Source organism: Fringilla coelebs, assembly GCF_963513975.1.
Source record: "Fringilla coelebs genome assembly, chromosome: 32".
Classification (NCBI taxonomy): Eukaryota; Metazoa; Chordata; class Aves; order Passeriformes; family Fringillidae; genus Fringilla; species Fringilla coelebs.
This window is the reverse complement of record NC_140058.1, coordinates 1352120-1421768: the sequence shown is the minus strand read 5'-3', so window position 1 is coordinate 1421768 and position 69649 is coordinate 1352120. Positions and strand designations below refer to the sequence as shown.

The 69649-nt window shown below is 59.6% G+C and overlaps 2 protein-coding genes across 2 annotated transcripts in view; both read left to right on the top strand.

The window, feature by feature from the left end:
- The first annotated feature begins 34583 nt into the window (after positions 1 to 34583).
- Positions 34584 to 63552, top strand: CC2D1A (coiled-coil and C2 domain containing 1A). The gene is made up of 29 exons (XM_084223902.1): positions 34584 to 34628; positions 34894 to 34968; positions 35165 to 35297; positions 35367 to 35479; positions 35979 to 36041; positions 37032 to 37148; positions 38931 to 39230; positions 39329 to 39374; positions 40445 to 40594; positions 42827 to 42948; positions 45591 to 45663; positions 45761 to 45894; positions 45980 to 46067; positions 47565 to 47737; positions 49134 to 49256; positions 50381 to 50439; positions 51328 to 51444; positions 53180 to 53253; positions 53705 to 53763; positions 54526 to 54577; positions 54727 to 54823; positions 56058 to 56148; positions 58079 to 58213; positions 59723 to 59772; positions 59897 to 59951; positions 61603 to 61729; positions 61853 to 61929; positions 63224 to 63271; positions 63383 to 63552. Exons 2-29 carry the CDS (start codon positions 34918 to 34920, stop codon positions 63401 to 63403), a joined length of 2748 nt encoding a protein of 915 aa, XP_084080028.1. The 5' UTR covers positions 34584 to 34628; positions 34894 to 34917; the 3' UTR covers positions 63404 to 63552.
- Positions 63553 to 65601: 2049 nt separating this feature from the next.
- DCAF15 (DDB1 and CUL4 associated factor 15) overlaps positions 65602 to 69649 on the top strand; it is a gene marked incomplete at both ends in the record, with an annotated part of 11833 nt that continues 7785 nt past the window's right edge. Inside the window, 3 exons of the mRNA XM_084223840.1 lie at positions 65602 to 65730; positions 67832 to 67929; positions 68842 to 68977. Of these exons, the coding sequence (XP_084079966.1) occupies positions 65602 to 65730; positions 67832 to 67929; positions 68842 to 68977 (363 nt within the window). The remainder of the gene's footprint in view (positions 65731 to 67831; positions 67930 to 68841; positions 68978 to 69649) is intronic.

Sequence of the window (69649 nt, the reverse complement as noted above, 5' to 3'; positions counted from 1 at the left end):
GCGCCTGTCGCCACACCAGCCAATAGGAACGCGTGGTGGGCGTGGCCACCCCTTAAAGGCGCCGCGCCCTTTTTCCGGGCGGGGCCAATCCACGTGTGGCGCCTCCCCTCCCCCCACCATGGGTGTGGCCGCCAGGAGGGCGTGGCCGCCGCCTGGGGAAGCCCCCGCCCTCGATGACGTCAGGGAAATTCCCTGGAATCGGCGCCGCCGGGTTTATTTTGGGAAACAAACAGGGAAGCCCGCCCTCGATGACGTCAGGGAAATTCCCTGGAATCGGCGCCGCCGGGTTTATTTTGGGAAACCAAACAGGGAACGGTTGGGGGAGGGGCTGCGCGCCGATCCTCCCCTCCCCCTCCCCCTCCCCCTCCCCCTCCCGGGGCCTCTCGTGGGGCGGGGCCCCCCCCGGACCCCCCCAAAAATCCTCCCGTGACTCACCCGGAGCCGCCGGGGCTCGCCCGGCACCGGAAAAGGGAGGGGAGGGAGAAAAACGGTGAAACCCCCCCAAAAAAAACCAAAAAATCCAAATTCCACCACAAAAAACTCAAATTCTCCTTAAAAAACCCAAAACCCAAATTCCTCCCAAAAAAAAAACAAATTACCCCCAAAAAAACCCCCAAAAATCCCAATTCCCCACAAAAAACCCAAATTCCCTTTAAAACCCCAAAAATCCCAATTCCCCACAAAAAACTCAAATTCCCCTTAAAAAACCCAAAAACCCCAAATTCCCCCCAAAAAAACTGAAATTCCCTTAAAAACCCCAAAAATCCCAAATTCCCCCACAAAAAACTCAAATTCCCCTTAAAAACCCAAAAATCCCAAATTCCCCCACAAAAAACTCAAATCCCCCCCAAAACCCCCAAATCACCCCAAAAAACCCCAAATCCCCCCAAACAATCCCAAATTCCCCCCAAAAAACCCCAATTTCCCCTTAAAAATCCCCAAAAAAACAAATTCCCCCAAAACCCCCAAATTCCCCTTAAAAACCCCAAATTCCCCCTAAAATACCAAAAAACCCAAATCCCCCTAAAAACCAAATTCCCCCCAAAAAACCCCGAATTACCCCCAAAAAACCCAAATTCCCCCTAAAAAAACTCAAATCCCGCCAAAACCCCCAAATTTCCCCCAAAAAACCAAAAATCCACCCCAAAATAAACCCACAAAACCCAAATTCCCCTTAAAAACCCCAAATTCCCCCAAAAAAAACCCCAAATTCCCCCCTAAAAAACCAAAATTCCCCCCAAAAAATCCAAATTCCCCCTCAAAATTCCCCAAAACCCCAAATTCCCCTTAAAAACCCCAAATTCCCCCCAAAAACCCCAAATTCACCCCCAAAAAAACCCAAATCCCCTCTAAAAAACCAAAATTCCCCCCAAAAACCCCAAATTCCCCCCCCAAAAACCCCAAATTCCCCCAAAAGTCCCAAATTACCCCCAAAACCCCCCTAATTTTCCCCAAAAAACCCAAATCCCCCCCAAAAAAACCCAAATTCCCTGCAAAAAACCCTGAATCCCCCCTAAAAAAACCCAAATTCCCCCAAAAAATCCAAATTCCCCCCAAAAAAAACCCAAATCCCCCCTAAAAAACCCAAATTCCCCCCAAAAAATCCAAATCCCCCCCCAAAATCCCCCCAAAACCCCCAAATTCCCCCAAAAGACCCAAATCCCCCTAAAAAAAAACCAAATTCCCCAAAAAACCCCAAAAAAACCCAAATCCCCCCAAAAATCCCAAATTCCCCCCCAAGAAAACCAAAAAATCCCAAATTCCCCCCCAAAAACCCCAATTCCCACCTAAAAAACCGAAATTCCCCCCCAAAAAAAACCCCAAAATTGAAATTCCCCCCAAAAAAACCCAAATTCCCCCAAATCCCCCCAAAATAACCCCAAATTTCCCCCCATAAACCCCAAATCGCCCCCCAAAAAACCCAAATTCTACCCAAAAAAACCCAAATCCCCCAAAAAAACCCCAAATCCCCCCCAAAATCCCTTTCAGGGAGGATTCGGCCTCGCTCTGACCTCAACAACCAACACACAAATTTTAATTTCATTTATTTTATTTTGGGAGGGGTCTCGGCGGGAATCGGGGACCCCCCCGGGGGATTTTTTTTTTTTTTTTGGGGTTTTTTTGGGTTTTTTTTTTGGGGCGCGGGGGCCCGACCCCTGTTCCTGCTGAACTGAGCCAGTTTATGCAAATCACTGCAAATCAGCTCAGCGGGCACCGGGGGCGGGGTCCCAAAAAATGAGGAGGGATCCCCCAAAAATTTTGGGGTGATTCGGGGGGGGGGGTCCCGCTTTTCCATCGACGTTGTGGATTTTTAGGGCGAAAATTCGGATTTTTTTGGGGGGTTTTTTTGGGGGGAAAAGGGGGTAAAAATTTGAATTTTAATTTGAATTTTTTAATGAATTTTTTGGAATTTTGGGGAGGGGTCGTCTCGGGGGTCGGGGGGCGGAACTTAGCCACTGTGAACACGGCGCTGCTGGACTCTGTTCACAGGTGGGCTAAGCCTGCCCCCCAGAACCCCCCAAAAAAATTAAAAAAAATTTAAAAAATCAAAATAAACCCCTCCCCCACCCCAAAAACCCCCTCCCCCACCCCAAAAAAAAACCGAAGCCCCCTCCCCAAATAGGCGGTGGGGGCTGGGGCCCGTTGGAAATCCCTGGCAATGTGATTTTGGGTTGAAAAAAGTAAAAAATCCCAAAGCCAGGAACCCCGGCGGGCGGCAGCGGGGTGGGGGAGGGGCGGTTCGGACACCCCCCACCCCCTCCTGGGATCCTCCCCTCCCCCCCCGCGCGGGTTGGGAGGGGGGAGGGTCGATGGGGGGATCCCCTCCACCCTCCCCCCCCTTTTTTCACAGGTGAGGATCCCGCGGTGGTCGCGCGACGCTGGCGGGGTCACCTGTGGGAAAGGTGGGGGAGGGGAGGGGTCACAGGTGGGGGGGGGGATCCAGGGGGGTTTGGGGGAGGGGGCTGGGGGGGGCTCCAGGTGGGTTTGGGGGGGTCCAGGTGGTTTGGGGGAGGTCCAGGTGGTTTTGGGGGGCTCCAGGGGGGTCTCCAGGTGGTTTTGGGGGGGCTCCAGGTGGTTTTGGGGGCTCCAGGGGGGTCTCCAGGCGGTTTTGGGGGGCTCCAGGGGGGTCTCCAGGTGGTTTTGGGGGGCTCCATGGGGGTCTCCAGGTGGTTTTGGGGGGGCTCCAGGTGGTTTTGGGGGGGTCTGGGGGGGCTCCAAGTGGGTTTGGGGGATCCAAGGGGGCTGGGGGGGTCTCCAGGTGGTTTTGGGGGTCTCCAGGTGGTTTTGGGGGGCTCCATGGGGGTCTCGAGGTGGTTTTGGGGGGGTTCCAGGTAGTTTGGGGGGGGTCCAGAGGGGTCCTCCAGGTGGTTTTGGGGGGGCTCCAGGTGTTTGGGGGGTCTCCAGGTGGTTTTGGGGGGCTCCAGGGGGGTCTCGAGGTGGTTTGGGGGGGTCCAGGGGGGTCTCCAGGTGTTTGGGTGGGGTCTCCAGGTGGTTTTGGGGGGCTCCATGAGGGGCTCCAGGTGGTTTGGGGAGTCCAGGTGGGTTTTGGGGGGCTCCATGGGGTCTCCAGGTGGTTTTGGGGGGGCTCCAGGTGGTTTTGGGGGGCTCCAGGGGGGTCTCAAGGTGGTTTTGGGGGGGCTCCAGGTGTTTGGGGGGGGCTCCAGGTGGTTTTGGGGGGAGTCCAAGGGGGTCTCGAGGGGTTTGGGGAGTCCAGGGGGGTCTCCAGGTGGGTTTTGGGGGTCTCCAGGTGGTTTTGGGGGAGCTCCGGGTGTTTGGGGGGGGGTCTCCAGGTGTTTTAGGGGGCTCCAGGGGGTCTCGAGGTATTTTGGGGGCACTCCAGGGGAGTCTCCAGGTGGGTTTTGGGGGTCTCCAGGCGGTTTTGGGGGCTCCAGGTGGTTTGGGGGGGCTCCAAGGGGGTCTCGAGGGATTTGGGGGGCTCCAGGGGGGCTCCAGATGTTTTGGGGGTCCAGGGGGGGTCTCAAAGTGTTTGGGAGGGTCTCCAGGTGGTTTTGGGGGGGCTCCAGGTGTTTTAGGGGGGTCCAAGGGGGGTCTCCAGGTAGTTTTGGGGGTCTCCAGGTGGGTTTGGGGGGGGTCCAGGTGATTTTGGGGGTCTCCAGGGGGGTCTCCAGGTGGTTTTGGGGTGGTTCCAGATGTTTGGGGGGGGTTCAGGGGGGTCTCCAGGTGTTCCTGGGGGAGGGTCCAAGGGGGTCTCGTGGTGTTTTGGGGGGGTCCAGGTGGGCTCCAGGTGTTTGGGGGGGGGTCTCCAGATGTTTCTGGGAGTCTCCAGGTGTTTTTGGGGGAGGTCCAGGGGGGTTCCAGATGTTTGGGGGGGTTCTCCAGGTGTTTCAGGTGGTTTTTTTGGGTCTCCAGGTGTTTTTGGGGGTCTCCAGGTGTTTTGGGGAGGTCCAGGGGGGTTCCAGATGTTTGGGGGGGGTCTCCAGATGTTTTTGGGGGTCTCCAGATGTTTTGGGGAGGGTCCAGGGGGGTTCCAGGTGTTTGTGGAGGTCTCCAGATGTTTTGGGGGGGGTCCAGGGGGGTCCCGTGCCAGTGGAGATGTGATGGGGACACTGAGGGGACACTGAGGGGGGGGGGGGGACGGTGGCACCGGGACGGGCTTGGGGACACGGGACACAAACCGGGGACACCCCCGGTGCCACCACCACACCGGGACACGGCCCTGCCGCCTGTCCCCAACGCCAGCCCCGTGCCACGTCCCCAGCGTCCCCTCGCTGTCCCCTCCAGGACCCCCCTCCTGTCGCCGAGCTGTCGCGACCCTCGTGTCCCCCTGCCCCCCGGTGTCCCCCCCCCCGGTGTCACCGTCGCCGGCCGTGCCCGGTGGCGGCCGCTCCGGTGTCCCCGATGTCCCCGGGGCTCCGCCGGCGCCATGTGGGACCCACGAGGCCCCGCCCGGTCGTGACATCAGCGTCGTCACGACAACGGGGCGACTTCAAAGGGAATCGGGTGGAACCGGCCCAAAAATTGGGGGTAAACACCGGGGGGCACCGGGGGGGCACCGGGGGGGCACCGGGGGGGCACCGGGGAGGGTTTGAGGGGCTCCCCGCTCCCGTCTCCCCACCGGGGGGGTCGCGACAATCGCGACAATCGCGGCCCCCCCCGCGGCGCCAGCGGTGTCGCCGCTACCGGAGGTGGCGGCACCGCCACGAGGGGTCCCGGGGGGTACCGGGGGGGGGATCCCCAAACCCTACGGAGAGTGCGGGGGGATCCCCCATGTCCGCGGTGCCCCCCAAGTGTGGGGCGGGGGTGACCTCGCTTTTTTTTGGGGGGGGTGGGCTCAGTTTTGGGGTGTTTCCTCCCGGTTTTGGGGTTTTTTTTTGGGGCCCCCTCGCCGGTTTTGGGGCCCCCTCGCCGGTTTTGGGGGCCCCTCCCGGCGCCAGGGCGGTGCCGGCCCGGCCGCCCCGACCGGCTCCGGCTCCCGCGGCCCCGGGCGGGGGCGGCACCGGGAGCGGGGGGGGTGGGGGGGGTGGGCGGGGGGTGCCCGGTGCCAAAATTCCCAAATTCCCACCTTCGGCCCCAAAACGGGAGTGGGAAAAAAGCGGCGGCGCCGCCCGGAATGTGGGGGGGATCCGGGGGGGTTTTTTTTGGGGGGGCTCAAATTTGGGGGAGGGGGGGTTTGGGGTGTTGGGGGTCGCGAGGATCCCCCCTCGGGGGGTGATGCTGTGGTTTTGAGGGGGGGTCCAAATTTGGGGTGCGGGGGGGCTCCGCGGGACTCGGGGGGGGGGGGGATTTGGGGGTGCGAGGGGGTTTGGGGGTGTCCAGGCCCGGGATGGGAGTGGGTGGGGGGGGGGTCTGTAGGGTTTTGGGGGTCCCACAGCGAGAGGGGTCTGAGATTTGGGGGGGTCACACCAGGTGAGAGCGGGACCCCCCACATCGGGGGGGCTCCGAGGGTTTGGGGGTCCGGGCGAGGGGGGGCGGTTGGGATTTGGGGTTCCAGCGTGGGGTGGGGTGGGGGGGGGGATTTATGGGGTCTGGGGGCAGTGCGGGTGAGGGGGGGGTCTCACACCGGGTGGGGTCTCCGCGATTTTGGGGTTCCCAAACCGGAGGAGCTCCCAGAGTTTGGGGGGACCCGAACCGAACCGGGGCGGGGGGGGTGAGGTTGAAATTTGGGGATCCAGCGCGGGGGCGATCTCTGAGATTTGGGGCGGGGGTCTCACGCCGGGTTAGGGTCGCGGGGTGGGGGGGGGGTCTCCGGGATATTTTTTTGGGGTTCCCAAACCGGAGGAGCTCCCTGAGTTTGGGGGGCCCCGAACCGAACCGGGGCGGGGGGGGTGAGGTTGAAATTTGGGGATCCAGCGTGGGGCGATCCCTGAGATTTGGGGCGGGGGTCTCACGCCGGGTTAGGGTCGCGGGGTGGGGGGGGGGTGTCCGGGATATTTTTTTGGGGTTCCCAAACCGGAGGAGCTCCCAGAGTTTGGGGGGGGGCCCAAACCGGGGGGTGAGGTTGAAATTTGGGGATCCAGCGTGGGGCGATCTCAGAGATTTGGGTCGGGGGTCTCACGCCGGGTTAGGCTCGGGGGGTCCCCGGAATTTTTGGGGTTCCCAAACCGGAGGAGCTCCGAGAATTTGGGGGGACCCAAACCGGGGGGGTGAGGTTGAAATTTGGGGATCCAGCGTGCGGGATCTCAGAGATTTGGGTCGGGGGTGGTCTCACGCCGGGTTAAGATCGGGGGGTCCCCGGAATTTTTGGGGTTCCCAAACCCCCGGGGCGGCTCCGGCGTCGCTCGGGCCAAGCGGGGGCGGGGGCGGGAAGGGGCCGCCCCGTCCGCGCCCGTCGGCGCCGGGGGGGAAAGGATGAATCACCCGCCCGGCGCCGCCGCCGCCCCCCCGGTTCTTCCCCCCCCCCTCCCCACCACCACCACAACCGGACCGAGCCCACCGGAACCCCCTCCCCAAAACCCCTCGGAACCCCCCCGGTAGCCTCGGGCCGTCGATGAGCGGCGGAAGGCGCCGCGCTCCCGGTGGGATCTGGCGGGACCCCGCGGGCCCTTCCCGCCATCCCGGGCACGAGGCCACGGCCGCGGCCGCTCCGTCCCCGCCGCCACCGAACCTTCCAGGGCTCCCGCGGGGCCGTTACTCACCGGCACCGGGTGGTCCTGGGGGATTGGGGGGGGGTCTCCCGGTGAGGGGGGATGGGGAGGGGTCCCTCCCGGGTAGGGGGGCTCCCCCAAGTCTCTGAGTTTTACTCCAAGAAGGGAAACGCTTTTAAACGTTTCGCTCCGCCCCGGGAGCGACGAGGCCGCGGCGGCGGAGAAGGGGGGGGGGAACCGGGGGGGGAACGGGGGGGGGGTGGGGGAGGGGCCGGGTTGGGCTCCGCCCACCCCCGGGAACGCCCCGGGAACGCCCCGGGAGGGAGCGAAGCCCCCCCCGGTTCGCGGTAACCCCGCACGCAACGGGCGGCGGCGGAGGGAGCCCCGGTGGGGCGGGGATGGAGAGGGGGGAACGGGACCCATGGGGAGGGGGATCCGGGAGCCATGGGGAGGGGGATCCGTGCCCCACATGCCCCATAGAGAGGGGGATCCGTGCCCCACATGCCCCATAGAGAGGGGGATCCGTGCCCCATGGGACCCATAGAGAGGGGGATCCGGGCCCCATAGAGAGGGGGATCCGGGCCCCATAGAGAGGGGGATCCGGGCCCCATAGAGAGGGGGATCCGGGACCCATAGAGAGGGGGATCCGGGACCCATAGAGAGGGGTCAGTGCCCCATAGAGAGGGGTCAGTGCCCTATAGAGAGGGGGATCCGTGCCCCATAGGCCCCATAGAGAGGGGGATCCGTGCCCTATAGAGAAGGGGACCCATAGAGAGGGGGATCCGTGCCCCATAGAGAGGGTGATCCGGGACCCACATGCCCCATAGAGAGGGGGATCCGTGCCCCATGGGACCCATAGAGAGGGGGATCCGTGCCCCATAGAGAGGGGGATCCGGGACCCATAGAGAGGGGGGTCAGTGCCCCATAGAGAGGGGTCAGTGCCCTCTAGAGAGGGGGATCCGTGCCCCATAGGCCCCATAGAGAGGGTGATCCGTGCCCTATAGAGAAGGGGACCCATAGAGAGGGGGATCCGTGCCCCATAGAGAGGGGGAGGCACGGGACCCATAGAGAGGGGGATCCGTGCCCCATAGAGAGGGGGGTCAGTGCCCCATAGAGAGGGGGATCCGGGCCCCATAGAGAGGGGGGGCAGTGCCCCATAGAGAGGGGGATCCGTGCCCCATAGAGAGGAGGGTCAGTGCCCCATAGGGAGGAGGAGGCACGGGCCCCATAGAGAGGGGGATCCGTGCCCCATAGAGAGGAGGGTCAGTGCCCCATAGAGGGGGATCCGTGCCCCACATGCCCCATGGAGAGGGGGATCCGGGCCCCATGGGGAGGGGGAGGCACGGGACCCATGGGGAGAGGGATCCGTGCCCCACATGTCCCATAGAGAGGGGGATCCGTGCCCCATAGAGAGTGGGATCCGTGCCCCATAGAGAGGGGGATCCGTGCCCCATAGAGAGGGGGATCCGGGCCCCATAGAGAGGGGGGTCAGTGCCCCATAGAGTGGGGGGTCAGAGCGCCATAGAGAGGGGGTCAGTGCCCTATAGAGAGGGGGATCCGTGCCCCATGGAGAGAGGGGGTCCGTGCCCCACATGCCCCATAGAGAGGGGGATCCGTGCCCCACATGCCCCATGGAGAGGGGGATCCGGCCCCATAGAGAGGGGGATCTGTGCCCCATGGAGAGGGGGATCCGTGCCCCACATGCCCCATGGAGAGGGGGATCCGTGCCCCATAGAGAGGGGGATCCGTGCCCCATAGAGAGGGGGATCCATGCCCCATAGAGAGGGGGATCCGGGCCCCATAGAGAGGGGGGTCAGTGCCCCATAGAGAGGGGGATCCGGGCCCCATAGAGAGGGGGATCCGTGCCCCACATGCCCCATGGAGAGGGGGATCCATGCCCCATAGAGAGGGGGAGGCACGGGACCCATAGGGAGGGGGGTCGGTGCCCCATAGAGAGGGGGATCCGTGCCCCATAGAGAGGGGGATCTGGGCCCCATAGAGAGGGGGATCCGTGCCCCATAGAGAGGGGGATCCGTGCCCCATAGAGAGGGGGATCCGGGCCCCATAGAGAGGGGGGTCAGTGCCCCATGGGCCCCATAGAGAGGAGGGTACGTGCCCCATAGAGAGGGGGGTCAGTGCCCCATAGAGAGGGGGATCCTGTGGGGCCCGGGGTGGGTCCGGGGTGGGTCCGGGGGGGGTCTGTGGGGCCCGGGGTGGCTCCGGTGTGGGTCCGGGGGGGTCTGTGGGGCCCGGGGTGGGTCCGGGGGGGGGTTGGGGGTCGCCATGGCGATGCCGCACACACAGACATTAAACAGAGTTTTATATCGGAAGTAGCGAAACCACAACGCGTCAGCGCTGCCGCCGCGCCGGCCCTGCCCCACTGCCCTGCCCCACTGCCGGCCCTGCCCCACTGCCCTGCCCTATAGCCCTGCCCTATAGCCCGGCCCCATAGCCGGCCCTGCCCCATAGCCCTGCCCCACTGCCCTGCCCTATAGCCCGGCCCCACAGCCGGCCCTGCCCCATAGCCCTGCCCCATAGCCGGCCCTGCCCCACTGCCCTGCCCCACAGCCGGCCCTGCCCCACTGCCCTGCCCCATAGCCGGCCCTGCCCCATAGCCCAGCCCTACAGCGCTGCCCCATAGCGCTGCCCCATAGCCCTGCCCCATAGCCAGCCCTGCCCCATAGCCGGCCCTGCCCCATAGCCCTGCCCCATAGCGCTGCCCCACACCCCGTGCCCTGCCCCACTGCCCTGCTCCACTGCTTCCCCAGTCTCTCCCAGTCCCTCCCAGTACCCCCAAGTGCCCCCCAGTTCCCTCCCAGTGCCCCCCATCCCTCCCAGTGCCCCCTAATCCCCCCCAGTACCTCCCAGTTCCCCCCAATCCCCTTTCGTCCCCCCCCAGTGCCCCCCCAGTCCCCCCCAATCCCCGCCAGTTCCCCCCCAGTTCCCTCCCAGTGCCCCCCAGTCTCCCCCAATCCCTCCCAGTACCCCCCCAGTACCCGCCAGTTCCCCCCCAATCCTCCCCAGTCCCCCCCAGTGCCCCCCAATCCCTCCCAGTTCCCCCCAATCCCTCCCAGTTCCCCCCCAGTTCCCTCCAGTTCCCTCCCAGTGCCCCCCAATCCCCCCCCAATCCCCCCCAATCCCCCCCAGTCCCCCCCAGGCCCTCCCCCGCCCCACATCTGGCAGCTGTTGCACATCTGGCACAGGGTCCCGCCCCCCTCCCCCCCCTACCTTTGCCAGCTGCTGATTTTAAACAGGGGACCCCCCCCGACCCCCCCGGGCACGGAACGGGGACGTGGCACGGGGACACGGGGGGGACAGGAGGGGGACACGGGGGGTGACACGGGGGGACACGGATGGGGACACGGGGGGGGACATGGAGGGACAGGAGGGGGGGACACGGGGAGGACACGGGGGGGACACGGGGGGGGGACAAGAGGGGACAGGGGGGGACAGGATGGGGACACTGCGGGGGGATATGGGGGGGACATGGAGGGACAGGAGGGGACACGGCGGGACACGGGGAGGGATACGGGGGGGACACGGGGGGACACGGGGGGGACAGGAGGGGGACACGGGGGGGGACATGGGGGGGACAAGAGGGGACACGGGGGGACACGGGGGGGACACGGGGGGGACAGGAGGGGACACGGGGGGGGACAGGAGGGGACACGGGGGGACACGGGGGGACATGAAGGGGACACGGGGGGGACAGGAGGGGGACACGGGGGGGGACATGGGGGGGACAAGAGGGGACACGGGGGGACACGGGGGGGACACGCGGGGGGACATGGAGGGGACAAGAGGGGGACACTGGGGGGGACACGGGGGGGACATGGGAGGGACACGGGGGGGACACGAGGGGGACAGGAAGGGGACACTGCGGGGGGACACGAGGGGACACGGGGGGGACACGGGGGGGACAGGAGGGGGACATGGGGACACGGAGGGGACATGGAGGGGACACGGGGGGGACAGGGGGGGACAGGATGGGGACACTGCGGGGGGATATGGGGGGGACATGGAGGGACAGGAGGGGGCACGGGGGAACACGGTGGGGACACGGGGGGGACACGGGGGGGACAGGAGGGGGACACGGGGGGGGACACGAGGGGGCACGGGGGCACATGGGGGGACACGGGGGGGACACGGGGGGGACAGGATGGGGACACTGCGGGGGGACACGGGGGGACAGGAAGGGGACACTGGGGGGGACACTGGGGGGGACAGGAGGGGACACGATGCTGCCCACATGGCACTGCCACCCCCGTGCCCACCCACCCACGGTGCCACCTCTGGTCCCCGCCGTGCCCACGGTGGTGGCAGTGCCAGGGCTGATGGCCACGGTGGCCTCGGGGGGTGCCCGTGGTGGCCCCGGGGGATCGGGGGGTGCCCGTGGTGTCACCGTGGTGGCCCCGGGGGGATCGGGGGGTTCCCGTGGTGACTTTGGTGGCCCCGTGGTGGCACCGGGGGGGTCTCTGAGTGCCCGTGGTGGCCTTGGTGGCACCGTGGTGACCTCGGGGGGGTCGGGGGGTGCCCGTGGTGACTTTGGTGGCCCTGTGGTGGCACCGGGGGGGTCTCTGAGTGCCCGTGGTGGCCTTGGTGGCCCCGTGGTGGCCCCGGGGGGATCGGGGAGTCGGGGGTTGCCCGTGTGGCCCCATGGGCTCGGCGGTGGCCCCGTGGTGGCCCCGAGGTGGCCTTGGTGGCCCCGAGGTGGCCTCGGTGGCCCCGGTGGTCCCGCGGGCTCGGCGGTGGCCCCGTGGTGGCCCCGAGGTGGCCTTGGTGGCCCCGAGGTGGCCTCGGTGGCCCCGGTGGCCCCGCGGGCTCGGCGATGGCCCCGTGAGCTCGGAGGTGGCCCCTCGGTGGCCCCGGTGGCCCCGCGGGCTCGCGATGGCCCCGTGGTGGCCCCGGTGGCCCCGCGGGCTCGGCGATGGCCCCTCGGTGGCCTCGGTGCCCCCGTGGTGGCCCCGGTGGCCCCGCGGGCTCGGAGGTGCCCCCGTGGTGGCCCCGGTGGCCCCGCGGGCTCGGCGATGGCCCCTCGGTGGCCCCGGTGGCCCCGTGAGCTCGGAGGTGGCCCCGTGGTGGCCCCGGTGGCCCCTCGGTGGCCCCGGTGGCCCCGCGGGCTCGGCGGTGGCCCCGTGGTGGCCCCGGTGGCCCCTCGGTGGCCCCGGTGGCCCCGCGGGCTCGCGATGCCCTTTCTAGGCAATGGCAGCGGCCCGGGCAGCGCCCACGCGCCGGCGGCGCATTCCGAGCGCCTGAGTCAGCCCGGGAGGAGCGGCGGCGGCGGCGGGGCACGGCTCGGCACGGCTCGGCACGGCTCGGAATGGAATGGCGGGCAGGGATGGCGGACAGGGATGGCGGGCAGGGATGGCAGGGCACTACTGACAGGGGTGACACTGGCACGGCTCGGCACGGCACGGAATGGAATGGCGGGCAGGGATGGCGGGGCAGGGATGGCAGGGCAGGGATGGCAGGGCAGGGATGGCACAGCACGGCACGGCTCGGAATGGCGGGGATGGCGGGGCAGGGATGGCGGGGCACTGACAGGGGTGACACTGGCACGGCACGGCACGGCTCGGCACGGCTCGGAATGGAATGGAATGGTGGCAGGGCAGGGATGGCGGGGCACTGACAGGGGTGGCACTGACAGGGGTGGCACTGGCACGGCACGGCACGGCACGGAATGGCGGCAGGGCAGGGATGGCGGGACAGGGATAGCAGGGCAGGGATGGCAGGGCAGGGATGGCAGGGCACTGACAGGGGTGACATTGGCACGGAACAGCACGGCATGGCAGGGATGGCATGGCACTGACAGGGGTGACACTGGCAGTGACACGGGTGACACTGGCACGGCATGGCATGGCACAGCAGGGCAGTGACACGGGTGACACCGGCATGGCACGGCACGGCCCAGTATGGCGGTGACACGGGTGACACTGGCACGTCATGGCACGGCCCAGCAGGGCAGTGACACGGGTGACACCAGCATGGCACGGCACAGCAGTGACAGGGGTGACACTGGCATGGCACAGCCCAGCTTGGCAGTGACACAGGTGACACTGGCATGGCATGGCATGGCATGGCATGGCAGTGGCACGGGTGACACTGGCACAGCACGGCATGGCATGGCATGGCAGTGACACGGGTGACACTGGCACAGCACGGCATGGCACGGCAGGGACGGCATGGCAGTGACACGGGTGACACCAGCATGGCACGGCAGTGACAGGGGTGACACTGGCACGGAACGGGGCACAGCCCCCCCAGACACGGCTCGGAGGGTCCCCAGTACGGGCTGGGGGTCCCGATATGAGTCAGGGGTCCCGATATGACCCGGTGCTCCCCGATATGAGTCAGGGGTCCCGATATGAGTCAGGGGTCCCCGATATGAGTCAGAGGATCCCGATATGAGTCGGGGGTCCCGATATGAGTCGGGGGTCCCCAATATGAGTCGGGGGTCCCGATATAAGTTGGGGGTCCCCGATATGAGCCGGTGCTCCCCGATATGAGTCGGGGGTCCCGATATGAGTCGGGGGTCCCCGATATGAGCCAGTGCTCCCCGAAATGAGTCGGTAGTGTCCCGATATGAGTCGGGGGTCCCCGATATGAGTCAGGGGTCCCCGATATGAGTTGGGGGTCCCCGATATGAGTCAGGGGTCCCCGATATGAGTTGGGGGTCCCCGATATGAGTCGGGGGTCCCCAACATGAGTCGGGGGTCCCCGATATGACCCGGTGCTCCCCGATATGAGTCGGTAGTGTCGCGATATGAGTTGGGGTCCCGATATGAGTTGGGGGTCCCGATATGACCCGGTACTCCCCAATATGAGTTGGGGGTCCCCAATATGAGTCAGAGGGTCTCGATATGAGTCAGGGGTCCCCGATATGAGTCGGGGGTCCCCAATATGAGTCAGGGTCCCCGATATGAGTCGGTAGTATCGCGATATGAGTTGGGGGTCCCCGATATGAGCCGGTGCTCCCCAATATGAGTCGGTGCTCCCTGATAGGACCCGGGAGTGTCGCGATATGACCCGGTGCTCCCCAATATGAGTCGGTGGTCCCCGATATGACCCGGTAATGTCGCGATATGACCCGGTGCTCCCCAATATGAGTCGGTGGTCCCCGATATGACCCGGTGCTCCCCGATATGACCCGGTGCTCCCCGATATGACCCGGTACTGTCGCGATATGAGTCGGGGGTCCCCCGGCCGGGCCGGCCGCTCCCGCCGTTGCCCGGTGCCGCTGTTTTGGCGGGGCTGAGTCACGGCCGTGACTCACCGGCGCTCCCGGCACCGGCACCACCGGGCGGGGCCTCCGGGGGCGGGGGCGGCGCGGGGGGGTCCGGGGGAGGGGCCCGGGGGTGTCCCCGGTTGGGGGGAGGGGCCCGGGGGTGTCCCCGGTTGGGGGGGTGTCCCCGGTGTGGGGGAGGGTCCCGGGGGTGTCCCCGGTGTGGGGGTGTCCCCGGTGCGGGGGGACGATCCCGGGGTGTCCCCGGTGGGGGGGAGGGTCCCGGGGGCGTCCCCGGTTGGGGAGGGTCCCGGGGGTTGCCCCCCGGTTAGGGGGGGGTCCCCGGTTAGGGGGGGAGGATCCTGGGGGTGTCCCCGGTTAGGGGGGGAGGGTCCCGGGGGTGTCCCCGGTGGGGGGGGGACGATCCCGGGGTGTCCCCGGTGGTGGAGGAGGATCCCGGGGGTGTCCCCGGTGGGGGGGGGACGATCCCGGGGTGTCCCCGGTGGTGGAGGAGGGTCCCGGGGGTGTCCCCGGTGGGGGGGGGAGGGTCCCGGGGGTTGCCCCCCGGTTGGGGAGGGTCCCCGGTTGGGGGGGGGGGAAGAGTCCCGGGGGTCTCCTCGACCCATCCGGTGGGGTCCGGGTGGGTCCGGGGGGGTCCGGAGGGGTCCGGGAGGTCCCGGGGGGGTCCGGGGGGGCCCGGAGGGGTCCGGGAGGTCCCGGGGGGGTTCCGGGGAAGTCCCGGGGGGTTCCGGGGGGGGTCCGGGGGGTCCCGGGGGGGGTTTCGGGGGGTTCCGGGGGGTCCGGGTGGGTCCGCGGGGTCCGGGGAGGTCCCGGAAGGTTCCGGTGGGGTCCGGGGAGGTCCCGGTGGGTTCCGGGGGGGCTCCGGGGAGGTCCCGGGGAGGTCCGGGGGTGTCTGGGGGGGTCCGGGGGGGTCCCGGGGGGTTCCGGGGAGGCCCCGGGGAGGTCCCGGGGGGGTTCGGGGGTCCCGGGGGTGTCCGAGAGGCCCCGGGGAGGTCCCGGGGGGGTTCGGGGGTCCCGGAGGAGTCCGGAAGGCCCCGGGGGGGTTCCGGGGGGGTCCGGGGAGGCCCCGGGGGTGTCTGGGGGGGTTCCGGGGATTCCGGGGGGGTGACTCAGCCCCGAACCACGCGGCCGTGACTCACCCGGGGCTGGGACCGGCGGGTCCGGACAAAGGCGCTTTCACACCAATTCCCCCCCACACCCCCGACACGCCCCCCCCCCAAATAAAAAAACCCTTTGGGGGCCCCTCCCGGGTGGGTGGGGGAGGGGGGATCCCCCCCCCCTTCTCCCCGTGTCCCCCCCCCCCCCCATTTCCGTTCCCGGTCCTCAAGCCCCGACTTGTGGGGCCCGTGAGTCACCGGGTGGGGTCGGGCGGCACCGGGAGGAGCCGTGGGGACCCCCGGGACCCCCCCCCAAACCTGCCGTGCCTCAGTTTCCCCGCTCACACCGTGCCGTGCCTCAGTTTCCCCGCTCACACCGTGCCGTGCCTCAGTTTCCCCGCTCACACCGTGCCGTGCCTCAGTTTCCCCGCTCCCCTGAGGTTTTGGGGGGCTCCCGCGCTGGGTGGGGTCCCCTGGGGGGGAACTCGGGGGGATCCATCCCCATCTGAAGCCCCCTCCCCTCGCTGAGCCCCCCCCACACCCCGGTTAAAGTGGGCTGCGGTTCCTTTAAATGGGCGGGGCGGGGTTGGATGGGGCGGGGCCGTGCGGTGGGGATGGGCCAATCGGCGGTGAGGAGGAGGGGCGTGAGGGGGAGTGGGCGGGGCTTGTGGGATGAGCTGGGCCTCGCTGCCAGTCAGAGCCTGGGGACACCTGGGGACATCCCAGGGACATCTGGGGAACATCTGGGGACATCCCAGGGACACCTGGGGACACCTAGGGGGCATCTGGGGACACCCCAGGGACATCTTGGGGGCACCTGGGGACACCTGGGGACATCTGGGGACATCTGGGGACATCCCAGGGACATCTGGGGACAGCTGGGGACATCCCAGGGGCACCTGGGGATACCTGGGGACACCTGGGGACACCTGAGGGGCATCTGGGGACATCCCAGGGACACCTGGGGACATCCCAGAGACATCTGGGGACATCTGGGGGACATCTGGGGAACATCTGGGGGGCATCTGGAGGCACCTGGGGACACCTGGGGACATCTGGGGACATCCCAGGGACATCAGGGGACACCTGGGGAACATCTGGGGACACCTGGGGACACCTGGGGACATCTGGGGGGCATCTGGGGACATCCCAGGGACATCAGGGGACACCTGGGGAACATCTGGGGACACCTGGGGACACTTGGGGACATCCCATCCACACCTGGGGGACATCTGGGGACACCTGGGGACACCCCAGGGACATCTGGGGGACACCTGGGGAACATCTGGGGACAGCTGGGGACACCTGGGGGGCACCTGGGGACATCCCAGGGACACCTGGGGACACCTGGGGACATCCCAGGGACATCTGGGGGGCACCTGGGGACATCCCTCTGGGATCCCCATAAGAACAGAGACAGATCCTGGATCCTGCCCAGGAACAGATCCCAAAATCCCGCTGGGATCCCCAAAATCCAGAGCAGGTTCAGATCCCGGATGGGAACAGATCCCAAAATCCCGCTGGGATCCCCAAAATCCAGAGCAGGTTCAGATCCCAGATCCCAGATGGGAACAGATCCCAAAATCCCGATGGGATCCCAAAATACAGAACAGATCCTGGATCCTGCCCAGGAACAGATCCCAAAATCCCTCTGGGATCCCAAAATCCAGAGCAGGTTCAGATCCCGAATCCTGGATGGGAACAGATCCCAAAATCCCGCTGGGATCCCAAAATCCAGAGCAGGTTCAGATCCTGGATGGGAACAGATCCCAAAATCCAGAGCAGGGACAGATCCCAGATGGGAACAGATCCCAAAATCCAGAGCAGGTTCAGATCCCGGATGGGAACAGATCCCAAAATCCAGAGCAGGGACAGATCCCAGATGGGAACAGATCCCAAAATCCAGAGCAGGTTCAGATCCTGGATGGGAACAGATCCCAAAATCCAGAGCAGGGACAGATCCCAGATGGGAACAGATCCCAAAATCCAGAGCAGGTTCAGATCCTGGATGGGAACAGATCCCAAAATCCAGAGCAGGTTCAGATCCCGGATGGGAACAGATCCCAAAATCCAGAGCAGGTTCAGATCCCGGATGGGAACAGATCCCAAAATCCCTCTGGGATCCCCAAAATCCAGAGCAGGTTCAGATCCCGGATGGGAACAGATCCCAAATCCAGAGCAGGTCCAGATCCTGGATCCCAGATGGGAACAGATCCCAAAATCCAGGGGGGATCCCAAAATCCAGAGCAGGTTCAGATCCCGGATGGGAACAGATCCCAAAATCCAGAGCAGGTTCAGATCCCGGATGGGAACAGATCCCAAAATCCCGCTGGGATCCCCAAATCCAGAGCAGGTTCAGATCCCTCATCCCACCGGGCACCGACCCCACAGCCCCGCTGAGTTTGGGGTAAAACCGCCGCTTTTCCGGTGTTTCCCCGTCCCCCCGCATCCTCCCGAGGCAGGAATTCCCCCTCCTTAGTCAGGATCATCCCGGGATTCCCGGGAACACCCAAAACCCCGCGATTTTCCCCCAAAACGCTCCCGGGGAGGGGGAAATTCCCGGCGTTAATGGCGGCAGTTACCGAAATCGCGGCGATTAACCCCAATGCCCGGAGGCCACGAGGGTCGCGCCCCGCCCGCCCCGTCTGGGCGGCGCGGACACCCCGGCGCTGACCACGCACCGCGGCTAGGCCCCAAACGGCGGCACCGGGAGCACCGGAGGTACCGGGAGCTCTGGGAGTACCGGGAATACCGGGAGAGAGCGGTGGGGGGTACAGCACCACGTCACGGCAGGAGAAGCGGGGACACTGGGAACACCGGGAGCACCGGGAACACCGGGACAGAGCGGTGGGGGGTCCAGCCCCACGTCAAGGCAGGAGAACCGGGGACACCGGGAGCACCGGAGGCACCGGTACCTGAGCACTGGGAGCACTGGGAGCACTGGGAGCACCGGGAACACCGGGAGCACCGGTACCGGAGCACTGGGAGCACTGGGAACACCGGGAACACCGGGACAGAGCGCTGGGGGGTCCAGCCCCACACCACGGCAGGAGAAGCGGGGACACCGGGAGCACCGGAGGCACCGGTACCGGAGCACTGGGAGCACTGGGAGCACTGGGAGCACCGGTACCGGAGCACTGGGAGCACCGGGAACACCGGGAACACCGGAAACACCAGTACCGGAGCACTGGGAACACTGGGATCACCGGGATCACCGGGAACACCGGGAACACCGGGAACACCGGGACAGAGCGCTGGGGTGTCCAGCCCCACACCAGCAGCAGCACTGGCCGGACCAGCCCCACGCCACACCAGAACCGGGGACACCAGAAACATCTGGAACGAGGAGCCACGTCCGGCCGCGCGCCATGCCGGTGACACCGGAGGTGACACCGGGGGTGGCAGTGCCACGCCAGAAGCGCCACGGCGTCACCGGGGAGGCACGAGGACGCTGTGGCGTCCCTCGCCGCGCCGTGCCGGGGCGGCCGTGCCGCCGGAAGGCACCGGGCGGTTCGACATGTGGAGGGACTACCTGGGGCTGGCGGCCGCGGTGGCCCTGCTGCTCCGTGAGCACGAGGGGCTCGGGGACATCTCGGGGACAGCGGGGACACTGGCTCCGAGGGATGGGCCAGCTCCTCGGGACAGGAGGGCTCCACACGTGGGGTCAGCAGCTCTGCGGGCCGGGCCGGCTCCGCGGGCCGGGCCAGATCCATGTGGTGAGCTAGCTGCACATGTGGGGCCAGCTGCACATGTGGGGCCAGCTGCACGTGCTGGGCGAGCTCCACATGTGGGGCCAGGTCTGTGTGCCAGGCTGGCTCCACCTGCTGGGCTAGCTCCATATACCGAGCCGGCTCCACGCACCGAGCCGGCTCCATGTGCTGAGCTAGCTCCATGTGCTGAGCTAGCTCCACATGTGGGGCCAGCTGCACATGTGGGGCCAGCTCTGTGTGCGGAACCAGCTCCACATGTGGGGCCAGCTCTGTGTGCAGAACCAGCTCCACATGCCAGACCAGCTCCATGCACTGAGCCAGCTCCACGTGCCAGACCAGCTCCACGTGCTGGGCTAGCTCCACATGAGGGACCAGCTCCACATGTGGGACCATCTCCAAGCATCGAGCCAACTCCATGTGCCTTTCCAGCTCCACACCTTGGGTCAGCTCCACCTACGGAACCACCTCCACGTGCCATTCCAGCCCCACACCTTGGGTCAGCTTCACACCTTGACTCAGCTCCACCTCCGGAACCACCTCCACGTGCCATTCCAGCTCCACACCTTGGGTCAGCTCCATCCACCGACCCATCTCCACGTGCCAGATCCGCTCCACACCTTGGGTCAGCTTCACACCTTGGGTCAGCTCCACCTACGGAATCACCTCTACGTGCCATTCCAGCCCCACACCTTGGGTCAGCTCCACCTACGGAACCACCTCCATGTGCCATTCCAGCTCCACACCTTGGGTCAGCTCCACCTACGGAACCACCTCCACGTGCCAGATCCGCTCCACACCTTGGGTCAGCTCCACCTGTGGAACCACCTCCACGTGCCATTCCAGCTCCACACCTTGGGTCACCTCCACGTGCTAGACCCGCTCCACACCTTGGCTCAGCTCCACACCTTGACTCAGCCCCACACCTTGACTCAGCTCCACCTCCGGAACCACCTCCCCGCGCCATCCCAACTCCACCGGCGCCACCACCACCTCCGTCCCCGGCACCGCCTCCCCGCGCCGCCGCCTCTCCGAGCTCCGCGCCGCCGCCCTGCTCCTTCTGCCTGCACAACGGCGAAGCCCCGGCCGTGTACCGGAGCCACAGCCTCCGTGACGCCCGGGGCCGCCTGCAGTGCCCGGTGCTGCGCAGCTACGTCTGCCCGCAGTGCGGGGCCACGCAGGACCGGGCCCACACGCGCCGGTTCTGCCCCCGCACGCACCGCGGTTACACCTCCGTGTACTCGCGGCCCGCCGCCGGCCCGCGGGGGCAGAGGAGCGGCAGGATGTAGGGACGGACGGACGGACGGAGGGACCGAGGGACGGAGGGACGGAGGGACGGAGGGAGGATCCCGCGGCACCGGGCAGGTACGGGAGAGGTGGGGTGTGGCACGGCAGGTGCGGGGTTTAGGCAGGGTTGGAGTTTCTGTTTTAGCCAAACCTGGGTTTAGGCAGGGTTCAAACCTGGGTTTATCCCAATTCCTGTTTTATCCAAATCTGGGTTTAGGCAGGGTTGGGGTTTCTGTTTTAGCCAAACCTGGGTTTAGGCAGGGTTCAAACCTGGGTTTATCCCAAATCCTGTTTTATCCAAACCTGAGTTTATCCCAGTTCCTGTTTTAGCCAAACCCGGGTTTATCCCAAATCCTGTTTCATCCAAACCTGGGTTTAGACAGGGTTCAAACCTCGGTTTATCCCAAATCCCGTTTTATCCAAACCTGGGTTTAGGCAGGGTTGGGGTTTCTGTTTTAGCCAAACCTGGGTTTATCCCAGTTCCTGGCATTCCTGTTTTATGCAAACCTCGGTTTAGGCAGGGTTGGGGTTCTTGGGATTCCCATTTCATCCAAACCTGGGTTTAGGCAGGGTTCAAACCCGGGTTTATCCCAAATCCTGTTTTATCCAAACCTGGGTTTAGGCAGGGTTCAAACCTGGGTTTATCCCAAATCCTGTTTTATCCAAACCTGGGTTTAGGCAGGGTTCAAACCTGGGTTTATCCCAATTCCTGTTTTATCCAAACCTGGGTTTAGGCAGGGTTGGGGTTTCTGTTTTAGCCAAACCCGGGTTTATCCCAGTTCCTGGCATTCCTGTTTTATGCAAACCTGGGTTTAGGCAGGGTTGGGGTTCTTGGGATTCCTATTTCATCCAAACCTGGGTTTAGGCAGGGTTCAAACCTGAGTTTATCCCAAATCCTGTTTTATCCAAACCTGGGTTTATCCCAAATCCTGTTTTATCCAAACCTGGGTTTATCCCAAATCCTGTTTTATCCAAACCTGGGTTTATCCCAGTTCCTGTTTTATCCAAACCCGGGTTTATCCCAATTCCTGTTTTATCCAGACCTGGGTTTAGGCAGGGTTGGGGTTCTTGGGATTCCTGTTTTAGCCAAACCTGGGTTTAGGCAGGGTTCAAACCTGGGTTTATCCCAAATCCCGTTTTATCCAAACCTGGGTTTAGGCAGGGTTGGGGTTTCTGTTTTAGCCAAACCCGGGTTTATCCCAGTTCCTGGCATTCCTGTTTTATGCAAACCTGGGTTTAGGCTGGGTTGGGGTTTCTGTTTTAGCCAAACCCGGGTTTATCCCAGTTCCTGGCATTCCTGTTTTATCCAAACCTGGGTTTAGGCTGGGTTGGGGTTTCTGTTTTAGCTAAACCCGGGTTTATCCCAATTCCTGTTTTATGCAAACCTGGGTTTAGGCAGGGTTGGGGTTCTTGGGATTCCTGTTTCATCCAAACCTGGGTTTAGGCAGGGTTCAAACCTGGGTTTATCCCAAATCCTGTTTTATCCAAACCTGGGTTTAGGCAGGGTTCAAACCTGGGTTTATCCCAAATCCCGTTTTATCCAAACCTGGGTTTATCCCAAATCCTGTTTTATCCAAACCTGGGTTTAGGCAGGGCTGGGATTCCTAGGTTTGTTCCAAATCCTGTTTTAGCCAAACCCGGGTTTATCCCAATTCCTGTTTTATGCAAACCTGGGTTTAGGCAGGGTTCAAACCTGGGTTTATCCCAATTCCTGTTTTATCCAAACCTGGGTTTAGGCAGGGTTCAAACCTGGGTTTATCCCAATTCCTGTTTTATCCAAATCTGGGTTTAGGCAGGGTTGGGGTTTCTGTTTTAGCCAAACCTGGGTTTAGGCAGGGTTCAAACCTGGGTTTATCCCAAATCCTGTTTTATCCAAACCTGAGTTTATCCCAGTTCCTGTTTTAGCCAAACCCGGGTTTATCCCAAATCCTGTTTCATCCAAACCTGGGTTTAGACAGGGTTCAAACCTCGGTTTATCCCAAATCCCGTTTTATCCAAACCTGGGTTTAGGCAGGGTTGGGGTTTCTGTTTTAGCCAAACCTGGGTTTATCCCAAATCCCGTTTTATCCAAACCTGGGTTTAGACAGGGTTCAAACCTGGGTTTATCCCAAATCCTGTTTTATCCAAACCTGGGTTTATCCCAATTCCTGTTTTATCCAAACCTGGGTTTAGGCAGGGTTGGGGTTTCTGTTTTAGCAAAACGTGGGTTTAGGCAGGGTTCAAACCCGGGTTTATCCCAAATCCTGTTTCATCCAAACCTGGGTTTATCCCAGATCCTGTTTTATCCAAACCTGGGTTTAGGCAGGGTTCAAACCTGGGTTTATCCCAAATCCTGTTTTATCCAAACCTGGGTTTATCCCAGTTCCTGTTTTATCCAAACCTGGGTTTAGGCAGGGTTGGGCTTCTTGGGATTCCCATTTCATCCAAACCTGGGTTTTGGACCTGGACTGGGACCAGTTTTGGAGCTGAACTGGGACCAGTTTTGGACCTGGACTGGGACCAGTTCTGGACCTGGACTGGGACCAGTACTGGACCTGGACTGGGACCAGTTTTGGACCTAGACTGGGACCAGTTTTGGAGCTGGACTGGGACCAGTTTGCCGGTTGATTTTTGGGTTTGGTTGGAGTTTTGAGCTCAGAGTTTTGGGTTTGAATTTTGAGTTTTGGGTTTGAATTTTGAGCTCAGAGTTTTGGTTTTGAATTTTGAGCTGATTTTTGGGTTTGAGTTTTGAGCTCAGTTTTGGGTTTGGTTGGAGTTTTGAGCTCTGAGTTTTGGGTTTGATTTTTGAGCTCAGAGTTTTGGGTTTGAGTTTTGGGTTTGGTTTGAGTTCTGAGCTCAGAGTTTTGGGTTTGATTTTTGGGTTTGGTTTGAGTTCTGAGCTCAGAATTTTGGGTTTGAATTTTGGGTTTGGTTTGAGTTTTGAGCTCAGAGTTTTGGGTTTGAGTTTTGAGCTGATTTTTGGGTTTGAGTTTTGAGCTCAGTTTTGGGTTTGGTTTGAATTTTGAGCTCAGTTTTGGGTTTGGTTTGAGTTCTGAGCTCAGAGTTTTGGGTTTGAATTTTGGGTTTGGTTGGAGTTCTGAGCTCTGATTTTTGGGTTTGAGTTTTGAGCTGATTTTTGGGTTTGAGTTTTGAGCTCAGAATTTTGGGTTTGAATTTTGAGTTTTAGGTTTGAATTTTGAGCTCAGAGTTTTGGGTTTGAATTTTGAGCTGATTTTTGGGTTTGATTTTTGAGCTCAGAGTTTTGGGTTTGATTTTTGGGTTTGCTTGGAGTTTTGAGCCCTGAATTTTGGTTAATCCCAAAAGGCCTCGGTGCTCCAGGGGTTACCAGAAGTTTTGGGTTGAATTATTGAGTTTTGGTTAATCCCAGGTTAAAAAAGGCCCAGATATTTTGGGTTGAATTATTGAGTTTTGGTTAATCCTAAATTTAGAAGGGCCCAGCTAATTTGGGTTGAATTATTGAGTTTTGGTTAATCCCAAATTGAGAAGGACCCAGATATTTTGGGTTGAATTATTCAGTTTTGGTTAATCCCAAATTGAGAAGGGGCCCAGATATTTTGGGTTGAATTGATGAGTTTTGGTTAATCCCAAGTTGAGAAGGGCCCAGATATTTTGGGTTGAATTATTGAGTTTTGCTTAATCCCAAATTGAGAAGGGCCCAGATAATTTGGGTTGAATTATTGAATTTTGGTTAATCCCAGGCCAGAAAGGGACTGATGCTCCAGGGGTTACCAGATAATTTGGGTTGAATTATTGAGTTTTGGTTAATCCCAGGTTAAAAAAGGCCCAGATATTTTAGGTTGAATTATTGAGTTTTGGTTAATCCCAGGTTGAGAAGGGGCCAGATATTTTGGGTTGGATTATTGAGTTTTGGTTAATCCCAGACTGAGAAGTGCTCCAGGGGTTTACCAGGTATTTTGGGGTCAGATTGTGAAGTTTTGGTTAATCCCAAATTGAGAAAGGCCCAGGTATTTTGGGTTGAATTATTCAGTTTTGGTTAATCCCAGGTTGAGAAGGGGCCGGTGCTTTAGAGGTTACCAAATATTTTGGGGTTAGATTGTGGAGTTTTGGTTAATCCCAAATTGAGAAGGGCCCAGATATTTTGGGTTGAATTGATGAGTTTTGGTTAATCCCAGGTTGAGAAGGGGCCGGTGCTTGAGCTCTTACCAGTTATTTTGGGTTGAATTAATAAATTTTCCTTAATCCCATCCCAAAAAGAGTCTGGGAAGAGGCTGCTCCTCCACCCCAACCCCCCCCCTCATTTTGGGGTAATTTTGTGCCTTTTTGGTGTCGTTTCCCCACCCCCAACACCGTGGACGCCCCTCCAGCGAGCGCTGCCCCCTCCTCAGGATGATTTTCTGTTTATTCCATCAATAAATTGGAATTATTTCCATCACCAATAAACTGGAATTAATTATTTGCATCACCAATAAATTGGAATTATTTCCATCACCAATAAACTGGAATTATTTCCATCACCAATAAATTGGAATTATTTCCATCACCAACAAATTAAAATTATTTCCATCCCCAATAAATTGGAATTATTTCCATCCCCAATAAATTGGAATTAATTATTCCCACCCCCAATAAATTGGAATTAATTATTTCCATCCCCAATAAATTGGAATTCTCTCCATCACCAATAAATTGGAATTATTCCCATCACCAATAAATTGGAATTATTTCCATCTCCAATAAATTGGAATTAATTATTCCCATCACCAATAAATTAGAATTATTTCCATCACCAATAAATTGGAATTAATTATTTCCATCCCCAATAAATTGGAATTAATTATTCCCACCCCCAATAAATTGGAATTATTTCCATCACCAACAAATTGGAATTAGTTATTCCAATAATTACAAATTAGAATTATAAATTCCAATAATAATAATAAAATCCCAATAACAATTATAAATCCCAATAATTACAATTATAAATAACAATAAATAAACTGGAATTGTCTCCCTACCCCTCCTTCCATCTGCTCCCCCTGCGGCCCCGCCGAGCCTTCGTCCTCCTCATCATCTCCATCCCCAATCAATTGGAATTAATTATTCCCACCCCCAATAAATTGGAATTATTTCCATCACCAACAAATTGGAATTATTTCCATCACCAACAAACTGGAATTATTTCCATCACCAATAAACTGGAATTAATTATTTCCATCACCAATAAATTGAAATTATTTCCATCACCAATAAATTGGAATTATTTCCATCACCAATAAACTGGAATTAATTATTTGCATCACCAATAAATTGGAATTATTTCCATCACCAATAAACTGGAATTAATTATTTGCATCACCAATAAATTGGAATTATTTCCATCACCAACAAATTGGAATTATTTCCATCCCCAATAAATTGGAATTATTTCCATCCCCAATAAATTGGAATTATTTCCATCACCAATAAATTGGAATTATCACCAATAAATTGGAATTATTTCCATCACCAATAAATTGGAATTAATTATTTGCATCACCAATAAACTGGAATTCTCTCCATCACCAATAAACTGGAATTATTTCCATCCCCAATAAATTGGAATTATTTCCATCACCAATAAATTAGAATTATTTCCATCACCAATAAATTGGAATTATTTCCATCACCAATAAATTGGAATTAATTATTCCCACCCCCAATAAATTGGAATTAATTATTTCCATCCCCAATAAATTGGAATTATCACGAATAAACTGGAATTATTTCCACCACCAATAAATTGGAATTATCACCAATAAACTGGAATTATTCCCATCACCAATAAATTGGAATTAATTATTCCCATCACCAATAAATTGGAATTATTTCCATCCCCAATAAATTGGAATTATTTCCATCACCAATAAACTGGAATTATTTCCATCACCAATAAATTGGAATTAATTATTTCCATCCCCAATAAACTGGAATTATTTCCATCACCAACAAATTGGAATTATTTCCATCCCCAATAAATTGGAATTATCACGAATAAACTGGAATTATTTCCATCACCAATAAATTGGAATTATTCCCATCCCCAATAAACTGGAATTAATTATTCCCACCCCCAATCAATTGGAATTAATTATTCCCACCCCCAATAAATTGGAATTAATTATTCCCACCCCCAATAAACTGGAATTATTTCCACCCCCAATAAATTGGAATTAGTTCCATCACCAATAAATTGGAATTATCACCAATAAACTGGAATTATTTCCATCACCAATAAACTGGAATTAATTATTCCCACCCCCAATAAATTGAAATTAATTATTCCCACCCCCAATAAACTGGAATTAATTATTTCCATCCCCAATAAATTGGAATTAATTATTTCTATCACCAATAAACTGGAATTAATTATTCCCACCCCCAACAAATTGGAATTAATTATTCCAATAATTACAAATTAGAATTATAAATTCCAACAATAATAAAATCCCAATAACAATTATAAATCCCAATAATTACAATTATAAATTCCAACAATAAATTACAATTCTCTCCCTACCCCTCCTTCCACCGGCTCCCCCTCCGGCCCCGCCGAGCCTTCGTCCTCCTCATCATCTCCATCCCCAATCAATTGGAATTAATTATTCCCACCCCCAATAAATTGGAATTATTTCCATCCCCAACAAATTTGAATTAATTATTTCCATCCCCAATAAATTGGAATTATTTCCATCACCAATAAACTGGAATTAATTATTTCCATCCTCAATAAATTGGAATTATTTCCATCACCAATAAACTGGAATTATTTCCATCACCAATAAATTGGAATTAATTATTCCCATCACCAATAAATTGGAATTATTTCCATCACCAATAAATTGGAATTCTCTCCATCACCAATAAATTGGAATTATTCCCATCACCAACAAATTGGAATTATTTCCATCACCAATAAATTGGAATTATTTCCATCACCAACAAATTGGAATTATCACGAATAAACTGGAATTATTTCCATCACCAATAAATTGGAATTATTTCCATCACCAATAAACTGGGATTAATTATTTCCACCCCCAATAAACTGGAATTATTTCCATCACCAATAAATTGGAATTATTTCCATCACCAACACATTGGAATTAATTATTCCCATCCCAAATAAATTGGAATTATTTCCATCACCAACAAATTGGAATACTCTCCATCACCAATAAATTGGAATTAATTATTCCCACCCCCAATAAATTGGAATTAATTATTCCCACCCCCAATAAATTGGAATTCTCTCCATCCCCAATAAATTGGAATTAATTATTCCCATCACCAATAAATTGGAATTAATTATTCCCACCCCCAATAAATTGGAATTAATTATTCCCACCCCCAATAAATTGGAATTATTTCCACCCCCAATAAATTGGAATTATTTCCATCACCAAGAAATTGGAATTAATTATTTCCATCACCAATAAATTGGAATTATTTCCATCACCAATAAATTGGAATTATTTCCATCACCAATAAATTGGAGTTAATTATTCCCACCCCCAATAAATTGGAATTAATTATTTCCATCACCAATAAATTGGAATTATTTCCATCACCAATAAATTGGAATTCTCTCCATCACCAATAAATTGGAATTAATTCTCTCCATCACCAATAAATTGGAATTATTTCCATCACCAACAAATTGGAATTATTTCCATCACCAATAAATTGGAATTAATTATTCCCATCACCAATAAATTGGAATTATTTCCATCACCAATAAATTGGAATTATCACGAATAAACTGGAATTATTTCCATCACCAACAAATTGCAATTATTTCCATCCCCAACAAACTGGAATTAATTATTCCCACCCCCAATCAATTGAAATTAATTATTACAATTCTCTCCCTACCCCTCCTTCCACCGGCTCCCCCTGCGGCCCCGCCGAGCCTTCGTCCTCCTCCTCATCTCCATCCCCAATCAATTGGAATTAATTATTCCCACCCCCAATAAATTGGAATTATTTCCATCACCAACAAATTGGAATTATTTCCATCACCAATAAATTGGAATTCTCTCCATCACCAATAAATTGGAATTATTTCCACCCCCAATAAACTGGAATTATTTCCATCACCAATAAATTGGAATTATTTCCATCACCAATAAATTGGAATTATTTCCACCCCCAATAAATTGGAATTAATTATTTCCATCACCAATAAATTGGAATTATTTCCATCACCAATAAATTGGAATTATCACCAATAAACTGGAATTATTTCCATCCCCAATAAATTGGAATTATTTCCATCCCCAATAAATTGGAATTATCACGAATAAACTGGAATTATTTCCATCACCAATAAATTGGAATTATTTCCATCACCAGCAAACTGGAATTAATTATTTCCACCCCCAATAAATTGGAATTAATTCTCTCCATCACCAATAAACTGGAATTATTTCCATCACCAACAAATTGGAATTATTTCCATCACCAATAAATTGGAATTAATTATTCCCACCCCCAATAAATTGGAATTAATTATTTCCATCCCCAATACATTGGAATTATTCCCATCACCAACAAACTGGAATTATTTCCATTACCAATAAATTGGAATTATTTCCACCCCCAATAAATTGGAATTATTTCCATCACCAATAAATTGAAATTATTTTCATCACCAATAAATTGGAATTATTTCCACCCCCAATAAATTGGAATTATTTCCATCACCAACAAATTGGAATTATCACGAATAAACTGGAATTATTTCCATCCCCAACAAATTGGAATTAATTATTTCCATCACCAATAAATTGGAATTATTTCCATCACCAATAAATTGGAATTATTCCCATCACCAATAAATTGGAATTATTTCCATCACCAATAAATTGGAATTATCACGAATAAACTGGAATTATTTCCATCACCAAGAAATTGGAATTATTTCCATCACCAATAAATTGGAATTATTTCCATCACCAATAAACTGGAATTAATTATTTGCATCACCAATAAATCAGAATTATTTCCACCCCCAATAAACTGGAATTAATTATTTCTATCCCAAATAAACTGGAATTAATTATTCCCACCCCCAATCAATTGGAATTATTTCCATCACCAACAAATTGAAATTATTTCCATCACCAATAAACTGGAATTATTTCCATCACCAATAAACTGCAATTATTTCCATCACCAATAAACTGGAATTATTCCCATCACCAATAAACTGGAATTAATTATTTCCATCCCCAACAAATTTGAATTATTTCCATCACCAATAAATTGGAATTCTCTCCATCACCAATCAATTGGAATTATTCCCACCCCCAATCAATTGGAATTAATTATTCCCATCACCAATAAATTGGAATTATTTCCATCACCAATAAATTGGAATTAATTATTTCCATCCCCAACAAATTTGAATTAATTATTTCCATCACCAATAAATTGGAATTATTTCCATCACCAATAAATTGGAATTATCACGAATAAACTGGAATTATTTCCATCACCAATAAACTGGGATTAATTATTTCCATCACTAACAAATTGGAATTAATTAATCCCACCCCCAATCAATTGGAATTAATTATTACAATTCTCTCCCTACCCCTCCTTCCATCTGCTCCCCCTCCGGCCCCGCCGAGCCTTCGTCCTCCTCATCATCTCCATCCCCCGGCGGGCCCCCATGGCCAGGCGGCTGTGGGGGGAGCTGGGTGAGGGTCTGGGGGGTCTTCACCCCCAATTTCAGGGGGATCCCCCCCGGTTTGGGACTCACTTGAGGTCGGAGAGCTCTCGGATCAGCCCCCGCACGACGTCGCTGGCGTCCGGCGGTTCGGGGCTGCTGGGGGAGGGGGTTTGGGGTTTTTGGGGTGAAAATTGGGGGTTTTGGGTAAAAAATATAAAATAAAAAATCGGGATTGTGGGGCTGGGTGGATTTACACACCTGTGGCAGGGGTTGGTGCACGTGGATCCGGGGTGGGGCTGGGCCGGGGTGGGGCAGGGCTGCAGGGAGAGAGGGGATGGGGAGGGGTCCCAGTTTGGGTGGGGAGGGGTCTCAGATCCCAGTTTGGGTGGGGAGGGGTCCCAGTTTGGATGGGGAGGGGTCCCAGATCCCAGTTTAGGATGGGTTGGGGTCCCAGTTTGGATGGGGAGGGGTCCCAGATCCCAGTTTAGGATGGGTTGGGGTCCCAGTTTGGATGGGGAGGGGTCCCAGTTTGGGTGGGGAGGGATCCCGGTCTCGGTGGGGAGGGGTCCCATTTGGGTGGGGAGGGGTCCCAGATCCCAGTTTAGGATGGGGAGGGGTCCCGGTCTCGGTGGGGAGGGGTCCCAGATCCCAGTTTAGGATGGGGAGGGGTCCCAGATCCCAGTTTGGGTGGAGAGGGGTCCCAGATCCCAGTTTGGGTGGGGAGGGGTCCCAGATCCCAGTCTGGGTGGGGAGGGGTCCCAGTTTGGGTGGGGAGGGGTCCCAGATCCCAGTTTGGGTGGGGAGGGGTCCCAGTTTGGGGTGGGGAGGGTCCCAGTTTGGGTGGAGAGGGGTCCCAGATCCCAGTTTGGGTGGGGAGGGGTCTTGGGTCCCAGTTTGGGGTGGGGAGGGGTCCCAGTTTGGGTGGGGAGGGTCCCAGTTTGGGTGGGGAGGGGTCCCATTTGGGTGGGGAGGGGTCCCAGATCCCAGTTTAGGATGGGGAGGGGTCCCAGATCCCAGTTTAGGATGGGGAGGGGTCCCAGATCCCAGTTTGGATGGGGAGGGGTCCCAGATCCCAGTTTGGGATGGGTTGGGGTCCCAGTTTGGATGGGGAGGGGTCCCAGATCCCAGTTTGGGTGGGGAGGGGTCTCGGGTCCCAGTTTAGGATGGGGAGGGGTCCCAGTTTGGGTGGGGAGGGGTCCCAGATCCCAGTTTAGGATGGGGAGGGGTCCCAGTTTGGGTGGGGAGGGGTCCCAGATCCCAGTTTAGGATGGGGAGGGGTCCCAGTTTGGGTGGGGAGGGGTCTCAGATCCCAGTTTGGGTGGGGAGGGGTCCCAGATCCCAGTTTAGGATGGGGAGGGGTCCCAGTTTGGGTGGGGAGGGGTCTCAGATCCCAGTTTGGGTGGGGAGGGGTCCCAGATCCCAGTTTGGGTGGGGAGGGGTCCCAGATCCCAGTTTGGATGGGGAGGGGTCCCAGATCCCAGTTTGGATGGGGAGGGGTCCCGGTCTGGGTGGGGAGGGGTCCCAGTTTAGGATGGGGAGGGGTCCCAGATCCCAGTTTGGGTGGGGAGGGGTCCCAGATCCCAGTTTAGGATGGGTTGGGGTCCCAGTTTGGGTGGGGAGGGGTCCCGGATCCCAGTTTAGGATGGGGAGGGTTCCCAGATCCCAGTTTGGGTGGGGAGGGGTCTCGGGTCCCAGTTTGGGTGGGGAGGGGTCCCAGTTTGGGTGGGGAGGGGTCCCGGGTCCCAGTTTGGGGGGGGGAGGGCTGGGGGTGGGGAAGGGTCCCAGTTTGGATGGGGAGGGGTCCCAGTTTAGGATGGGGAGGGATCTCGGGTCCCAGTTTGGATGGGGAGGGTTCCCAGATCCCAGTTTGGATGGGGAGGGGTCCCAGTTTGGGTGGGGAGGGGTCCCGGTCTGGGTGGGGAGGGGTCCCGGATCCCCGCTGTACCTCCTCCTCCTCCTCCTCCTCCTCCTCCTCCGGGCCGCTCCCTTCCCGCCGCTCCCGGGGCTCCTCTCCTGCCCCACCCAAAATTCCCGGGTTTGGGGATAAAATTCCTGGTTTTGGTGATAAAATTCCTGGTTTTGGTGTTTCCAGCTGCTCCTCTCCTGCTCCGCCCAAAATCCCCGGGTTTGGGGAGAAAATTCCCAGTTTTGGGGATAAAATTCCCGGTTTTGGTGTTTCCATCTGATCCTCTCCTTCTCCATCCATCTCCAGAATTCCCGGTTTTGGGGATAAAATTCCTGGTTTTGGTGTTTCCATCTGCTCCTCTCTTCTTCCATCCAAAATTCTCATTTTCAGTGGCTCTGGCTGCTCCTCTCTTTCCTCTTTTGCCTCCAGAATTCCTGGTTTTGGTGATAAAATTCCTGGTTTTGGTGTTTCCATCTGATCCTCTCCTGTTCCACCCAAAATTCTTGGTTTTGGTGATAAAATTCCCAGTTTTGGTGATAAAATTCCCGGTTTTGGTGATAAAATTCCTGGTTTTGGTGATTCCAGCTGCTCCTCTCCCGTTCCACCCAAAATTCCTGGTTCTGGTGATAAAATTCCTGGTTTTGGTGTTTCCATCTGATCCTCTCCTGTTCCACCCAAAATTCTTGGTTTTGGTGATAAAATTCCCAGTTTTGGTGATAAAATTCCCGGTTTTGGTGATAAAATTCCTGGTTTTGGTGATTCCAGCTGCTCCTCTCCCGTTCCACCCAAAATTCCTGGTTCTGGTGATAAAATTCCTGGTTTTGGTGTTTCCATCTGATCCTCTCCTGTTCCACCCAGAATTCCTGGTTTTGGTGATAAAATTCCTGGTTTTGGTGTTTCCAGCTGCTCCTCTCCTCTTCCACCCAAAATTCCCAGTTTTGGTGATAAAATTCCTGGTTTTGGGGATAAAATTCCTGGTTTTGGTGTTTCTATCTGATCCTCTCCTCTTCCATCCAAAATTCCAATTTTCAGTGACTCCATCTGCTCTTTTCCTGCCCCATCCATCTCCAAAATTCCAGGTTTTGGTGATAAAACTCCTGGTTTTGGTGTTTCCAGCTGCTCCTCTCCTCTTCCATCCAAAATTCCCAGTTTTGGTGATAAAATTCCCAGTTTTGGTGATAAAATTCCCGGTTTTGGTGATAAAATTCCTGGTTTTGGGAATAAAATTCCTGGTTTTGGTGATAAAATTCCTGGTTTTGGTGTTTCCAGCTGCTCCTCTCCTGTCCCATCCAAAATTCCTGGTTTTGGTGATAAAATTCCCGGTTTTGGTGATAAAATTCCAGGTTCTGGTGATAAAATTCCTGGTTTTGGTGTTTCCAGCTGCTCCTCTCCTGCCCCACCCAAAATTCCCGGTTTTGGTGATAAAATTCCTGGTTTTGGTGATAAAACTCCTGGTTTTGGTGTTTCCAGCTGCTCCTCTCCTCTTCCATCCAAAATTCCCAGTTTTCGTGATAAAATTCCCAGTTTTGGTGATAAAATTCCTGGTTTTGGTGATAAAATTCCTGGTTTTGGTGATAAAATTCCTGGTTTTGGTGTTTCCAGCTGCTCCTCTCCTCTTCCACCCAAAATTCCAATTTTCAGTGGCTCCATCTGTTCTTTTCCTGCCCCATCCACCTCCAAACCCGCCGATTTTGGCGTTTCTCCACAATTCTCTCCTGCCCCATCCAAAATTCCTGTTTTTGGTGACTCCAGCCCATCCTCTCCTCTCCCACCTCCTTTCAAAATTCCCACCTGGGGCAATTCCAGAAGATTCTTTTCCTCCCCATGGGAAATGCCCTGTTTTGCTCTGCCTCCTCCAGTTTCCTCGTCTCTCCCTTCTGGAAAAATCACATTTAAAACCTCAATTTGGGGAGTTTTTTCCTCTTTTGGGACCTCGGCATCCATCCTGGCAGGATCAGCTCCTGGTGCTTCCAGAAGGATCCGCTTGGCTTTGGGAGCGTGGAATTTCTTGTCGCCTGTTTTGTGTGTGCGATGAGGGAAAAATGAGATTTATTTTGGACAAAAAGGAAAAAAGGAAATCAGTTTGGATCCGGTTGGGTCCCCCAGAAGGGGGAAAATGACCCAAATTGGGTCATTGTGGGCCCAAATTGGGACATTTGGGTGTTTTCTTTTTACCTGGGATTGGGCGGCTCCTACGTTTCCCCATCCTGGCGCTATCTAAGAAGGATAAACAACCCAAATTACCCCAAATTACTCCAAATTACCCCAAATTACCTCAGCTCGACATTTCACACCGCCCCAGCTCCCCTCAGGCCCTGGCGGCCATTTTCCCCTCACAGCCCTCAAGGCCCTCACAGCCCAAATAAATATAATTAAACATCCCCCAGCTCCCCTGAGGGCACAACCGCAACACAAAGCCCCAAACCCTCTGGGTTTTAGGTGAAAACCGTGGAATTTCCGCCGATTTCCACCCTTTTTTCCACCTCGGGCCATTCCGCCCACGCTCTCCCCCTCACGTTTTTCCCGCCTTTTCCCCGCCGGCCGCGGGGCACGCTGGGAGTTGTAGTTCTCCCGCGCCGCGAAGCAGAGCGCTTTTTACGACAGCGGCTTTTACGACAGCGGCGCTGCTGTAAAGCGCGGGGTGTTGACAGCGGCCGGCGGAGCAGGAAGTGAGTGAGGATAAACCGGGATAAAACCGGGATAAAACCGGGATAAAACGGGATAAACCGGGATAAACCGCAGCACCGGGATGGGGGGGTGAGGCTTACGGACAGCCGCGGCGTGCGGGGCGCTCCGTGAGGCCGCGCCGGGGCCTTGCGGGGCGCGCCCGGGGCCTCGTGAGGGGCGGCGGGCACCGAGAAGTTTCGGGGCGCTCTGAGGGGGCACCGGAGGCTTTCAATCCCAACCGGGGGCTCCTCTTCTCCCCTTCCCCAGCTCGGCCCGGTGGGATACGGAGCCATGAACCGAGCTAGGAGGATCCCGGGCCGGGGGGCGGCTGTGGCCGGGCAGGTACGTGTGAGACCCCCCTGCTCTGAGGGGGCTCGGCCTCCATTCCTTCCCCTCAGCGCTTTGGGGGATCCCTCAACCCCCTCGAGGGGATCCCTCAACCCCTCAATCCCCTCTTGGGACCCCTCAATCCCCTCTTGGGGATCCCTCAATCCCATCCCGGGGGTCCCCTCAGCGCTGTCGCCCCCTCCCCACCCAGATGGGGCTGCTGGCGGCTCCCGGTACCGGGGGCAGCCCCGGGGATGCTGAGGGGGACGCGGCGCTGGAGGCGGAGCTGCTGCTGCTGTTGGGGGGCAGGGAGGCACCCGAGAAGGGGAAACCCCCCCAGGAAGGTAAATCCCCCCCTCCCCACCTGGAATTGCCCCCCAAAATTGGGGTTTGACCCCTCCTTGCACCCCCAGATGTGGCGGCTGTGGAGGCGCTGGCTCGGCTCTGCCTTCGGGACCGCCCCGAGGAGGAGGAGGAGGAGGAGGAGGAAGGGGAGGAAGATGTGGAGAACGAGGAGGAGCTGCTGGTGAGGGGGGAGGTGCTGGGATGGGATTTTGGGGATTTCTGAGTTTGGGAAAAGGGGATGCCTGAGTCTGGATTTTGGGGATCCCTGAGCCTGGAAAAAGGGGATCCCTGAGCCTGGAAAAAGGGGATCCCTGAGCCTGGAAAAAGGGGATCCCTGAGCCTGGATTTTGGGATCCCTGGGTTTGGGGATCCCTGGGTTTTGGGATCCCTGGGTTTTGGGATCCTGGGTTTTGGGATCCCTGGATTTTGAGATCCTGGATTTTGGGATCCCTGGGTTTGGGGATCCCTGGGTTTGGGGATCCCTGGGTTAGGGGATCCCTGGGTTTGGGGATCCCTGGATTTGGGGATCCCTGGGTTTGGGGATCCCTGGGTTAGGGGATCCCCGGATCCCAGGCTGATTCCCAGGATCTCTGAGCCTGGATTTGGGGATCCCTGGATTTGGGGATCCCTGGGTTTGGGGATCCCCGGATCCCAGGCTGATTCCCAGGATCTCTGAGCAGGCAGAGCTGCAGGAGGTGCTGCAGGAGGGGTCCGGGAGCGCAGCGGATGCGGAGACCCTGCAGGTACGGCCGGGCTGATCCTGGGCTGATCCTGGGCTGATCCCAATCCTGATCCCAATCCTGATCCCAGTCCTGATCCCAGTCCCAGGACTGATCCCGGGCTGATCCCAGTCCCAGGGCTGATCCCAGTCCTGATCCCAGGGCTGATCCCAGTCCCAGTCCTCATCCCAGTCCCAGGGCTGATCCCAGTCCTGATCCCAGTCCTGATCCCAGTCCCAGTCCTGATCCCAGGCTGATCCCAGGCTGATCCCAGTCCTGATCCCAGTCCCAATCCTGATCCCAGTCCCAGGGCTGATCCCGGGCTGATCCCAGTGCTAATCCCAGTCCCAGGGCTGATCCCGGGCTGATCCCAGTCCTGATCCCAGTCCCAGTCCTGATCCCAGGCTGATCCCAGTCCCAGAGCTGATCCCGGGCTGATCCCAGAGCTGATCCCACTCCTGATCCCAGTCCCAGTCCTGATCCCGGGGCTGATCCCAGTCCCAGGGCTGATCCCGGGCTGATCCCAGGGCTGATCCCAGTCCCAGGGCCGATCCCAATCCTGATCCCGGGCTGATCCCAGTCCCAGTCCTGATCCCAGTCCCAGGGCTGATCCCAATCCTGATCCCAGGGCTGATCCCAGTCCCAGTCCTGATCCCAGTCCCAGTCCTGATCCCAGTCCCAGGGCTGATCCCAATCCTGATCCCAGTCCTGATCCCAGTCCCAGTCATGATCCCAGTCCTGATCCCAGTCCTGATCCCAGTCCTGATCCCAGTCCTCATCCCAGTCCCAGTCATGATCCCAGTCCTGATCCCAATCCTGATCCCAGTCCTGATCCCAGTCCCAGTCATGATCCCAGTCCTGATCCCAGTCCTGATCCCAGTGCTCCCAGTGCTCCCGGTATTCCCAGTACTCCCGGTACTCCCGGTGCTATTCCTGGTGCTCCCGGTGCTCTTTCCGGTATTTCCGGTACTCCCGGTGCTATTCCCGGTGCTCTTCCCGGTGCTATTCCCGCAGGATCCCGCGGGGGCGCTGCTGGCCGAGCTGTCGGAGCGGGCGGAGCTTTACCGGGCCGCCCTCGCCAACGCCGCCGGCAACGGGGCGCGGCTCCGGCGCCTCCAGCGCGGCCTCACGGTGAGCCCCGAGCCCGGAAAACCGGGACTGGAGCCGGTCTGCCCCAAATCCCGGGGGTCCTGCCGGTTTTCCCGAAATTGAGCAGTTTGGCACAGTTCTGAGCCCACTTTTGTGCTGCTTTTCCCAGTCCTGAGCTCAGTTTTATCTCAATTTTCCCAGTCCTGAGCTCAGTTTTATCTCAATTTTCCCAGTCCTAAGCTCAGTTTTATCTCAATTTTCCCAGTCCTAAGCTCAGTTTTATCTCAATTTTCCCAGTTCTGAGCTCAGTTTTATCTCAATTTTCCCAGTCCTGAGCTCAGTTTCATGATCATGATAATGAAATCCCATTTCATTCCACTTATTCTATTATTATTATTATTATTATTATTATTATTATTATTATTATTATTATTATTATTATTATTATTATTATTACTATTATTATTATTATTATTATTATTATTATTATTATTATTATTATTCCATTTATTCCATATTATCATTATTTCATTTCACCCCCTTTTGTTTTGCTCTTCCCCATTCATTTCCTTTAACTCAATCCTGAGTCTTATCCCAGTTTCACCCCATTTTTCCCAATTTTCCCCCATTTTCCCCAATTCTCACCCCATTTCCCCCCATTTCCCCCCATTTTTCCCAATTCTCACCCAATTTCCCCAATTCTTACCCATTTCCCCCCATTTTTCCCAATTCTCACCCCAATTTCCCCAATTCTCACCCCCATTCCCCCAATTCTGCCCCATTTTCCCCAATTCTCACCCCAATTTCCCCAATTCTTACCCCATTTTACCCCATTTCACCCCAATTTCCCCAATTCTTACCCCAATTTCCCCAATTCTCACCCCATTTTCCCCATTTTCCCCCAATTTCCCCAATTCTCACCCCAATTTCCCCATTTTCCCCCAATTTCCCCAATTCTCACCCCCATTCCCCCCAATTCTGCCCCATTTTCCCCAATTCTCACCCCAATTTCCCCAATTCTCACCCCATTTCCCCCCAATTTCCCCCATTTTCCCCCATTTTCCCCCAATTTCCCCAGTTCTCACCCCATTTCCCCACATTTCCCCCCATTTTCCCCAATTCTCACCCCAATTCACCCCAATTCTCACCCCATTTTCCCCCAATTTCCCAATTCCCACCCCAATTTCCCCAATTCTCACCCCAATTTCCCCCCATTTTCCCCCAATTTCCCCAATTCTCACCCCATTTCCCCCGTTTTTCCCAATTCTCACCCCAATTTCCCCATTTTACCCCCAATTTCCCCATTTCTCACCCCAATTTCCCCAATTCTCACCCAATTTCCCCAATTCTCACCCCATTTTACCCCATTTTTCCCCCATTTCTCACCCCAATTTCCCCATTTCACCCCAATTCTCACCCCATTTTTCCCCATTTTCCCCAATTTCCCCAATTCTCACCCCATTTTACCCCAAATTTCCCCAATTCTCACACCAATTTCCCCCATTTTCCCCCATTTTACCCCAAATTTCCCCAATTCTCACTCCAAATTTCCCCAATTCTCACCCAATTTCCCCAATTCTCACCCCATTTCCCCCCATTTTTCCCCAATTTCCCCATTTTCCCCCAATTTCCCCAATTCTCACCCCATTTCCCCCCATTTTCCCCATTTCACCCCAATTCTCACCCCATTTTCCCCAATTCTCACCCAATTTCCCCAATTCTCACCCCAATTTCCCCATTTTTCCCCAATTTCCCCAATTCTCACCCCAATTCTCACCCCATTTTCCCCAATTTCCCCAATTCTCACCCCATTTTTCCCCCCAGACCCTGGAGCAGATGCTGACCTCCGTCCGCAGCGGGAAGCCGATCCGCCGCGACGACATTCCTCCTCCCGTGGCTCTGGGCAAACCTGGGGGGACCCCAGCCCCAAATCCCCCCCAGGATCCCCCCCAGGACCCCCCCCAGGATCCATCCCCGAATTCCCCCCCAAATTCCCACCTGGATCCCCACCTGGATCCCCCCCCGGATCCCCACCTGCGCCTCCAGGAGCTGCAGAGGGAAGCTCTGCTGGCCAAACGCCGCGGGGACAACGCCACAGCCCTGAGCCACTTCAGGGCAGCCAAGGTCAGCTCACAATTCCCAGGATTTTCCCCCAAAAAATCCCCAAAATTCCCCAAAATTCAATTATTTTTATTTTTATTTTATTTTGGTTTTATTTCCAGAGGTTGCAGGCGCAGCTGGAGGCGTTGGGGCCACGCCCGGCGCCCGGTGAGACCCCAACCCTAATTTGGGGGTGGAACCTCGGTTTTGGGCTGAAAAGTCTCAATTTTGGGGAGGAGGGGGGGGATTCCTGTCTTAAAAATCCCAGGAATTCCCTCAGGATCCCATTCCTACCCCAAAATTCCTGGGAATTCCCTCAGGGTCCCATTCCCACTCCCCAAACATCCAGGAATCCCCTCAGGGTCCAATTCCCATCCCAAAAACCCCAGGAATTCCCTCAGGGTCCCATTCCCATCCCAAAAATTCCTGGGAATTCCCTCAGGGTCCCATTCCCATCCCAAAAATATCCAGGAATTCCCTCAGTGTTCCATTTCCATCCCAAAATAAATGGGAATTCCCTCAGGGTCCCATTCCCATCCCAAAAATCCCAGGAATCCCCTCAGGGTCCCATTCCCACCCCAAACCATCCAGGAATTCCCTCAGTGTTCCGTTTTCATTCCAAAATAAATGGGAATTCCCTCAGGGTCCAATTCCCATCCCAAAAATATCCAGGAATTCCCTCAGTGTTCCATTTCCATCCCAAAATAAATGGGAATTCCCTCAGGGTCTCATTCCCATCCCAAAAATCCCAGGAATTCCCTCAGGGTCCCACCCCAAACCATCCCAGGAATTCCCTCAGAGTTCACTCCTCATCCCAGAAATCCCAGGAATTCCCTCAGGATCCCATTCCCATCCCAAAATTCCTGGGAATTCCCTCAGGATCCCACCCCAAACCATCCAGGAATTCCCTCAGGATCCCATTCCCACCCCAAAATTCCTGGGAATTCCCTCACGATCCAATTTCCACCCCAAAAATCCACAAATCCCTTCAGGGTCCCATTCCCATCCCAAAAATTCCCGGGAATTCCCTCAGGATCCCACCCCAAACCATCCAGGAATTCCCTCAGTGTCCAATTCCCACCCCGAAATTCCTGGGAATCCCCTCAGGATCCCATTCCCATCCCAAAAACATCCAGGAATTCCCTCAGGGTCCCATTCCCATCCCAAAATTCCTGGGAATTCCCTCAGGATCCCACCCCAAACCATCCCCGGCACATTTGGACCCTCCTTCCCTGCAGATCCCCAGGCCGAGGAATCCGGGGATCCCCCCACGAGGGATCCCCCAACCAGGGATCCCCCAGAGAAGGTTCTGGAAGGGAGGGATCCCCCAACCAGGGATCCCCCAACGAGGGATCCCCCCCGGAGCGATCCCGCCGCCCCCAGCCCAGGTCAGCTCCCCCCGGGCAGGGCAGGGAGGAAGAGTTGGGATCTCTCGGGATCTGTCGGGATTTGTTGGGATGATCTGTCGGGATCTTTCGGGATTTCTTGGGATGATCTGTCAGGATTTATCGGGATTTGTCGGGATGATTTGTCGGGGTTTGTGGGGATTTGTCGGGATTTCTCAGGATGATTTGTCGAGATTTGTCAGGATGATTTGTTGGGATGATTTGTCAGGATGATTTGTCAGGGTTTGTCGGGATCTGTTGGGATCTGTCGGGATGATTTGCCGGGATGATCTGTCAGGATTTCTCAGGATCTATCGGGATCTGTCGGGATCTGTCGGGATATGTCAGGATTTGTCAGGATCTGTCGGGATGATTTGTCAGGATCTGTCGGGATCTGTCGGGATTTGTCGGGGTTTGTTGGGATGATTTGTTGGGATCTGTTGGGATGATTTGTCAGGATGATCTGTCGTGATTTGTCGGGATCTGTCAGGATGATTTGTTGGGATGATCTGTCGGGATCTGTCATGATCTGTCGTGATCTGTCGGGATTTCTCGGGATCTGTCGTGATCTGTCGGGATCTGTCGGGATGATCTGTCAGAATCTGTCGCGATCTGTCGTGATTCCCCCCAGACCCGCCGTGGGACGTGTGGGATGATTTTTTGGGATCTGTCGGGATGATTTCTCGGGATTTGTCGGGATTTCTCGGGATCTGTCAGGATTTCTCTGGATCTGTCGCGATCTGTCGTGACTCCCCCCAGACCCGCCGCGGGACGTGCGGGATGATTTGTTGGGATCTGTCGGGATGATTTGTCAGGATGATTTGTCAGGATCTGTCAGGATCTGTCATGATCTGTCAGGATGATTTGTCGTTATCTGTCGTGATCTGTCAGGATGGCTTGTCAGGATGATCTGTCGGGATCTGTCGGGATCTGTCAGGATGATTTCTCAGGATCATCTGTCAGGATCTGTCGCGATCTGTCAGGATCTGTCGCGATCTGTCGTGACTCCCCCCAGACCCGCTGCGGGACGTGCGGGATGATTTGTTGGGATCTGTCGGGATGATTTGTCAGGATGATTTGTCAGGATCTGTCAGGATCTGTCATGATCTGTCAGGATGATTTGTCGTTATCTGTCGTGATCTGTCAGGATGGCTTGTCAGGATGATCTGTCGGGATCTGTCGGGATCTGTCAGGATGATTTCTCAGGATCATCTGTCAGGATCTGTCGCGATCTGTCGTGACTCCCCCCAGACCCGCCGCGGGACGTGCGGGATGATTTGTTGGGATCTGTCGGGATGATTTGTCAGGATGATTTGTCAGGATCTGTCAGGATCTGTCATGATCTGTCAGGATGATTTGTCGTTATCTGTCGTGATCTGTCAGGATGGCTTGTCAGGATGATCTGTCGGGATCTGTCGGGATCTGTCAGGATGATTTCTCAGGATCATCTGTCAGGATCTGTCGCGATCTGTCAGGATCTGTCGCGATCTGTCGTGACTCCCCCCAGACCCGCTGCGGGACGCACGGGATGATTTGTTGGGATCTGTCAGGATGATTTGTCAGGATGATTTGTCAGGATGATCTGTCATGATCTGTCGCGATCTGTCGCGATCTGTCGCGATTCCCCCAGACGGCCCGCGGGACGCGCGGGATGATTTGTTGGGATCTGTCGGGATGATCTGTCGGGATTTCTCGGGATGGTCTGTCAGGATCTGTCGCGATCTGTCAGGATGATTTGTCAGGATGATTTGTCAGGATGATCTGTCATGATCTGTCGCGATCTATCGCGATCTGTCGCGATTCCCCCGGACCCACCGCGGGACGCACGGGATGATTTGTTGGGATCTGTTGGGATGATTTGTCGGGATGACTTGTTGGGATCTGTCAGGATCTGTCAGGATGGTTTGTCAGGATGATCTCTCGTGATCTATCGCGATATGTCGCGATTCCCCCAGACGCCCCGCGGGACGCGCGGGATGATTTGTCAGGATGATCTGTCAGGATCTGTCGCGATCTGTCGCGATGATTTCTCGTGATCTGCCGTGATCTGTCGCGATATGTCGCGATTCCCCCAGAGCCGCCGCGGGACGCGCGGGATGATTTGTCGGGATCTGTCGGGATCTGTCGGGATGATTTGTCAGGATCCATCGTGATCTGTCATGATCTGTCGTGATCTGTCGCGATCTGTCGCGATGATTTCTCGTGATCTATCGCGATATGTCGCGATTTCCCCAGACGCGCCGCGGGACGCGCGGCAGGCGCTGGAGCAGCGCATGGAGCGGTACCGGGCGGCGCTGGGCCAGGCCCGGGCCAGCGGGGACGGCCGCAAGGCGCGGATGCACGAGAGGATCCTCAAGGTGGGGACGGGGCTGGGACAGCGAGGGGGACCCCTCCCAAATCCGTGATCCCAGTCCTGGGATCCCAGTCCCAGATCCTTGATCCCAGTCCCAAATCCGTGATCCCAGTCCCAAATCCGTGATCCCAGTCCCAGACCCTTGATCCCAGTCCCAGATCCGTGATCCCAGTCCCAGATCCCTGATCCCAGTCCCAAATCCGTGATCCCAGTCCTGGGATCCCAGTCCCAGATCCCTGATCCCAGTCCCAAATCCGGGATCCCAGTCCAGATCCGTGATCCCAGTTCAGAGCTGTGATCCCAGTCCTGGGATCCCCTCCCAAATCCGTGATCCCAGTCCTGGGATCCCCTCCCAAATCCGTGATCCCAGTCCCAAATCCGTGATCCCAGTTAGAGCTGGGGACCCGTCCCAAATCCGTGATCCCAGTCCCAGAGCTGGGATCCCAGCCCAGAGCTGGGGTCCCAGTCCTGTGATCCCAGTCCCAGATCCTTGATCCCAGTTCAGAGCTGTGATCCCAGTTCTGTGATCCCACTCCCAGATCCGTGATCCCAGTCCTGGGATCCCAGTCCCAGATCCATGATCCCCATCCCAAATCCGTGATCCCCGTCCCAAATCCGTGATCCCAGTCCCAAATCCGTGATCCCAGTCCCAAATCCGTGATCCCAGTCCTGGGATCCCAGTTAGAGCTGGGGACCTGTCCCAAATCCGTGATCCCAGTCCTGGGATCCCAGTCCCAAATCCGTGATCCCAGTCCCAGATCTGTGATCCCAGTCCAGATCCTTGATCCCAGTCCAGATCCTTGATCCCAGTCCCAAATCCGTGATCCCAGTCCTGTGATCCCAGTCCCAGATCCTTGATCCCAGTCCCAGATCCTTGATCCCAGTCCCAGATCCGTGATCCCAGTCCTGTGATCCCAGTCCCAGATCCTTGATCCCAGTCCCAGATCCTTGATCCCAGTCCCAGTCCTGTGATCCCAGTCCCAGATCCTTGATCCCAGTCCCAGACCCTTGATCCCAGTCCCAGATCCGTGATCCCAGTCCCAGATCCTTGATCCCAGTCCCAGACCCTTGATCCCAGTCCTGTGATCCCAGTCCCAAATCCATGATCCCAGTCCCAGATCCTTGATCCCAGTCCCAGACCCTTGATCCCAGTCCCAGATCCGTGATCCCAGTCCCAAATCCATGATCCCAGTCCTGTGATCCCAGTCCCAGATCCTTGAACCCAGTCCAGAGCAGCGTCTGGTCCCAGTATCCCCACAATGACACCAGTCCCTCCCTGTGGGTGCTCCCAGTGCTCCCAGTCTGGCTCCCAGTGCTCCCAGTCCATCCCCAGTGCTCCCAGTGCCATCCCCAGTGCTCCCAGTCAGGCTCCCAGTGTGTCCCCAGTGCCCCTGACCCCGTGTGCCCCCTCCCCAGCAATGCCAGGGATATCCTCATCCCAGTCCCTCCCTGCGGGTTATCCCAGTCTGGCTCCCAGTGCTTCTAGTCTGGCTCCCAGTGCTCCCAGTCCATCCCCAGTGCTCCCAGTCTGTCTCCCAGTCCATCCCCAGTTCTCCCAGTGCTCCCAGTCCATCCCCAGTGCCCCTCTGGTGCCCCCTGACCCCGTGTGCCCCCTCCCCAGCAATACCAGGCCATGTCCTCATCACCTGCGGGTGATCCCAGTCTGGCTCCCAGTCCATCCCCAGTGCTCCCAGTGCTCCCAGTCTGGCTCCCAGTGCTCCCAGTGCTCCCAGTCCATCCCCAGTGCCCCCTGACCCCGTGTGCCCCCTCCCCAGCAATACCAGGCCATGTCCTCATCCCAGTCCCTCCCTGTGGGTGATCCCAGTCTGGCTCCCGGTCCATCCCCAGTTCTCCCAGTGCTCCCAGTCCATCCCCAGTGTGTCCCCAGTGCCCCCTGACCCCGTGTGCCCCCTCCCCAGCAATACCAGGGATATCCTCGTCCCAGTCCCTCCCTGCGGGTGATCCCAGTCTGGCTCCCAGTCTATCCCAAGTTCTCCCAGTGCTCCCAGTCTGGCTCCCAGTGCTCCCAGTCCATCCCCAGTGTGTCCCCAGTGCCCCCTGACCCCGTGTGCCCCCTCCCCAGCAATACCAGGGATATCCTCATCCCAGTCCCTCCCTGCGGGTTATCCCAGTCTGGCTCCCAGTGCTTCCAGTCTGGCTCCCAGTGCTCCCAGTCCATCCCCAGTGCTCCCAGTCTGTCTCCCAGTCCATCCCCAGTTCTCCCAGTTCTCCCAGTTCTCCCAGTGCCCCTGAGGGTGCCCCCTGACCCCGTGTGCCCCCTCCCCAGCAATACCAGGCCATGTCCTCATCCCAGTCCCTCCCTGCGGGTGATCCCAGTCTGGCTCCCAGTCTATCCCAAGTTCTCCCAGTGCTCCCAGTCTGGCTCCCAGTTCTCCCAGTGCTCCCAGTCCATCCCCAGTGTGTCCCCAGTGCCCCTCTGGTGCCCCCTGACCCCGTGTGCCCCCTCCCCAGCAATACCAGGGATATCCTGGTCCCCACAATGACACCACTCCCTGCTGCGGGTGATCCCAGTCTGGCTCCCAGTCCATCCCCAGTTCTCCCAGTGCTCCCAGTGTGGCTCCCAGTTCTCCCAGTGTCCCCAGTGCCCCTGAGGGTGCCCCCTGACCCCGTGTGCCCCCTCCCCAGCAATACCAGGCCGCCCTGGCTGCCCTCAGCGCGGGCAGAGCCGTCGATCTCTCGGAGCTGCCGGTGCCCCCGGGTACGTTCCCTGTCCCCCACCCCGACCTGGGGGGACACCCTGGGGGTGTTTGGGGGGATCCCCCATTCCCATTGTGCCCCCCACCCCATTTTTCCAGGCTGCCCCCCCATCCAGGGCACAGAGAGCCCAGCAGAGCCCAGCATTTCAGGGATGCTGGAGGCGGCCATGAGGCTGACGGAGCAGAAGGAGGAGGAGGAGGAGGAGGAAGAAGAGGCAAAAGAGGAGGTCAAGGTGGGATTTGGGGATGCAGGGGATTTTTTTAGGACATTCCCAGGGATTTTTATCAACATCATCCCCACCCTTCCCTCCATTCCAGGTCCAGCCCAGCGTTGCCCCCGTGCCCCCTCCCAAACAACAACAACAACCCCGGAATTCCCAGATGGCTCCTAAACCTGCTGGGAAAGGTACAGGAGGGGCTGGGGGTGGGCATGGGGGGGTGAGGGCACCCCCTGGGCACTGGGATCCCCTCCCAGGACCCCCAAGTGACCCCCAAGACCCCCCTGGGCACTGGGACCCCCAGGACCCCCTGTGCCCCCTCCCAAAGAACCCCCCCAGAATTCCCAGCCGGCTCCCAAAGCTGCTGGGAAAGGTACAGGAGGGGCTGGGGGTGGGCATGGGGGGTGAGGGCACCCCCTGGGCACTGGGACCCCCTGCCAGGACCCCCTGGGCACTGGGATCCCCCTGCCAGGACCCCCCAGGATCCCCAGGACCCCCCTGGGCACTGGGACCCCCTCCCATAGAACCCCCCCAGAATTCCCACCTGGCTCCCAAACCTGCTGGGAAAGGTACAGGAGGGGCTGGGGGTGGGCATGGGGGGATGGGGGCACCCCCTGGGCACTGGGATCCCCCTCCCAGGACCCCCCTGGGCACTGGGACCCCCTCCCAGGATCCCCAAGTGACCCCCAGGACCCCCTGTGCCCCCTCCCAAAGAACCCCCCCAGAATTCCCACCCGGCTCCCAAACCTGCTGGGAAAGGTACAGGAGGGGCTGGGGGTGGGCATGGGGGGGGTGAGGGCACCCCCTGGGCACTGGGACCCCCTCCCAGCCCGCCCAGGACCCCCCTGGGCACTGGGACCCCCTGCCAGGACCCCCAGGACCCCCCTGAGCACTGGGACCCCCTCCCATGGAACCCCCCCAGAATTCCCAGGACCCCCAGGACCCCCTCCCAGGACCCCCTGGGCACTGGGACCCCCTGCCAGGACCCCCCTGGGCACTGGGACCCCCTGCCAGGACCCCCAAGATCCCCATGCCCCCCTCCCAGTGGGGTGAGGGTCTCCCCAGTGCCCCCCAGTGCCCCCCAGTGCCCCCCAATCCCCAATTTGCCCCCCAGCCCAGCAGCAGGTGGAGTTCCTGGGGCTGGCTCAGGCTGCCCTGCATGCCCAGCGCTGCCAGGACCTGCCCAGTGCCCCCTCCCAGTGCCCCCCTGCCCCCTGTGCCCCCTGTGCCCACCTCCCAGCGGGGTGAGGGTCCCCCCAGTGCCCCCCAGTGCCCCCCAGTGCCCCTCTGAGCCCGGTTTTGCCCCCCAGCCCAGCAGCAGGTGCAGTTCCTGGAGCTGAGGCGCCGGCAGCTGGCTCAGGCCGCTCTCCGTGCCAAGCGCTGCCAGGACCTGCCGGGTGCCAAGGAGCTGCTGCTGCCCCCTCCCAGTGCCCCCCTGACCCCCTGTGCCCCCCGTGCCCCCCTCCCAGCGGGGTGAGGATCCCCCCAATCCCCCCCTGAGCCCGGTTTTACCCCCCAGCCCAGCAGCAGCTGCAGTTCCTGGAGCTGGCTCAGGCCGCTCTCCGTGCCCAGCACTGCCAGGACCTGCCTGGAGCCCCCTCCCAGTGCCCCCCTGCCCACTGTGCCCCCTCCCAGCGGGGTGAGGATCCCCCCTGAGCCCGGTTTTACCCCATTTTGCCCCCCAGCCCAGCAGCAGGTGCAGTTCCTGGAGCTGAGGCGCCGGCAGCTGGCTCAGGCCGCTCTCCGTGCCAAGCGCTGCCAGGACCTGCCGGGTGCCAAGGAGCTGCTGCGCCGCGCCAGGGCCGTGCAGGGGCTGCTGGGGGCTGCCCGGGCTGGGCTGCCCGTGGACCTGGCTCAGGTGAGGGGATGGGGGCTAAAGCCTGGCCTAAAGCATGGCTTAAAGCATGGTCTAAAGCCTGGCTGGGATCCCGTCCCAAATTCCGTCCCAAATCCTGTCCCAAATCCTGGCTGGGATCCCGTCCCAAATCCTGTCCCAAATCCTGTCCCAAATCCTGGCTCAGGTGAGGGGATTGGGTCTAAAACCTGGCCTAAAGCCTGGCTGGGATCCCGTCCCAAATCCTGTCCCAAATCCTGGCTGGGATCCTGTCCCAAATCCTGTCCCAAATCCTGTCGCAATTCCTGTCCCAAATCCTGTCCTCAATCCTGTCCCAAATCCTGTCCCCAATCCTGTCCCAAATCTTGTCCCAAATCCCACCCAAATCCTGTCTGGGATCCCATCCCAAATCCTGGCCTAAAGCCTAGCTGGGATCCCGTCCCAAATCCTGGCCCAAATCCTGTCCCAAATCCTGTCCTAAATCCTGTCTGGGATCCCATCCCAAATCCTGTCCTAAAGCCGGGCCTAAAGCCTGGCTGGGATCCCGTCCCAAATCCTGGCCCAAATCCTGTCCCAAATCCCACCCAAATCCTGGCTGGGATCCCATCCCAAATCCTGGCCTAAAGCCGGGCCTAAAGCCTGGCTGGGATCCTGTCCCAAATCCTGGCCAGGATCCCATCCCAAATCCTGTCCCCAAACAACAAATCCCAAACCCCAATCCCCAAAAACCTCAGACCCCAAAAACCCCAAACCCCAAAAACCCCAAACCCCAAACCCCCCAAAAACCCCAAAAACCCCAAACCCCAAATCCCAAAAACCCCAAACCCCAAATCCCAAAAATCCCAAAATCCCCAAGCACCCCAAATACCCCAAAAACCCCCCAAACACCCCAAAACCCCAAAAACCCCAAATCCCAAACCCCCCAAACCCCAAACCCCAAAACCCCAAAAAACCCCAAAAACCCCAAAAACCCCAAACCCCAAAAACCCCAAACCCCAAACCCCCCAAAAACCCCAAAACCCCAAAAACCCCAAACCCCCCAAAAACCCCAAATCCCCAAAAACCCCAAATCCCAAAAACCCCAAACCCCAAACCCCCCAAACCCCCCAAAAACCCCAAAACCCCAAAAACCCCAAACCCCCCAAAAACCCCAAACCCCCCAAACCCCAAACCCCAAAAACCCCAAACCCCAAAAACCCCAAACCCCAAACCCCCCAAACCCCCCAAACCCCCCAAAAACCCCAAAACCCCAAAAACCCCAAACCCCAAACCCCCCAAACCCCAAACCCCCCAAAAACCCCAAAACCCCAAACCCCCCAAACCCCCCAAAAACCCCAAAACCCCAAAAACCCCAAACCCCCCAAAAACCCCAAAAAACCCCAAAAACCCCAAAAACCCCAAAAACCCCAAATCCTCGCAGGTGCCCGAGGCGCCCCTGGACGGGGCCGAGTTCGAGCTGGGCCCGGCCCGGGGGGTCCCGACGCCCCCCGAGGTCACCAGAACCTTCCTGCAGCTGGCGGGGGCCCTGCGCAGGCAGCACCAGGTGGGGAACCCCAAAAACCAGGGGGCACCCCAAAATGGGGGGGGACGCCAAAATTTGGGGGGGAAATCACAAAATTTGGGGGGGAAATCACAAAAAATGGGGGTGAAACCCTAAAAAATGGGGGGGAAATCCTAAAAATGGGGGAGCACCAGGTGGGGACACCCCCAAAACGGGGGGACCCCAAAATCGGGGGGACCCCCAAATCGGGGGGGACCCCAAAATGGGGGGGGAAACCCTAAAAAATGGGGGAAATATCCCAAAAATTTGGGGGGAAATCACAAAAATTTGGAGGTGAAACCTCAAAATTTGGGGGAAAAACCCTAAAAAATGGGAGGAAAACCCCAAAAATGGGGGGGGACCCCAAAATTGTGGGAAAACCCTAAAAATGGGGGAGAAACCTCAAAATTTGGGGGGGAAATCACAAAATTTGGGGGGTGAAACCCTAAAAAATGGGGGGGAAATCCTAAAAATGGGGGGGAAATCCTAAAAATGGGGGTAGCACCAGGTGGGGACACCCCAAAAACGGGAGGGACCCCAAAATTTGGGGGGAAATCACAAAAAATGGGGGAGCACCAGGTGGGGACACCCCAAAAACAGGGGGAACCCCAAAATTGGGGGGAAATCCTAAAAATGGGGGAAATATCCCAAAATTTTGGGGGGAAATCACAAAATTTGGGGGGGGAACCACAAAAAAGGGGGGGAAAACCACAAAAAAGGGGGGGGAACCCCAAAAATGGGGGGCGAACCCCAAAATTTGGGGGGAAATCACAAAAAATGGGGGGGAAACCCTAAAAAATGGGAGCAAAACCCCAAAAATTGGGGGGAGAATCCCAAAAAAATGGGGAAATATCCCAAAAACTGGGGGGGAAACCCCAATAAATGGGGGTGAAACCCTAAAATTTGGGGGGGAAAACCCCCAAAAAATTGGGGGTAAACCACAAAAAAATGGGGGAGCACCAGGTGAGGAGAGAGCCCAAAAGAGGGGGAGACCCCAAAAATTTGGGGGGGAAACCCCCAAAAATGTGGGGGAAACCCTAAAAAATGGGGGTGAACCCCAAAATTTGGAGGTGAACCCCAAAAACCGAGGGGATGTCCCCAAAATCTCCTTCCCCCTCCCCCCCCAGCTGTGCCTCAGTTTCTCCCGGCAGTTCGCTCAGCTGGGAAACATCGCCGAGACCACCAGGTGAGCTGGGGGCGGGGCCTCACCTGCACAGGTGAGCGGGGGGCGGGGCCTCACCTGCACAGGTGAGCGGGGGGCGGGGCCTCACCTGCCCAGGTGTGGTTGGTGGGGGTCTCACCTGTCCAGGTGGGATTTGGGGCGGGGTCTCACCTGCCCGGGTGGGATTTGGGGGGTTTGGAGGGGTCTCACCTGCCCAGGTGGGTTTGGGGGGGGCCTCACCTGCCCAGGTGGGTTTGGGGGGGGGCCTCACCTGCCCAGGTGAGTTTTTGGGGGGGGGTCTCACCTGCCCAGGTGAGCTGGGGGCAGGGCCTCACCTGCCCAGGTGTGGTTGGGGGGGTTTGGGGGGTTTGGGGGGGGTCTCACCTACCCAGGTGGGTTTGGGGGCGGGGCCTCACCTGCCCAGGTGGGATTTGGGGGGGTTTGGAGGGGTCTCACCTGCCCAGGTGGGTTTGGAGGAGGGGTTTGGGGGGGGGGGGGGGTCTCACCTGCCCAGGTGGGATTGGGAGGTTTGGGGGGTTTGGGGGGGGGGTCTCACCTGCCCAGGGGGGGTTTGGGGGTAGGGTCTCACCCGCCCAGGTGAGCTGGGGGTGGGGCCTCACCTGCCCAGGTGAGCTGGGGGCAGGGTCTCACCTGCCCAGGTGGGTTTGGGGGTGTCTCACCTGCCCAGGTGGGTTTGGGGGGGGGCCTCACCTGCCCAGGTGGGTTTGGGGGGGGTCTCACCTGCCCAGGTGCGGGTTGGAGGGGTTTGGGGGGTTTGGGGTGGGGTCTCACCTGCCCAGGTGAGCTGGGGGCGGGGTCTCACCTGCCCAGGTGTGGTTGGGGGGGTTTGGTGGGGGTCTCACCTGCCCAGGTGAGCTGGGGGCGGGGTCTCACCCGCCCAGGTGTGCCCAGGTGCGAGGCCCTGGCCGAGGAGTGCCGGCGGCAAATGGAGACCCTGAGGAGGGAGCACGGCCGGGGGGGGCCCCCCCCGAAACCCCGCTGGGAACAGAGAACGTTCCAGGTGGTCAGGTGAGGGGGGGGGGCACACCTGGGGGGGATGGAACACCTGGATGGGCACCTGGGGCACACCTGGGGGCACCTGGGGCACACCTGGGGGGGGATGGAACACCTGGATGGGCACCTGGGGCACACCTGGGGAGCACCTGGGGCACACCTGGGGGCACCCCCAAAACCCCGCTGGGAACAGAGAACGTTCCAGGTGGTCAGGTGAGGGGGGGGGCACACCTGGGGGGGATGGAACACCTGGATGGGCACCTGGGGCACACCTGGGGGGCACCTGGGGCACACCTGGGGGTACCCCCAAAACCCTGCTGGGAACAGAGAACGTTCCAGGTGGTCAGGTGAGGGGGGGGGCACACCTGGGGGCACCTGGGGCACACCTGGGGAGCACCTGGGGCACACCTGGGGGCACACCTGGGGGGGATGGAACACCTGGGGCACACCTGGGGCACCTGGGGCACACCTGGGGAGCACCTGGGGCACACCTGGGGGCACCCCCAAAACCCTGCTGGGAACAGAGAACGTTCCAGGTGGTCAGGTGAGGGGGGGGCACACCTGGGGGGCACCTGGGGCACACCTGGGGGGGGATGGAACACCTGGGGAGCACCTGGGGAACACCTGGGGGGCACCTGGGGCACACCTGGGGGCACCCCCAAAACCCTGCTGGGAACAGAGAACGTTCCAGGTGGTCAGGTGAGGGGGGGGGCACACCTGGGGGCACCTGGGGCACACCTGGGGCACACCTGGGGGCACCCCCAAAACCCTGCTGGGAACAGAGAACGTTCCAGGTGGTCAGGTGAGGGGGGGCACACCTGGGGGGGATGGAACACCTGGATGGGCACCTGGGGCACACCTGAGGGCACCTGGGGGGGGATAGAACACCTGGGGGGGGATGGAACACCTGGGGAACACCTGGGGAACACCTGGGGGCACCCCCAAAACCCTGCTGGGAACAGAGAACGTTTCAGATGGTCAGGTGAGGGGGGGGGCACACCTGGGGGCACCTGGGGCACACCTGGGGAGCACCTGGGGCACACCTGGGGGCACACCTGGGGGGGATGGAACACCTGGGGCACACCTGGGGCACCTGGGGCACACCTGGGGAGCACCTGGGGCACACCTGGGGGCACCCCCAAAACCCTGCTGGGAACAGAGAACGTTCCAGGTGGTCAGGTGAGGGGGGGGCGCACCTGGGGGGGGCGATGGAACACCTGGGGAACACCTGGGGAACACCTGGGGGCACCCCCAAAACCCCGCTGGGAACAGAGAACGTTTCAGATGGTCAGGTGTGGGGGGGGCACACCTGGGGGGGGGGATGGAACACCTGGGACACACCTGGGGCACACCTGGGGCACACCTGGGGGGGGATGGAACACCTGGGGCACACCTGAGGGCACCTTGGGGGCACCTGGGGGCACCTGGGGCACACCTGGGGGCACCTGGGGGGGGATGGAACACCTGGGGAACACCTGGGGGGCACCTGGGGGGGAATGGCACACCTGGATGGGCACACCTGGGTGGGAAAGGGGGGGGCACACCTGGATGGGCACACCTGGATGGGTGGGGATGGCACACCTGGATGGGCACACCTGGGTGGGGGTGGCACACCTGGGTGGGGGTGGCACACCTGGATGGGGATGGCACACCTGGGTGGGGGTGGCACACCTGGATTGGCACACCTGTGTGGGTGAGGGTGGCACACCTGGGGGGTCTGTGACAGGTTCCCCTCCCCCCTCACCTGCAGGATGTTCCCTGAGCTGAGCAGCAGCGACCTGGAGCTGGGCATCGAGCGGGGGAGGGGCATCCCCGTGCCCCCAGGTGGGCACCTGGGAGAGGGGGAGGGGCTCACCTGGGGCTCACCTGGGATGGGCTCACCTGGGAGTGGGGGAGGGGCTCACCTGGAGCTCACCTGGAGCTCACCTGGGGCTCCCCCCGCTCACCTGGAGCTCACGTGGGGCTCACCTGGGGCTCCCCCCACTCACCTGGGGCTCCCCCCGCTCACCTGGAGCTCACGTGGGGCTCACCTGGGGCTCCCCCCACTCACCTGGGGCTCCCCCTGCTCACCTGGAGCTCACCTGGGGCTCCCCTGCTCACCTGAGGCTCACCTGGGTGTGTCCCCTGCTCACCTGGGGCTCACCTGGGTGTGTCCCCTGCTCACCTGAGGCTCACCTGGGTGTGTCCCCTCCTCACCTGGAGCTCCCTCACTCACCTGGGTGTGTCCCCTCCTCACCTGGGGCTCACCTGGGCGTGTCCCCTCCCCTCCCCCCAGGTGTGGCCCCAGGTGACCTGGACACCTTCGTGCGCTTCGAGTTCCCCCACCCCAGCCTGGTGAGTGACCCCAGACCCCCCCCGGACCCCAAAATCCCCCTGGGACCCCCAAAATGTCCCTAAATCCCCCCAAAATCCACCCTGGGACCCCCAAATTACCCTGGGATCCCCAAAACGCCCCCAAAATCCACCCTGGGACCCCCAAAATGTCCCTAAACCCCCCCAAAACCACCCTGGGACCCCCAAAATGTCCCTAAACCCCCCCAAAATCCCCCTTGGGACCCCCAAAATGTCCCTAAATCCCCCAGAAACTTTCCTGGGACCTCCAAAATGTCCCAATGACCCCAGAAATGGCCTTGGGACCCCCAAAATCCCCCCTGGAACCCCCAAAATGACCCTGGAACCCCCAAAATGACCCTGGGACCACCAAAATCCCCCTGGGACCCCCAAAAATCCCCCCTGGGACCCCAAAACCCCCCCTGGGACCCCAAAATATCCCTAAATCCCCCCAAAAACCCTCCTGGGACCCCCAAAATCCCCCTGGGACCCCCCAAATTATCCTGGGATCCCCAAAACCCCCCCTGGAACCCCCCAAACCATCCCCAGACCCTCAGGACCCCTCCCCAAAATCCCCCCTAGGACCCCCAAAACCCCCCTGGGACCCCCAAAATCCCTCCTGGGACCCCCAAAATCCTCCCTGGGACCCCCCAAAAATGTCCCAATGACCCAAATATAGCCCTGGGACCCCCAAAACCCCCTCTGGGACCCCCAAACCATCCCCAGCCCCTCGGAGCCCCCTCCCCAAATTCCCCCCTCCCACAGGAGGAAGCCCAGCGGGACAAAACGGCCGTGGTGAAGAGCACGGACTGTCCCGGTAACAGCGGCAATTTGGGGAGGGGTCTCACCTCCGGGGGGGGGTCTGGGGGTCTCCCCGGACCCTTGAGGAGAAAGGGGGGGTGGTCTTGGATTTTTTTAAATTTTTTGGGATTTTTTTTGGGTTTTTTTGGGGGGTTTTTCCCCCAGAATTCCGGGCGCGGTTCCGGCTGCGGCTGCTCCGAGGGCACCGGGGGCTGCGGCGGCTGCTGAGCCGCGGGATCCGCCTGGAGGTGGCGCAGAAAGGGTGAGGGGATTTTGGGGGGAAAAAGGGGGAAAAAGGGCAAAAGGGATTGGGGGATCTGGAGGGGGTTTTGGGGTGAAAAAGGGGAAAAAGGATGGGGAGGTTTGGAGGGGGTTTTGGGGTGAAAAAGGGGGAAAAAGGGCAAAAAGGATGGGGAGGATCCGGAGAAGATTTGGGGGGGAAAAAGGGCAAAAGGGATTGGGGGGGGTTTGGGGTGAAAAATGGGGAAAAAGGGCAAAAAGGATGGGGGGATCTGGAGGGGATTTTGGGGTGAAAAAGGGGAAAAAGGATGGGGAGGTTTGGAGGGGGTTTTGGGGTGAAAAAGGGGGAAAAAGGGCAAAAAGGATGGGGGGATCTGGAGGGGATTTTGGGGTGAAAAAGGGGAAAAAGGATGGGGAGGTTTGGAGGGGGTTTTGGGGTGAAAAAGGGGGAAAAAGGGCAAAAGGGATGGGGGGATCTGGAGGGGGTTTTGGGGTGAAAAAGGGGAAAAAGGATGGGGAGGTTTGGAGGGGGTTTTGGGGTGGAAAAGGGGGAAAAAGGGCAAAAGGGATGGGGGGATCTGGAGGGGATTTGGGGGTGAAAAAGGGGGAAAAAGGGCAAAAAGGATGTGGGGGGTTTTGGGGTGGAAAAGGGGGGAAAAGGGGAAAAAGGATACGGGGAGTTTGGAGGGGATTTGGGGGTGAAAAAGGGGGAAAAAGGGCAAAAGGGATTGGGGGATCCGGAGGGGGTTTTGGGGTGAAAAATGGGAAAAAGGATGGGGAGGTTTGGAGGGGATTTTGGGGTGAAAAAGGGGGGAAAAGGGGAAAAAGGATTGGGGGAGTTGGGAGGGGATTTTGGGGTGAAAAAGGGGAAAAAGGATGGGGAGGTTTGGAGGGGATTTTGGGGTGAAAAAGGGGGGAAAAGGGGAAAAAGGATTGGGGGAGTTGGGAGGGGATTTTGGGGTGAAAAAGGGGGAAAAAGGGAGAAAAGGATGTGAGGGGTTTTGGGGTGGAAAAGGAGGAAAAAGGGGAAAAAGGATGCGGGGCATTTATTGGGATTTTTAGGGCATTTCTTGGGATTTTTGGGGGCATTTATTGGGATTTTTTGGGGCATTTATTGGGATTTTTGGGGCATTTTTGGGGCGGGGATTCCTTTTCAGGGCGGGGATCCCTTTTGGGGGCGGGGATCCCTTTCGGGGCGGTTTTTGGGGGCGGGGATCCCCTCCCCCGGCCCCGATCCCAGCCCTCCCCCCTCCCAGGGGGCTGTTCCGGCCCGAACGCGCTCTGGGCTCGGCTCTGCTGCGCCTCGAGGGGCTGGAGGGCAGCTGCGAGCTGCGGGAGCAGCTGGAGGTGAGGCCCCGCTCCAGATGTGCCCCATCCTGCATCCCGAGGCTCCAGATGTGCCCCTTGCCCCACCCTGAGCTTCCAGATGTGCCCCATCCTCCCTCCCGAGCTCCCAGATGTGCCCCTTGCCCCGCCCTGGGGGTCCAGATGTGCCCCTTGCTCCGTCCTGAGCTCCCAGATGTGCCCCTTGCCCCGCCCCGAGGTTCCAGATGTGCGCCTTGCCCCACCCCGAGGCTCCCAGATGTGCCCCATCCTCCGTCCTGAGCTCCCAGATGTGCCCCTTGCCCCGCCCCGAGGGTCCAGATGTGCCCCATGCCCTGCCCTGAGGGTCCAGATGTGCCCCATCCTGCATCCCGAGAGTCAAGATGTGCCCCTTCCTCTTTTATGGTGCTCCCAGATGTGCCCCTTCCTCCCTCCCGAGCTCCCAGATGTGCTCCTTGCCCCGCCCCGAGGCTCCAGATGTGCCCCTTGCCCCGTCCTGAGATTCCAGATGTGCCCCATCCTCCATCCCGAGGTTCCAGATGTGCCCCTTGCTCCGTCCTGAGCTTCCAGATGTGCCCCTTGCCCCGCCCTGAGGGTCCAGATGTGCCCCTTGCCCCGTCCCGAGGCTCCAGATGTGCCCCTTCCTGCATCCTGAGGCTCCAGATGTGCCCCTTCCTCCATCCTGAGGGTCCAGATGTGCCCCTTGCCCCGCCCCGAGGCTCCAGATGTGCCCCTTGCCCCGTCCTGAGATTCCAGATGTGCCCCTTGCCCTGCCCCGAGCTCCCAGATGTGCCACTTCCTGCATCCTGGAGCTCCCAGCTGTGCCCCATCCTCCATCCCGAGCTCCCAGATGTGCCCCTTGCCCCGTCCCGAGGCTCCAGATGTGCCCCATCCTCCGTCCCGAGCTCCCAGATGTGCCCCTTGCTCCATCCCGAGGCTCCAGATGTGGGTCCCACCGTCCCTCCACCATTCCTGTTCCCACCGTGTCCCCGCCATTCCCGTTCCCACCGTCCCTCCACCATTCCCGTTCCCACCGTGTCCCCGCCATTCCCGTTCCCACCTTCCCCCCGCCATTCCCGGTCCCACCGTGTCCCCACCATCCCCAATCCCACCTTCCCCCCGCCGTTTCCGGTCCCACCGTTCCTCGTTATTCCCACCGTCCCCGCTCCGTTCCCGTTCCCACCGTGTCCCCGCCGTTCCCACCGTGTCCTCACCATTCCCAATCCCACCTTCCCCTCGCCGTTCCCAGTCCCACCGTGTCCCCGCCATTCCCACCTTCCCCCCGCCATTCCCGGTCCCACCGTGTCCCCGCCATCCCCGTTCCCACCGTGTCCCCGCCATCCCCGTTCCCACCGTGTCCCCGCCATCCCCAATCCCACCTTCCCCCCGCCGTCCCAGTCCCACCGTGTCCCCGCCGTGTCCCCGCCATTCCCGGTCCCACCGTGTCCCCACCATTCCCGATCCCACCTTCCCCCCGCCGTTTCCGGTCCCACCGTTCCTCGTTATTCCCACCGTCCCCGCTCCGTTCCCGTTCCCACCGTGTCCCCGCCGCTCCCACCGTCCCCTCTCCGTTCCCGTTCCCACCGTCCCCCCGCTGTCCCCGTCCCCACCGTGTCCCCGCCGTGTCCCCGCCATTCCCGGTCCCACCGTGTCCCCGCCATTCCCGGTCCCACCGTGTCCCCACCATTCCCAATCCCACCTTCCCCCCGCCGTTTCCGGTCCCACCGTGTCCCCGCCATGCCCACCGTGTCCCCGCCGTTCCCACCGTGTCCCCGCCGTGTCCCCGCCGTTCCCGTCCCCACCGTGTCCCCGCCGTTCCCGGTCCCACCGTGTCCCCGCCGTTCCCGGTCCCACCGTCCCCCTGCTGTCCCCGGTCCCACCGTGTCCCCGCCGTTCCCACCGTGTCCCCGCTGTCCCCGTCCCCACCGTGTCCCCGCCGTCCCGGTGTCCGCAGCTGCTGGACGGGCGCCGCCGCACGGGCGGGTTCCTGGAGGTCTGGGTGCGGATCCGGGAGCCGCTCGGGCCTCAGCGGCAGCTGGAGCCGCGCTCCGAGCGCTGGCTGGTGCTGGAACCGGTGCCCGAGGCCGCCGTGAGTGCCGGGAGCGCACCGGGAACCCGCCGGGAACCGCCGGGATGGGCTGGGAACGGCCGGGAACGGCCGGGATGGGCTGGGAACGGCCGGGAACCCGCCGGGAACGGCCGGGATGGGCTGGGAACCGCCGGGAATCCACCGGGATGGGCTGGGAACAGCCGGGAACCCGCCGGGAACCCACCGGGAACGGCGGGGATGGGCCGGGAACCGCCGGGAACACACCGGGAATCCACCGGGATGGGCTGGGATGGGCCGGGAATCCACCGGGAATCCACCGGGATGGGCTGGGAACCGCCGGGAACCCGCCGGGAACGGCCGGGATGGGCCGGGAACCGCCGGGAACGGCCGGGATGGGCCGGGAACTCCCCGGGAATCCACCGGGAACCGCCGGGATGGGCTGGGAACGTCCGGGATGGGCTGGGAACCCCCCGGGAATCCACCGGGAATCCACCGGGATGGGCTGGGAACCCACCGGGAACGGCCGGGAAACCCCCGGGGACCACCGGGATGGGCTGGGAACCGCCGGGAATCCACCGGGATGGGCTGGGAACTGCCGGGAACCCCCCGGGAATCCACCGGGAACCGCCGGGATGGGCTGGGCACCGCCGGGAACCCCCCGGGAATCCACCGGGATGGGCCGGGAACCCCCCGGGATCGGTGGGGAACCCCCGGGGACCACCGGGATGGGCTGGGAACCCTCCCCCGGGAATCTGCGGGATCGGTGTGGAGCTACCGGGAACCGGTGGGGTGGGCTGGGAACTGCCGGGACCCGGCGGGATCGGCCGGGAACTCCCTGGGAACTGCCGGGATCGGCGGGGAAACCCCCGGGAATGCACCGGGAACCGCCGGGATCGGCCGGGAACCCACCGGGAATCCCCCGGGACGGGCTGGGAACCCACCGGGATCGGCGGGGAACCCCCCGGGAACCGCCGGGATCGGCCGGGAACCCACCGGGAATTCCCCGGGAATGCACCGGGACCCCGTGGGATGGGCTGGGAAGCCACCGGGAACTACCGGGAACCGGTGGGATGGGCTGGGGACGCCCCGGGAATCGCCAGGATCGGCGGGGAACCCCCCGGGCTCGGCCGGGAACCGGTGGGATGGGCTGGGGGGCGCCCCGGGATCGACCGGGATCTGCTGGGAACCCACCGGGAGCGCACCGGGAATCCCCCGGGAATGCACCGGGAACCGGTGGGATGGGCTGGGGGCGCCCCGGGAATCGCCGGGATCGGCGGGGAACCCACCGGAATCGCCTCGGGAACCCCCCGGGAATGCACCGGGACCCCGTGGGATGGGCTGGGAAGCCACCGGGAGCTACCGGGAACCGGTGGGATGGGCTGGGAGCGCCCCGGGAACCGCCGGGATCGTCCGGGATCCGCTGGGAACCCACCGGGAACCCCCCGGGACCCCCCGGGAACGCCTCGGGAGCCCCCCCGGGACCCACCGAGACCATCCCGGGACCGTCCCGGGACCATCCCGGCCTCACCCCGCTCTCCTCCCGCCCAGCCCTCCGCCCCCAAACCTCCCTCGGCTGCCCCGAAGGACGGCAACAACCGGTGAGCACCGGCGATCCCCGCCCTTACCGGCACCGGGAATTAAAGGGTTACGACCCCTCCTCACCCCCGGTTACGCCCCCCGCCCCCCGGATCCTCCCACCCATCCCAAATCCCGTTTTTCCAGAACCATCCCGAGCCTCACCCTCCTCCAATTCGACCGCGAGCGCCTCGAACGGAAGGTGAGGGGCGATTTTGAGGAGGGGGGAGACACCGGGGGGGGATCCCTCACCGCGACCCCCGCCTCATTTCTGACCCCTCCCCCCCCAGATGGTCCCCACCGGGACCCCCGCCTTATTTCTGACCCCTCCCTCCCCAGATGGTCCCCACCGGGACCCCCGCCTCATTTCTGACCCCTCCCTCCCCAGATGGTCCCCACCGGGACCCCCTCCTCATTTCTGACCCCTCCCCCCCCCAGATGGTCCCCACCGGGACCCCCGCCCCATTTCTGACCCCCTCCCTCCCTCCCCAGATGGTCCCCACCGGGACCCCCGCCCCATTTCTGACCCCTCCCCCCCCAGATGGTCCCCACCGGGACCCCCGCCTCATTTCTGACCCCTCCCCCCCCAGATGGTCCCCACCGGGACCCCCGCCCCATTTCTGACCCCTCCCCCCCCAGATGGTCCCCACCGGGACCCCCGCCCCATTTCTGGCCCCGCCCCATTTCTGGCCCCGCCTCATTTCTGACCCCTCCCCCCCCAGATGGTCTCCCCACCGGGACCCCCGCCCCATTTCTGACCCCCTCCCCCCCCAGATGGTCCCCACCGGGACCCCCGCCTCATTTCTGACCCCTCCCCCCCCAGATGGTCTCCCCACCGGGACCCCCGCCCCATTTCTGACCCCTCTCCTCCCCAGATGGTCCCCACCGGGACCCCCGCCTCATTTCTGACCCCTCCCTCCCTCCCCAGATGGTCCCCACCGGGACCCCCGCCCCATTTCTGGCCCCGCCCCATTTCTGGCCCCGCCCCATTTCTGGCCCCGCCCCATTTCTGACCCCTCCCCCCCCCGATGGTCTCCCCACCGGGACCCCCGCCCCATTTCTGACCCCCTCCCTCCCTCCCCAGATGGTCCCCACCGGGACCCCCGCCCCATTTCTGACCCCTCTCCTCCCCAGATGGTCCCCACCGGGACCCCCGCCTCATTTCTGACCCCTCCCTCCCTCCCCAGATGGTCCCCACCGGGACCCCCTCCCCATTTCTGACCCCCTCCCCCTCCAGATGGTCCCCACCGGGACCCCCGCCCCATTTCTGGCCCCGCCTCATTTCTGACCCCTCCCCAGATGGTCCCCACCGGGACCCCCGCCCCATTTCTGACCCCTCCCCAGATGGTCTCCCCACCGCGACCCCCGCCCCATTTCTGACCCCCTCCCTCCCTCCCCAGATGGTCCCCACCGGGACCCCCGCCCCATTTCTGACCCCTCCCCCCCAGATGGTCTCCCCACCGCGACCCCCGCCCCATTTCTGACCCCTCCCTCCCCAGATGGTCCCCACCGGGACCCCCGCCTCAATTCTGACCCCTCCCCTCCTCACATGGTCCCCCCACCGCGACCCCCGCCCCATTTCTGACCCCCTCCCTCCCCAGATGGTCCCCACCGGGACCCCCGCCTCAATTCTGACCCCTCCCTCCCCAGATGGTCCCCACCGGGACCCCCGCCCCATTTCTGGCCCCGCCCCATTTCTGGCCCCGCCCCATTTCTGGCCCCGCCCCATTTCTGACCCCTCCCCTCCCCAGATGGTCTCCCCACCGCGACCCCCGCCCCATTTCTGACCCCTCCCCCCCCAGATGGTCTCCCCACCGCGACCCCCGCCCCATTTCTGACCCCTCCCCCCCCAGATGGTCCCGTTCGGCCGCGCCGGGCGCCCGGTGCCCGCCGAGCTGCGGCAGCAGCACCGGGAGCTGCTGGGGCGGATCCAGGGGCTGCGGGAGCGGCTGCAGGGGGGGGATCCCCAATTCCGAGCGGGTGAGAACCCCCAAAATTGTTTTTTTTTTACCTCGTTTTTATGGTGGTTTAGCTCGGTTTTTGATTTTTAATTTTGTTTTTGTTTTAATTTTGATTTTTATTTTAATTTTTGGGGGGTTTTAGAGTACGGGCAGCAGCTGGAGCGGCAGCTGAGGAGTTACACGGAGGCGGCGCGGCGGCTCGGGACGCAGGGGGAGAGGGTGGGTGAGACCCCCAAAAAGGGGGGGAGACCCCTCAGGGGGTGGGGGAGGTGGGTGAGACCCCCAAAAAGGGGTGGGGAGACCCCCTAGAGGGTGGGGGAGACCCCCAGAGAGGGTGGGAGAGATCCAAAAGGGGTGGGGGAGATCCCCAGAAGGGGGTGGGGGAGACCCCCAGAGGGTGGGGGAGACACCCAAAAAGGGGAGACCCCCAAAAGGGGTGGGGGAGACACCCAAAAAGGGGAGACCCCCAAAAGGGGTGGGGGAGATCCAAAAGGGTGGGGGAGACCCCCAAAAAGGGGGGGGGAGACGCCCAAAAAGGGTGGGGAGACCCCCAGGGGGTGGGTGAGACCCTAAAGGGGAGGGTGAGACCCCCAAAAGGGGTGGGGGAGACCCCTTAAAGGGTGGGGGGGAGACCCACAAAAGGTTGGGGGAGATCCCCAAAAAGGGGAGACCCCCAAAAGGGTGGGGGAGACCCCCGAAAGGGGTGGGGGAGACCCCCAAAAAGGGGGGGGAGATCCCCAGAGGGAGGGTGAGGTGGGTGAGACCCCCAAAAAAGGGAGACACCCAAAAAGGGGAGACCCCCAAAAAGGGGTGGGTGAGACCCCCAAAAGGGGTGGGGGAGATCCCCAAAAGGGGTGGGGGAGATCCCCAAAAGGGGAGGGGGAGACCCCCAGAGGGAGGGGGAGACCCTAAAGGGGAGGGTGAGACCCCAAAAGGGGAGGGGGAGATCCCTAAAAGGGGTGGGGGAGATCCCCAAAAAGGGGAGGGGGAGACCCCAAAAGGGGTGGGGGAGATCCCAAAAAGGGGAGACCCCCAAAAGGGGTGGGGAGGGGGAGGGTGAGACCCCCAGGGGGTGGGGGAGACCCCCAGGGGGAGGGTGAGACCCCCAAAAGGGGTGGGGGAGACCCCCAGAGGAAGAGGGAGACCCCAAAAGGGTGGGGGAGATCCCCAAAAGGGGAGGGGGAGATCCCTAAAAGGGGAGGGGGAGACCCCCCAGAGAGAGGGGGAGACCCCCAAAAAGGGTGGGGAAGACCCCAAAAATGGGAGGGGGAGATCCCCAAAAAAGGGTGGGGGAGACCCCCAAAAGGGGAGGGGGAGACCCCTAAAAGGGGGGAGGGTGAGACCCCCCAAAAGGGGTGGGTGAGACGGAGGGGCAGTTTTGGGGGTCCCCCCTGTTTTCCCCCCCACCATGGGGCAGTTTTGGGGTTCCTCCCCCCCCATGGGGCAGTTTTGGGGTTCCCCCCCTCCCCCATGGGGCATTTTTGGGGTCCCCCCTGACGTTGCCCCCCCTCAGGAGGCGGCCAAGGAGGCTCTGTACAAACGGAACCTTCTGGAAAGCGAGGTGAGGACCCCCCAATTTGGGGAGGGGGCGTGAAATTTGGGGGATCCCCCCCCCCAAAACCCCCTCCTCAAAACCCCCTCCTCAAATTCCCCCCCCTCTTTTCTTTTCCAGCTCCAAAAGCTCCGTGGATGAGACCCCTCCCCCAATTCCACAATTTTTTGGGGTGGGGGGGGGTTCAGACACCCCCTCCCCACCCCCTCCCCAAATTTGGGGGGACTCTGGAGACCCCCCCCAATTCCACCGTGGCCACTGTGACAATCACAGGGATCGGAGCTGCTACGACCCCCTCCCCAAATTTGGGGTGACATCGACCCCCTCCCCAAATTTCAGGGTGATTTTGATCCCCCCCTCCCCAAATTCAGGGTGATTTTGGCCCCCTCCCCCCAATTTTAGGGTGACATCGACCCCCTCCCCAGTTTTAGGGTGACATCGACCCCCTCCCCAATTTCAGGGTGACACCGACCCCTCCCCAATTTTAGGGTGACACCGACCCCTCCCCAAATTTTAGGGTGATTTTGATCCCCCTCCCCAAATTTCAGAGTGATTTTGACCCCTCCCCAAATTTGGGGTGACACCGACCCCCTCCCCAATTCCAGGGTGTCACCGACCCCTCCCCAAATTTCAGGGTGACACCGACCCCTCCCCAATTTCAGGGTGACCCCGACCCCTCCCCAATTTCAGGGTGACACCGACCCCTCCCCAAATTCAGGGTGACACCGACCCCTCCCCAAATTTTAGGGTGACACCGACCCCTCCCCAATTTTAGGGTGACCCCGACCCCCTCCCCAATTTTAGGGTGACACCGACCCCTCCCCAATTTCAGGGTGATTTTGGCCCCCTCCCCAATTTTAGGGTGACCCCGACCCCTCCCCAATTTTAGGGTGACACCGACCCCTCCCCAATTTTAGGGTGACCCCGACCCCTCCCCAATTTCAGGGTGATTTTGACCCCTCCCCAATTTTAGGGTGACCCCGACCCCTCCCCAAATTTAGGGTGACCCCGACCCCCTCCCCAATTTCAGGGTGACACCGACCCCTCCCCAAATTCAGGGTGACCCCGACCCCTCCCCAAATTTCAGGGTGATTTTGACCCCCCTCCCCAATTTCAGGGTGACACCGACCCCCTCCCCAAATTTCAGGGTGATTTTGGCCCCCCTCCCCAAATTCAGGGTGACACCGACCCCTCCCCAATTTTAGGGTGACCCCGACCCCTCCCCAATTTTGGGGTGACCCCGACCCCTCCCCAAATTTAGGGTGACACCGACCCCTCCCCAATTTCAGGGTGACACCGACCCCTCCCCAATTTTAGGGTGATTTTGACCCCCCCCCCCCCCAAATTCAGGGTGACACCGACCCCTCCCCAAATTCAGGGTGATTTTGATCCCCCTCCCCAATTTCAGGGTGACACCGACCCCTCCCCAAATTTAGGGTGACCCCGACCCCCTCCCCAAATTCAGGGTGACACCGACCCCTCCCCAGTTTTAGGGTGACACTGACCCCCTCCCCAATTTTAGGGTGACGCCGACCCCTCCCCAAATTTAGGGTGACACCGACCCCTCCCCAAATTCAGGGTGACCCCTCCCCAATTTTAGGGTGACCCCGACCCCTCCCCAAATTTAGGGTGACCCCGACCCCTCCCCAATTTCAGGGTGACCCCGACCCCTCCCCAAATTTAGGGTGACCCCGACCCCTCCCCAATTTCAGGGTGACACCGACCCCTCCCCAAATTTCAGGGTGTCACCGACCCCTCCCCAAATTCAGGGTGACACCGACCCCTCCCCAAATTTCAGGGTGACCCCGACCCCTCCCCAATTTTAGGGTGACCCCGACCCCTCCCCACCGGGGTCCGTGTCCCCCCCGAGCACTTTTTCCCCCTCCCCCACCGTGTCCCCTCCACCAAAGCGGATCCCCCCCAAGTGCCTGTACGGGAGGGGCTGTTCCGGGCGCTCTCAGCAATTATAATCATTAATGATAATTAAGAGAATTATAATTAAAGTTTTTAAGACGAAAAACGCGAATTTTGGTCACTCCCGTTGCGCGCCCCTGCTGTCAATCACGGCAAAGGCCACGCCCACCGTGTGGCTCCGCCCCCGCGCTGTCTCGTCTCCATGGTAACCCCGCCAGAAAAGACGAGCGTGGGCTGCAGCCAATCGCGTTGCGGCTGCCGGATTCCTATTGGTCGTATCGCCGCGGGGGGGCGGGGCGCGCTGAGGATTGACGGATGATCCGACCGATGAGCTGCGCGGGCGGTGCATCAGCGGCCAATAGGAGCGCGGTGTGGGCGGGGCCACGGCGGCGTGCGGCGCGCCGGAAGTGGCCGGTCCGGGGAAAATGGCGCCGAGCTCGAAAGCGGAGCGGGGCGGCCCCGGGGGGAAACGGGGGGCGGCGGGGGGAGCCGGGCCCGGGGCTGCACCCCGAGGCCGCCGAGAGCACCTCGTGAGGCAGCTGGACCGCGTCCGGGTGAGCGGGGAGGGCTGAGGGGGCGGTGGAGGGATGAGGGGGGCGGGGGGTCTGTGAGGGGAGCCTGAGGGAGGGGGGGGGCGGATGAGGGGACACCGGGCTGGGACATGACGGGGGGCTCTGGGTGGGCTTTGAGGGGGATGAGGGGGTTCTGAGAGAGTCCTGAGGGGGCTCGGAGGGGAATGAGGGGGTTCTGAGGGGGATGAGGGGTCCTGAGGGGAGCCTGAGGGGAATGAGGGGGTCCTGAGGGGGATGAGGGGGCTCTGAGGGGAGCCTGAGGGGATACCGGGCTGGGACATGGCGGGGGCCTGTGAGGGGGATGAGGGGGTCCTGAGGGGGCTCTGAGGGGGATGAGGGGGTCCTGAGGGGGCTCTGAGGGGGATGAGGGGGTCCTGAGGGGGTCCTGAGGGGGATGAGGAGGCTCTGAGGGGGTCCTGAGAGTGCTTTGAGGGGGATGAGAGGGTTCTGAGGGGGTCCTGAGGGGGTCCTGAGGGGAACCCGGGCTGGGACATGGCGGGGCCTCTGAGGGGGATGAGGGGGTCCTGAGGGGGCTCTGAGGGGGATGAAGGGGATGAGGGGGCTCTGAGGGGTTTGAGGGGGTCCTGAGGGGGTTCTGAGGTGATTCTGAGGGGGATGAGGGGGTCCTGAGGGGGATGAAGGGGTTCTGAGGGGGCTCTGAGGGGGATGAGGGGGTCCTGAGGGGGATGAGGGGGTCCTGAGGGGGCTCTGAGGGGTTTGAGGGGGTCCTGAGGGGGTTCTGAGGTGATTCTGAGGGGGATGAGGGGGTCCTGAGGGGGTTCTGAGGTGATTCTGAAGGGGATGAGGGGGTCCTGAGGGAGGTGAGGTGGTTCTGAGGGGGTCCTGAGGGGGTTCTGAGGTGATTCTGAGGGGGATGAGGGGGCTCTGAGGGGTTTGAGGGGGTCCTGAGGGGGCTCTGAGGGGGATGAGGTGGTCCTGAGGGGGCTCTGAGGGGGCTCTGAGGGGTTTGAGGGGGTCCTGAGGGGGCTCTGAGGGGGATGAGGGGGTCCTGAGGGGTTTGAGGGGGTTCTGAGGGGGCTCTGAGGGGGCTCTGAGGGGGTTTTGGGGATCTCTGAGGGGTTTGGGGGGTCTGAGGGGTTTGGGGGGAGTCTCTGAGGGGTTTTGGGGTCTCTGAGGGGTTTTTGGGGTCTCTGAGGGTTTTTGGGGGGGGTCTCTGAGGGGGTTTTGGGGTTCCTGAGGGGTTTGGGGTCTCTGAGGGGGTTTTGGGGGGTCTCTGAGGGGTTTGGGGGGGTCTCTGAGGGGGTTTTGGGGGGTCTCTGAGGGGTTTGGGGTCCCTGAGGGGGTTCTGAGGGGGTCTCTGAGGGGTCTGGGGGGGTCTTTGAGGGGTTTTGGGGGGTCTCTGAGGGGGTTTTGGGGTCCCTGAGGGGTTTGGGGTCTCTGAGGGGTTTGGGGTCTCTGAGGGGGTTTTGGGGGGGTCTCTGAGGGGTTTGAGGGGGTCTCTGAGGGGGTTTTGGGGTCTCTGAGGGGGTTTTGGGGTCTCTGAGGGGTTTTGGGGTCTCTGAGGCGTTTTTGGGGGGGGGTCTCTGAGGGGCTTTTGGGGTCTCTGAGGGGTTTTGGGGGGTCTCTGAGGGGTTTGGGGGGTCTCTGAGGGGGTTTTGGGGTCTCTGAGGGGGTTTTGGGGGGGTCTCTGAGGGGTTTGGGGTCTCTGAGGGGGTTTTGGGGTCTCTGAGGGGGTTTTGGGGGGGTCTCTGAGGGGCTTTTGGGGTCTCTGAGGGGTTTTGGGGTCTCTGAAGGGTTTTGGGGTCTCTGAGGGGTTTTTGGGGGGGGGTCTCTGAGGGGTTTGAGGGGGTCTCTGAGGGGGTTTTGGGGGATCTCTGCGGGGTTTTGGGGTGTCTGGGGGGGTCTTTGAGGGGTTATGGGGAGGTCTCTGAGGGGTTTGGGGGGGTCTCTGAGGGGTTTTGGGGTCTCTGAGGGGGTTTTGGGGGGTCTCTGAGGGGTTTGGGGTCCCTGAGGGGGTTTGGGGGGGTTTCTGAGGGGTTTTTTGGGGGGGGTCTCTGAAGGGTTTGGGGTCCCCCCGGTTTTGGGGGTCCCTGACCCTTCCCCATGCCGTGCCCCCCCCCAGCTCAGCGGGCAGCTCTCCCCACGGCTGTTCCGGAAGCTTCCGCCGCGCGTCTGCGTCACCCTCAAGAGCATCGTGGATGAGGAGTTCCTGTGGGCAGGGTGAGGGGACCCCAAAATCTGGGAGGGGACCCCAAAATCTGTGAGGGGGGAGTCCAAATCTGCAGGGGGGGAGCCCAAATCTGTGAGGGGGGACCCCAAATCTGTGAGGGGAGCCCAAAATCTGTCAGGGGGGACCCCAAATCTGGGAGGGGGGACCCCAAACCTGGGAGAGAGGAGCCCAAATGGATGAGGAGGGAGCCCCAAATCTGAGAGGGGACCCCAAATCTGTGAGGGGGATCCTAAAGCTGTGTTCCTCCATTTTGTGTGTCCCCTCATCCCGTCCCTGTTCCCCTCTTGGTGTCCCCTCCATGTCCCCCTGTCCCCTCACTGTCCCCGTCCTGCTGTCTCCCCCATGTCCTCCTGTCCCTCGCTGTCCCTCTGTCCCTCCCTGTCCCGGTGTTCCTCTGTCCCTCACTGTCCCCGTCCTGGTGTCCCCCTGTCCCTCCCTGTCCCTCTGTCCCTTCCTGTCCCTCGCTGTCTCTCTGTTCCTCTGTCCCTCTCTGTTCCTTTGTCCCTCGCTGTCCCCCTGTCCCCTCGCTGTCCCCCTGTCCCTCCTTGTCCCTCCCTGTCCCCCTGTCCCTCACTGTCCCCTGGCTGTTCCCCTGTCCCTTGCTGTCCCTCACTGTCCCTCACTGTCCCCTTGTCCCTCGCTGTCCCCTGGCTGTCCCTCTGTCCCTCACTGTCCCTCGCTGTCCCCCTGTCCCCTCCCTGTCCCCTCGCTGTCCCCCTGTCCTTGGCTGTCCCCATCCCCCTGTCCCTCCCTGTCCCCCTGTCCCTGTCTGTCCCCCTGTCCCCTCCCTGTCCCCTGGCTGTCCCCCTGTCCCTGCCTGTCCCCCTGTCCCCTGGCTGTCCCCCTGTCCCCATCCCCCTGTCCCTGGCTGTCCCCCTGTCCGTCTGTCCGTCTGTCCCCAGGCACATCTTCCTGGGTTTCTCCAAGTGCGGTCGCTACGTGCTGTCCTACACCAGCAGCTCCGGGGACGACGACTTCTCCTTCTACCTGTACCACCTGTACTGGTGGGAGTTCAACGTGCACAGCAAGCTGCGCCTGGTGAGGACACCTGGGGACACCTGGGGACACACCTGGGGACACCTGGGGACACTGGGGACATCAGGGAAATCGGGGACATTGGGGACAGCCTTGCACCTGTACCACCTGTACTGGTGGGAGTTCAACGTGCACAGCAAGCTGCGCCTGGTGAGGGCCCTGGGGACACCTGGGGACACTGCAGGGACACACCTGGGGACACCTGGGGACACTGGGGACACCTGGGGACACACCTGGGGACACTGGGGACATCAGGGATATCAGTGACATCAGGGACATTGGGGACAGCCTTGTACCTGTACCACCTGTACTGGTGGGAGTTCAACGTGCACAGCAAGCTGCGCCTGGTGAGGGCCCTGGGGACACCTGGGGACACACCTGGGGACACCTGGGGACACACCTGGGGACACTGGGGACATCAGGGATATCAGGGATATCGGGGACATTGGGGACAGCCTTGTACCTGTACCACCTGTACTGGTGGGAGTTCAACGTGCACAGCAAGCTGCACCTGGTGAGGGCACCTGGGGACACCTGGGGACACACCTGGGGACACCTGGGGACACCTGGGGACACTGGGGACACTGGGAACACCGGGGACATCGGGGACATCGGGGACATTGGGGACAGCCTTATACCTGTACCACCTGTACTGGTGGGAGTTCAACGTGCACA

What these genes read in the sequence shown, in the direction of transcription:
- CC2D1A (XM_084223902.1), top strand. Translation starts at nt 34,918, where the DNA reads ATGAACCGAGCTAGGAGGATCCCGGGCCGGGGGGCGGCTGTGGCCGGG. An exon ending in TCCCGCCGCCCCCAGCCCAG is followed by an intron (nt 40,595 to 42,826) that starts GTCAGCTCCCCC and finishes CGATTTCCCCAG; the next exon opens with ACGCGCCGCGGGACGCGCGG. An exon ending in AACCGGTGCCCGAGGCCGCC is followed by an intron (nt 58,214 to 59,722) that starts GTGAGTGCCGGG and finishes CCTCCCGCCCAG; the next exon opens with CCCTCCGCCCCCAAACCTCC.